The sequence below is a fragment of the Stigmatopora argus genome, chromosome 4 (genome assembly GCF_051989625.1).
Source record: "Stigmatopora argus isolate UIUO_Sarg chromosome 4, RoL_Sarg_1.0, whole genome shotgun sequence".
Classification (NCBI taxonomy): domain Eukaryota; kingdom Metazoa; phylum Chordata; class Actinopteri; order Syngnathiformes; family Syngnathidae; genus Stigmatopora; species Stigmatopora argus.
In genome coordinates this window covers 16,134,849-16,193,952 of record NC_135390.1, presented here as the reverse complement: position 1 = coordinate 16,193,952, position 59,104 = coordinate 16,134,849, and the positions used below count along the sequence as shown (strand labels likewise).

The window sequence follows — 59,104 nt, the reverse complement described above, 5'->3', positions numbered from 1 at the left end:
TAGTACTACTACAGTGAAAAAGTACAGTCTTGATCGGAAAAAAGTTTCACATCAACAGTGTGCAACTTTTCAAACGTTGTTTTCCTGGCATGAATGTTGAAGTCAGAATTGTGAGCTACATTGTTTTTAATTGACTAATGACTAAATTTAGTGGAGAGTGGTCAATGCACCATGACATTGTATACAGAACAGTGCAACCATCACGCACAAAGTTATTACAAGGCCATGCATCATGCCCATTTTATCTTGACAAATCTACACATCATGTCGCCACATAGCCTTATGTGAATATATGTTGCTGTTGAGGATATAAACGGACATCATAAGCAGCGGGGGGTGAATGAGGGAAGAGTGGGGTGGGGGGTTTGTCCATTCTAATGGGGGCCCTCGTTAGGCCGCTGACACAGCCGGCAACGCCACCGCCGGCCTCCCCCACTATCGATTGACGAGCGGCGGCGTTATTGATGAGTGCGAATTTAATTCCGCCGCCTCGTTTGTCTCTGTGACACGAACATTTAACAACGCCAATGTGAGGCGGACAAGCTAGGATGAGCATGCCACTGACACATGACTATGACAATGAGGACGATTTGACCAGAACACGTGCAGTCAAATACGTACGTGCAGGAGTGGAGCGCAACACTCCTTGTGACTAATGCAAGGTCCTGTTTATGACTAATGTATGGCCTGAGGACACTTCAGACTCCTTCTGATTGGATAAATATTTCATGCCACACTCTGACCCGGAGCATATGACCGCCCTGACGCCAGGCAAAGTGTTCAGCAAATTGTTCTCTATGAATATATTTGTTTTTTTTTGGTCTTGTACGATATGTTAAAAGCACTTAACAAGTGATTGTTTACCATACAAAAGTCTGTACTCAACTTGTTATGTGTAACCCAGATGCACAACAATATAAGCTGCTATATTGCAAAAATGAATGTTTTGGGTTGCTAAAATTGCAGTTGCTAAACAAAACAAAACCATATGAATATAATAATATATATGAAATAATATAATAAATACATAAAATAATATACTGAACCACTAAATAAATAATCACATAGCATAAAGTGAATTAAAATACAACAATCAATTATTGACCTTAATATCTGTGATTTATTTCCAATATGATATCGAAAATAAATACATGAATAATTAAAAATGTAAAATATGTGATACATTTTGCTATTATTTATAAAAATCCATACAATATTTTTCCAGGTCCATTTATAATGACAGGTATTTTAGACTAATAAGATTTTTTTTAATATGGGAGGGAAATCATAAATTTCTAATCTCTATGTATACTGTGTATATATATATATATATATATATATATATATATATATATATATATATATATATATATATATATATATATTAGTTTTTGACAACGTATAATAATAAATACATCAGTGTAGGAGGGGCATTAAATGGGGTGTCATTCAAAGTCACACCGAGTTGACATTTCCACGAATAAATATGAATCAATAATTCATGCATGGTCAAGAGTGCAGAATGTATTCAGTGAACAACCAACTCGAAGCTGAAACGCAGATGAATACAGAAATGGCAATGTTTTAGCACCACAATGCCAGCAATTATTAGATGCGTCCATCTTGACCAACTGTAATCATCTATAATTGCCGAATCCCATCATTACAGCCATTACCTATGGAAGACATGCTGGCGTATTTTATGCAGCATTTGGCGCAGGGGTTGTATGTTGTTAAGATGGTTGCAGGGGAAGTGGGGGTGGGTCGATGGGCTTGCTCCCCACTGGGGGAGCTAGCAGTCCAGCAGGTGTTACTGGTCAGAGTCTCCCTCTCTCTCCTCGGGCCTTTGGGTCTTCCAGGTTCCCCAGAGAGCAGAAGCCTCTGTTAGGGCAAGAAAAGCTGCGGGAATCCTGAAGGCACCTCGAACCAATCTGACCAATTTGGGTGGACAACATCAAAACGTGTGGCGTACTTCCTCAAATTGTGGGCCCATTTTGGATTTACGTTATTATTATTTGTCATGGTTCAGATTCCATCTTAGAGTTTGGATGTTTTGCTTATTTTAAGAATTGTGTCAAAAGTAACTGCAAAGTAGTCTGAGAGTTTCTCATCACCTTTATTTTCATATAAATATAGTATTTGTTATAATAAACCTGATTTTCAGCCAAAGAATAGAAGCATGAAACTCATTTAGTAGTTAAGCTTAACTTCTTCTAAAAAATGTCATTTAAATGTCATTTCAGTGCAAAGAAAGAAAAAAAATCACATAATTTACTTTTGAGCCACACAAAATGACACAAGGGGCTTTATTTGGCCCCTGCATCTTGAATTTGACGTGACGTAAAGCCGATGTCTTTGTAATTGTACACAAGAAATGGGGTGTCTATTTAACTATCAAATTTAGACACGACAAGATGGTTCTAGTAGTAAGCATCCTACTTCTAACCACTACGACCATGAAGAAGAAGAGTGTTGGATATGGAGAAATACAGGACCGTTTTATTTGAACCTGGGGGGCACCTGGCCCTTTCCTCCCTCTAGAACTCCATTGATCCTACCATCATTTATGTACTTTGACAAAAGTCAGATAGATCAAAATGTTGCTCCCCAAAACCCAAGGTGTAGGTAGATGTCATACATGTATATAGCACAGCACCCCCCCATCCGCTTCCATGCCGCCCCCCCACTCCTTCAATCTGGCGCACCCTCCCTCCCTCCGCCGTTGCCTCGCACACACGCACAAACGCACTACATTCTACAAGAAATAATTGCTTTTGTCTGGAAGGAGTGCGCGGAGGGAGAGAGGGAGGGGAAGAAGGGAGGGAAAGGGGGCTCGCACACTCCCTCGGTGGAGGAAAAAGGGGGTCTTTGAAGGACAACCAGTCACTTCTGCCTCCCTCTTTTTCCCCTCCTCCCATCTTCCTCATTGGATGTCATCCGTCATACATGACGCTCGGGGAGAGCCGCCATCGAGCCCGTTTGTCCACTGCGGGACATTTTTCTTCATTAAGGCCGCTTTAGCTCGCAGCACATCCGCGCTGGCCTCGATGATAAAATCCGGCCACTCTTCCTCTCTTCTTTTTTTATACCGTCCTCAGCGATAATTCCACGAAAAGCGTCTGATAATTGCCCCGCGGCATTTAAGGTAGAAAACCGAGGCCTGCGGGACTGGATGGGGGGGACTCGCGAGCAGGCGGCAACACACGCTGCTTCATTCCTATTGATTCTCCCCGTATTGACTGCCATGTTTAAAGTATAGATTTTTCTATTTAAAAATCTATATGGACAATAATCTGGTGTGTAAGCGCCTGGCGTTGACTGATGCCGGCTAGTAATTGACGACGTGTAAGGGAAAGAGGTTGCCGTGGATGCGGGGAAGACCATTCCGCTGGTGACCTCCATCAGGGAAGAGCACGAAACCCTTCAAATAGCAATTCAAATTCTTGCTAGTGTACAAAGATTTAGGGATAACGTTGTACTTCCACTAAGGAGGAGGCCTCAAATTAGCAGTTTTCGGAGTTATGTGCCATCGTCTGGCCCATGTTTTTTTTTTTTGCTTTGTTTGTGTCGCAATTTGAAATCGACTTGTGCAAAACTTTGAATAGAACACCATTGAAGTGTAGCAAGCCAGAAGAAGTCGAGCCAGAAGGAAGTCAAACACACAATGCAAAATCAGGGGACTGGCAAGAAGCTGCTTTAGGCTGCAGCTCAACTGTGAAGAAAGAACTGTCCAACTCTTGTTTTGATGTCACTCATATGGTCACACAAATAGTGAAGTTGGTATACTTTGTAGTTTTCAGATTCACTTTTATTAGTGCTATACAGCATACTCATACATTGTTTTTCTGAGAGAGATCAGGAGAGATTACCATTTATTGTTGGCATTTCAAGTTCAATGTATAAAATGTTTTTGACACTGAAAAAGCAAACAACACGAGTTATTATGTCGTTCAGTCGACAGCGCAGTGCGGTTTTGATTAGCCATGAAAGAGCTTCACTTCAAGTGTGCACGTTTTGGTTCTGAAATGCTTCCAAAGTTATCAGACTTCCTCCTACATACCAAAATATTCTATTCTTGAGGGGTTCACTGAAAATTCCAACCTTTATTATTACAGTAGTTTCACTTTTGACTGTCATTAGACTAGTTCTTTTACACTTGTGATGATAAAACAGTGACATCATAGAAATATAGAGTATGTACAGTAAACAAGTATGAATAACATCTACTGTATATTGGGGTCTTAAAAAATATTGATGCCTCACATTTCCACAGCATATCTGTCCTGCTTATCATCACGAGGATTGAAATCCATTTGGCAAATCTTCTGAATCGATTCACCTCTTGGCCAATAGAGGGCGTGTTTCATGCGATGAGCCTTGAATGACTTTGAGCCTCATTTGGCCCTTATTTACATCAACACACACGTGTTTCTAAAAATAATATAATTTATTTGAATGCATTTTGAAAAATATTAGCAAATGATTTCCATAAAATGCTTACTGTACTCTTCTTTTACAATAATGCTTTTGATTATGAAACATATTGATGCTTACAACTAAATTCCACTCATAAACCATGTTTTCCTTGAAAATATCCCAAAAGTACATCTTAATCAAGCAAATATTGCAATTAATCCCATCAGTAGTGACAAACCTATGGTTCAGGTTGCATTTACTTTGACTTTTGTACACGAATACGTAACATTGAACCTTGACCCACAAAAGCTCCACCCACAAAATAATGATAAACATTAAGATGTAATCCACAGATCTCTGGTGTCTTATTAACCGCAATGGCAACGAGATAGATAGCTAATTACATCGCATGCTGGGATTTTAGTTCAACATCACCATGGATTCCCTTATCGGGGGTCCCATCCTTGATTATAAAAGACCCCCTCCCTCCCAATCCAAATGCACTGATCACGGATGGCATTATTACAGCCTGTATTATTAAGAGTAGTGGTGGTGTTTGGGGGGCAAAAATCGATACAGGATACCTTTTGCAGCGCTAGTGAAAACGAGGGAGAGGGAGGGGATGGTGGCTGGGGGTCGGGGTGGTGCGGGGGTGTTGGTGGGTGGTGATGTGTGAGTAGTAGCGGCTCCTGAGCTGCTTCAATGTTGCAGGCAGCCTGGTGTGGCAGATCGCTACAACCGTGCAAGGGAGGCGGGTCGAGTGAGCTGGCTGCTGCATACCGGGGGGGCTTCCCAAAAAAGAAAGAAAAAGAAAAACAAACAAATAAGACTCAATAGAGACAATACACACAGGCGGATGGACGAAGTGTAAGTTGCTTTTCCCTCGGGCCAATTTCCCCGTTGTTGACTGGTCGCCGCGTTTGTTTGTTTATCTATCGATTGATTGCGTTTTAATTACACGAGAAAGGGGGCGGAGATTCGGGTAAGAGCGAACGTGCGCGCGCGTGTGTGCGTGGATGCGTGTGTGTGTGTGTGGACGTGCGCGCTCCTGTGCGAGTGCGTCTGTAATTAAACTGGTGCGTTTCTTTTCTTTTCTTTTTTTCTTTTCAATCAGCCAGCTTGAAACGAATGTATTTCGACGCAAATGTATGCCAAAATAGCTCCAAACCAAATAGAACCTTACAATAACCCGCCGCCCCCCGCCCAAAGTGTTATTATTATAACCCTCTCGAATGCTGTTTCCGTATCGTCGTTTTGCTTTATTCAAGCTAATAACCAAAGCTAACCCCCTTAGCACGCCAGCGACTGTTTTCACGCCTTTTGTTTGTCATTTTAACGTGACGGTATTCACCTCCAGGGGCCTCCATGTTGTCTGATTTAATCGCCAAAAAGATCAACCCTCGTCCTTTTTTTAGCCGCAACTTTTCCTCTCGTCTATCCGTCCGTGTAGCGTCGTAACAGGTTCTATGCACATCCACGCCGGGTTAAGTCAATAAAAAGTGCCGAGGGAGGGCTTCATGTGTACGCACCAAGCGGTGAGCCGTCCACGCCGAACCGCCTCCCGAACAAGTCGGACCGAGAGCGCCGAGACTCCGGCGAGGAGCGAGCGCACCCCGAAGGCTCTTCCTCATTCACGCCCAAAGAAAGCAGCCGAAGCCGGTGGAAGATCATGTTTGTCCCCTTGCCGGTGCCGTTCGTCTTTCAGAGAGCTGCACCTGACCTCAGCGCCTGGCGTCTCAAGTCCCCCCTGGCTCTCCGCTCCAACTCCGGTAAGACGTACTATTCACTTTTTTATTCTTCTCCCCCAAACCCTCCCCGCGTTTGTGACACCTCCGCCCCGCCTCGGTGACTCGGTCCGCATCCTCGCATCTCCGGCGTGGCTTCCGTTCGGCTCTCCCGGAGAAGCGCGCCGGTCCTTTCCCTCTCCTCCACTGCCTCAGCCTCCGCGTCTCTCCCCGACTAGACTCTCGGCAGGCAGGGAATATTCATGCCAACTTATCGATCTTCGCGGAGATCGATTCCGCGGGCCGCTGGAAGCAAGCGCGAGGGGGAGATAGTAGACGGGGAGATCGGAGGAGAATAGGGAGCGAGCGCGTGTCCCTTTTTTCCCCATCTTGTTGTGTTTAATAAAGCTTTTCCCTGGTAATTTGCGTAGTTTGCAAGCTGAAGTGGACTTTCCCCCCCTCTCTTAATGGATGTTAGCATCCCCGTTGTTGTTCCCCGCCGTGATGCTCGGATGCTACGCGGGGGGACCAGAGCGATGGAGCGGATAGAGTCAGGCGGAAGGTGGTGGTAGTCGGATAGATCCCCGTAAAAGGGATGCGTGGTGGGACATGTTACTGTTTGTGGCTCCCCTCTCCTATACATTCTTGAATCGATTTCTATTTCATTGGAATGTTTATTTTTCCACATTCATTTCTTATATTTTAGCTTTTTTTTGTTTTGACTAGGTCAGTTGAACTCCCAAAATTCCCTATTGGATATGGTTTTGTCAATGGTTAATTTTACTATATGAGTTGTGATTGGCTGGCCATTAGTCAGAGTCAAAGTAAGATGGACTAACATTTATGTGGATGATTGCATGAGAAATGGGTAGTTGTGCTAGTATTTATTTTTTGTTGTCGTTTTATGATGAACCAGATTCAATGCATCGATGGACCGCATTTGGCCCACATGCCTCCAGTTGCCCAACTTTTAATGACGACACTAGCAGTACCATGGTTTTGATTTTGATGAGTGTTGGAATACTTATTCGTTTAGTACGCGATGTTTGGTTAACGTGTTACTGTTGTGGTTGTATTATATTTAGGTATATTTTAGAAATGTTTTTCTACCAAATATTTACAGTACCTATTTTGAGGTTGAAAAATACAAAGCGGTTGAACACTACAGGGCATTCTCGTTTTTAGGTTTGTAAATGACCGAGAAATGTATTTACTATAATGGAGAGGTTTTGAGGTTATCCACAATGAGCTGCTTTAAAATGGTGTAGGAATACGTAAACTTAGCTGTCGTGCTTATAGTAATCTTTATACAAATACTGTTGTTATGAAGGTTACAAATGGTGCGCAGTTAGCAAAGTGGCCTACTGAGGCAATAGTCCAATTACTGTCAGGCTTTGTTGTTGTTTTTCTTTGTAAAGTTAAGAAGTGACTTTAACACATGAAAAGAGTTTCTAATGAGATTGCAACCTTTCGATTGATGAATCACTTACAAAGTGTTTGTTTAAAATGTCATGAGAATGAATGTCTTTTTATTAGTTTAGATTCACAGCATAAATGTGTGCTTCATGCACATGAATTGTAATAGCTTTACTACTACGTTGACATAGCTAGTGACCTCTTGTACAGGTGTAGCATAAACTTTCACAGTAGCACAGTATCAGTGATTGTGAATAAATGCAAGCGAGAAAAGACAGATTCTTAAAGGGCCAAGCACCCCATCCCCCCTTTCACAGCGTAACGGCTCACCTCTCATTTCCAAATCACTTCAAGCATATTTGATTCAGAGCGCACCGGGGCATCGCCGCCGTTCTTGCACACACTCAGTCAGCAGTGCAGTGTGTGTGACAGTGATGAGATAGGTGGGGGTAGGATGACGGTGGGGGCCATATCTCTAAGAAGAGAGGACCAGGGGGATGGAGCCAGGATGAGGCAAAAGGAGCAAGGACTGGCAGAGGAGGAGGAGTTTTGGAGCTGAAAAATTGCGAATGTCAGAAGGAGATAAAAAAAAATGCGGGCAGAGAGAGAGGGGAGCGAGTGAAAGTAAGAGCAGATGACAAGGTGAAAAACGAGTAGGGGATGGAAAACCCAGTTTGAGCTGGAGAGGTGAGGGGAAAGAGCTGGATGAGCCATTACGTTGCCTCCGCTGCACCTAACCCGACAGTGGAATAAGCAGGCTAAGTGATAGGATGCAGATGACGGGATAACAGTTATTCACTATGCTATGCTGGTTCTGCAACATACAACAAGTGGCTGCTTTTTGACACTCAAAATTGGGAGAAAATGTTGGGAAAGTGCGGAAATAATATCAAGTAGAAATGGATGGGCTTAAGTCAAATAACTTACCTTTACCGTATGTCCAAAGTTTGTGATTTTCCTTCTTTTTATTGTTGACATAAAATCCTGACAATGACTCTTCTTAGTTTTTTGAGTGACAAATTCTTGGGAAATGTTTAGATTCATGGTAGACCCCCAATTCATTTTCTCTACCTAGTCAAAATGCATGAGTCTGTGGAGTCCCTCCGAAGCTCTTTCAGCAATAGACTGCTGCACCCTCATTGCGGAGCGCTTCCGCAGATCCTTCCTCCCATCAGCTGTCAAGCTCTTTAACAAAACAAATGGCTGAGTGTTAAGACCTACCGTATGCATGCATGTGCATCTATGTGTATGTGTGTGTGTGTGTATATATATATATATATATATATATATATATATATATATATATATATATATATATTCAGCAACTCGCTTATTTATTTATATATTTATTCATGTATTTATTTATTTATTAACTTATTACCTATCTATTTATGTCTAAAATGCCTTTCCTATTTCTGCATCCTCACCCTCTTGCTACTGTGACAACGAAATTTCCCGAATACGGGATGAATAAAGTTATCCAATCCAATCCAATACAATCGCCACCAAGTGATTCACTGAGTTAATTTACCAAAAACTGGAAAATATATAGTTTTAGTGTTGTAAGTGGTAATTTGACGAAGTTACTGTCTGGTTAATGAAGGAACAGCTAATTATTAGAACAACTCCAGTTGATCTGTAGCCAATGAGTTGAAAATTGTGTGTCTGCATCCAAAGCTTGCAAAATGTTTCATTGGTTAGTGACAAAATCCATTGGTGAGATTTGGAGCATCACAAATGTGACAACAGACATTGTTTTTTTTCTGGAATTGTGATGTACTACCACAAATGCTTTGATTGGCCCCCTCTTGGGCTCTTGACTCAAGCGCCCACTTTATTCTTTTCTTTGGCTGGTGGCGGCTCCTTGACTCGTTTGACTCAGAGCTCTGTGCAGGTTCAGGGGTCACAGCAGAGAGCGCTTGACTCAGCTCCACCTGACCCTTCTCCGCCCCTGACACCCCGCTTGTGTTTTCCCCCTCTTTCAAGTTGGAACGAGCCTTGAGCACGGCAGGGGTCTTGGCGCGCCTTGTCATGGAGGAGGTGGTTTGCCGTACGACATAAAATCACGCATGTTGGGTTCTTTTCCACACGGGCAGCTTTAACTGATCTGGCTTTTTGTTCCATTTTTAATGGCATTGTGTCTCCGTGTCTGTATGTGTAGTCAAGTGCTTTGTGGCTCCATCAGCATTAACCGAGATATGAAAGTTTAATGGGACACGGTGGAGAAACAGCGGGGTTCCCTTACGGTGCGGTATTTGAGATGATATGACGGGACATCACAGAGCTCGAATCTGTTCGTGTTTTCTATGCACCTTCTGTCACACACCATTAAGCGCCGTCTTATGATTCAATTCCATCGTTCTTACCTACGTACATGGGAACGTTACAAGCCTGTGCTTAGGTAAACCTACGGTTCTTAACAGCATTTGAAATATTTTAACAGTTTTCAGTTTCCCCTAACTAGTGAGAAGTGATTTCTGGTGTCTATATAAGAGAAGGTATACTTTGAAATCTTTGATTTTTTTACCACCACCCTGGCTTAGATTCCTGCTCCTGATATTGGCTCTTCTGTTCATTGGTTAATCACGATTTGACTGATTAGAAATTTTGTGGACCTGGGTTCTTTAGATGTTTGTGTATTTTATACATAATTGTTAACATATGTTTGATTCTTGCATTGTATTTGTTCATTTATTTAGTGTAAGCCTCAGAGGACTTTAGAAAAAGGGTGACATCCCCAGTTATAGACAGAGGATCAATTCTATTTTCATGTACAGATCCATTTCCCAATGATATATTGCATGCACATGTGCCCACTCCGTGTTTATTTGTGTACGAGCGACGGCCCACGTGGCGAACGGCCGTACACGGCACGAATCGGTCCGTCGGACGCGGGGGGAGCGTGCGAGTCGCAGTGTTAACATGATTGCAAATGACAAAATGTCAACCTGGGTTTGTTAGCGACATAATGGGGAATCAATAGACGTGAGAAAGATGTCAATACTACATGCTTTATTGCATTAAGCTACCTCTCTCCTTCTCCGTAGTCACCCCTCCCTACTCTCGCCCTCGCTCCCTCCTTGTCTCGCTCGCTGTCACAATGCAATTCTGTCCGTGCTGGAATTAGATTGGTAAATATGACTACGGGAGCAGACTGATGGCGGATTGCAACGATGGCTAATGAGCTTTTGGTTCTGCTCTTTGCGTACATTAGGATGGTATATAGAATAGTAGATACACTCCCTGCGCTATTTGAGACCTGACTGGTGATGTAGAGTTCAGCTTACAGTGTGTATCCAGCCTACAGTTTAAAGGAGATATACTTAGTCAAGTATCTATTTTTCTACTTTTTTAAAAAACATTTCTAGACCAATGATTTTAGCCAATGAGTAATTGTGACGTTCATCCCATACGCTGATGATCCAAAGGCTTTGATTTCCAGAGAAAGATCGACATAGACGTTTTTTCACCAAATAAAAGCGATACTTCAAGAATTTCAGGAAAATATCTCTCATTGTGGTTTGAGCCGATTACGGCTGTTATCCCAAAATTCCGACTAATTCGTATGAAGACTTTTCACGTGAGAAGGAAGGAATGAAGGAAGATGCATGGAAAACCTGTTTTGTGAGAAGTAAAAATGATTGATCCCCTACTTTATTGGCTACTTTTCGGTTAATTCTCAACTGCCGATTGACTATTGATACAACACAGCCTCCACCAATCACCAGTGTTTAAATGCCGTCTACATTTACCTCTTAAACCCACTTGCACAGGTGCTCAATTGCGAGCCTTACACGTCTGAAAGGAAATGTTAGCGCCACGATGTGTGGCTAATGTAGTATTAATGCTGATGAGGTCCCACAGCTCATTAGCAGCAGCGAGCGCTATCGAGTTTCTCCAGACCACACGCGCGCATCAACCACTAGCATATTAATAGCCATTACAAAGCAGTGACCTTTTGCGCAAATACTTCACTCGCAAAGAGAGACACACTGCATCCAAATTGGGCAAACTCACAGTGTTTCCCCTCTTGCGGTTGCATTAGTACGCGCGCAAGCAGTAATTTTGGTTACCCACGTCCAGTGAAATACAGCCCAGCATTAGTCCTAATCACAGGCCGGGTGAGCAGGCCACTTAATCAGACCTATCACCTGGAGAGCGCAGGCACACAGCCATAAATGGACTCCGTGTATACTATGTATGTGTGCGTTTGTGTATGTGTGTAGTTGCAGGCAGTTAATCAACACATCAGCAGGAATCAACACATTCAAAGCGCCCGGCTCCATTCCGGCTATTGATTTATAGCTTTTCTTTCCGTTGTCGTCTCTTGCCTTCAGTCGCATCTAGATGAAGTATGCCCATGGAGAACTGGAGCGTACTTGACCTCTACGGGAGGGGACATCCTGTTATATTGTGTGTATGCGTAGGTGTTAGAGGAAGGCTGGTCACTAGTGACCTGGCCTGATCAGGACCTTGAGGGGGCTTCGCTACACGCTACCAATCACAGGCAGGAAAAACAGGTTGTGAGCTCCTGCTGGTTATTGACTGCTTCCGTAGTTGATTTTGGCACTTTGCTGCTTAGTGTGATGACGCTACAACAAATTAACAGTGCCATTGCGATTCCTTTTTAAATATTCAGGTAGATTTTCATCAAATCGTGCCTCTCGTGGTGACGTGGGTAATATTGCAACTCCATCATGGTCAAGATTTTTAATTGTTGTAACAATTGATAAGGCAATTTGACCATCTGGAATGGCAGTATGGCATTTTATGACCACTTGCAAAGCCTGATTTTTACCCCAATTGTCAAGATTTTGTATACTTTTGAAGGATTGCTGAAAAGAATGTTTGTAACTTTCGCAACTTTTCTGTGACTAATTGATGGAGATATAGAAAAATTCATAGGGTTAGATTTGGGTGCATCTTGATTTAAAATTGTATGCCAATCTTCAAATTCAAGAAAATGTTTGAGTTAAAATGAACCAAGTTCTTGGTTTCCTGGCATGGTCTCTTGAAATCTTTTGTTGTTGTTGTCAACTTGTCATTCTATAACAATACCATGCCGTTTGAAAGACCCTCTTGTTTTTTACTAGTTTGGGAAACTATACATAATTGGCATGATTTTTAGGTACACAGCTCTAAATGCCAGCAGAATATCAGTTATTAGTATTCGGCGTTGACACCAACGTCAATATTTTAGCCCTTTCTGCTATTACTATCAGTACAACACTACTTTAAAAATATCATCAGTAAACTTTATTTCAATACCACTTAGCTCATATGTTACAAAGTGCTTTAGATATAGGGCAGTGTATGTCAAAACATACAGAATATAAATGGACGTGTCCATCAAATTTTGTCAATGTGTCGTCAGATGTCGGAACCATGTTAACCATCTATGAAATTTGGCTAGTGTCCGGTTGAAGTTTTTGTGGTCAATGCCCCTGCAGTGCAATCCACACGCTCCCAGCGAGAGCGACTTCATTCATGCCTTCATAACAAAAGCTGAAGTCTCCGGACGGTCAGTCTACCGACAGTGCGCTCGTAAACGTGCCAACAATCAGTTTTACCGCCCCCACGTCTTTTTTTTTGGTTGTTGATTGCTGCAGGATGTCACCTCTGGCACCCTGCTCATGTGCAAGTACATTTAGCTAATAAAAAAGACCAATAAAACCCAGAGGTTTGATTGGGTGTCTCCCCTTACCCCGAGAGAGCGGACGGCTAAATCAAGGGTTCTACTGCCCCCCCCCCCCCCCCCCACTCCATTTCATTTAGCTGATAAGATTTATGGTAATGAAGGCGTCCTATTAACCTCTGGGTTTCCACTGCTGTCCTTCACGGTGAGGGTGGATGAGAGTCACGCTCGGCGATCGTAGCGAAGGTAGCCAACACATCCTCCTTCCTCTAAGACCCGCACACACAAAAAACTGCCAAACGTAGCTCGGCCCTTTTGTGAGGGGGTTGAATACATGTTTAATCTGCCTCCACTCGGCATTCTCCCGTTTCTTTATCCCCTCTATCCTTCCTGCTCTCCATCCTTCTTTTCGGCAGGAGGCCTCTGTTCTGAAATTAATCTGCTGTACTCAACCACCTTCTCGCCCGCTAATTCTCTTGTGCAGTCTGTCTTTCGTCCGGACGTCCTTTTGTCGACTAGTGTTGCCCTTGGTTGGGAAAAAAAACATGACTAGGCGCAGTACACAACCAAACATTTTGGAGATTTTAGAAGGCACTGCGCACAGTATAAGGCCGTGTATTACTGTTTTTATATTTAACGGTGTTTGGACTTTTAGAAGCATAAGACTTGCACGAATCTCTGAGAGGCAGTGGTTGCATCTAGATTGTTGGGAGAAAGCCAGGCTTAGCCATGAGCTTACTTGTGTTGTTTATTCACAAGACAAAGGGCATGAAAAATGTGAAGTATTTTAGTAGTTTCTGTTTATAATATGAGCCATTAAATGCAATCACTGCTTAGATTAAAAAAATGCTCTTGCTCCTGCATTAGCAAAATTAGCATCAAAACACGAGTTTATATATTACTATTATTACTACAATTTTTCTTTGATAGCATTGAAATAAAGTTTGACCATTCTTTCTGATTTTATTTGAATTATTTGATAGTTAAAGGGAAAAACAATCTTTTCATGTCATCGCAGTGGTCAGATTCTTTTTGTTAACAAATTGTCAAACATCCAATAGCAAAGAAAAACATTAATTAAAGCCAGGGCTTCGCAACATGGGGTCAGAAATGGCAAGTATTCCAAATGACCCCCAAATTTTGTCATCAATACCCATTACCACTTGCAACTGTGATCGTGTATGTACAACTGACTTTACAAAATGGCTGCGCCTACATGCTGTCTTTTTTTGTTTATTTGTTAAAACATTTTTCCTCAATTCACACATTACATACTGTAAATGGAGCAACCGCCTTTTACATGAAGATCATGCATATGAGGCGTTGTCTTTTGCTTAGGACCAAAAAGTGACACTCATACAAATATTTACTGTTATTATGATTTTGCCACTGCATTAGCCTAGTGTCGATAGATTCAGCTGCATTTGGTTTGTGTTGCTTTTCTTGCCACAATCAGAATAACTATATTTAGACTCTATAGGGTTATCCGCATGTATACGAAATGGACCCCTTGTGCTTCTGTACAAGGGCTGTACCCCTCAGTGCCTTTGTGTGCTTGTAAAGAAGGACAAGAGAGGGGGCCCCGTCCAAGGAATGACTAAGTGACCTCTTCTCTCCCCTCTCTTTTAACGCTCTCATGTTCTGTCCATTTCAGCGTCGTGCCTCCCCCTTCCTCCCTCTTTCATCCTATTTGGTCCCCCCTTTTTTTCAGCCTGTTAAGTCCCTGTGGCCGTTGGCCTCACACGGTCTGTCCTCTACCTTCTGCCCGCCCTCCTCTGTATCCGAGCATCCTCGACAGTAGCGGTCTGCTTGCCAAAGTGTCTATAAGACGCATTAAGGACCATAAAAGCCTAGTTTGTGGTGGCTCCAGTCAGAGGTAGTGTACAAGAGTGACTTTAAATGAGGCGCTGATTACCCCGGAACATGAGAGAGGGAGTCCGAAGTGGTCAGGAGATTGCAAGCCAAGGCCGCGGCGGCTTCTTCGGCGAAAAGAAAATGAAAGTGAAACTAATATTTGTTTGTCTCCCACCGAGAACTCAAAAGCCTACCTGAGTGCAGGCGCGGTGACCAAGTTGTAAACGTAAATTTCCTACCGAGCCCACCGAGCTCCCCTCTTTGTCACCCCTGCGACTAATTGGCCACATGTTGTCTTGAGTGACAAGTGTAATCATCAGTCAAATTATGATGGGGGAGGAAAGGGGGCACGACAGAAGGCGGTGTTGGGGGGCCTGAATGGAAGTGCTTTGATCCAACGGGAAGATGGAGGGAGGGGTGGGAGCACAAACAGTCGTAGCTACATGGAAACCTGCTGTCCACACACCTGCTGCTTGACAGAGAAGCAACATTAGGAGAACGTCAACGAAGTGCCGCATTCACCGCTAATGGTACCAAGTGTATTGATTGCCATTCTCATGTAAATAGAATTGAACCTGGGCTTGGAGAACCCCCGCTGCTTCTCAGTTCAATACCACCCCACCATGGCGTTGGGAACGAAATTTGCTATGACTTGTTTAATCACTTCGTTAACAAGAAATGTGTTGAGTTATGCAAATGTTGTGCTGCAGAGGTTCCTTTGGGTATTTTACAGAAGTAACTCATCAGCTATCATTGTGATTTTTGCATAAAGTGAAACTAATATCATCGTAACGAGAGCTGAAATTGAACAGGAAGCAAAAACAATGAGGCATCCTTCATTTTTTTTCATACTAAATTACTGTGCAGTAATGCCAATTAACTACACTCTTAGTATTGCTGTGACTTTAAACTATTTTTCAGATTGGCTGATCGCCTTTTTTCCACAACTTTTTTTAAATACTTGATGTTGTTATTTTTAATTATGCATTTTTATCTCAGGGTAGTAAGGTAGCTCAAAAAAATGAAATATATTTTATTTTAGTGCACAATATTAGCAAACACTCCACCCTATGCTCCTTTCACAGTTTTTAAAAGCACACCAAACAGTTTCATCCTAAAGCTCAATCATTTAAAAAAAAAAGAAAAAAGAACAACAACTTAATAATAACCAAATAAAATCTGAGTGTTATAATTAGTTTTTGGTCCTATATCTACATATTTAAAATAACTACTGTGGCATGAACACACCTATTTGCTGCAATACATTTCTATTTCAACACACTTTGTTAGCAAGACCAGACGTTATATCTCGCCGGCGAGTAAACGAGGTTTACAGTAATTAGGAGTGCTGATGAAGCGCTTTGATTCCTGGGCTGTAGCGGCGCGCTCATTAGCGGCGTGCTAGCTGCAGCCCCAGTCACATCCTATTAGGCGGCTCAGTGTGCACTCTGAATCAGGAGCGGGAGATTAAGCGGAGATGAAAACGCTCTGCTTGCACACACATGCTCGCGCACACACTTCTAAATTGGGTGAAGTCCACAATGCCCTCACTACCATAATGAAGTTTGTAGATGAAAATCCCCCCTTTAACGACAGCTTGAAAAATATACTAATTAGAGTGTGTTGCGTGGAGCGTGAAGTTTCGTAGAAGAAAAGTAACTTTTAACACAACGCTTCATGGCCATTGTTATGTTACTGTATCCAGAATGAGTTCAGCTGGTTTGCTTAGATTTTACGCCCAGAAATAGAAGTTCTCATTAGGTTTAGGAGAAACGTCATCAACAAAATGTTCTTATTATTTTCTCACGTACAAGTAAAGGCTAAAAAATGAGTCAAAATCGTATACTCTTCTTGGTCTAATTTTCTTGAGTTTATTCAAAAAAAAATGTTGTTTATTTTTCATATATTTTTAATTTTTGTTTTTGATCAAATCAAGGGGAAAACTCATTTTTTTTTTAAAATAGACAAAAGGGAAAAAGTAAACATTTATATATTCTAAAACGGGAGAAACACAGGAAATGTTCTGTGATTTCCGTAGTGCTTTTTCTTTCGTTGATGACTACAGAAACTTTATTTAAATTTAATTTTGGAGAAAAAATGTAATCTATTCACACAAAATTGTGTGCTGTGAGTTTGACGCCTTTGTTTTAAATCTCAACAGGGGTAGAAACATTAAACCGCGATATACCAGCAATGGCACTGTTTAACTAACGCATATAAAGTGTCCTTTGCGAGATCACACTTTTTTTCCCTAAATGCCCTCTTAGTGGCAAAGTACAGGCACAATTGCCGATGCCTTTTTTTACCGCCGTTTATTGAGTGCCTGGAGAGCAGTAAAAGATTTCGCATGCAGAGGCTGCTGTAGGCCACAGCTTATGTCAGGACACTTATGCTAATAGCCAGACAGACACTTAAATGCTTAGTAATTTATGTGCTATGTCTGTTTTTCTGTGTTTTAATGCAAGGTACCGTGTACCGTGGCGATGGTGAGGTGTGTCGCAGCCCAAAAGTCATATAAATTGGAATATTGTGGGAGGAAAATATTGCAAAGTTCAAATTGTAATATCGGAAGATTCAAGTTGTTTGTTGCTTATTTTTAATGCAACGTGAACCAGAAGTTGTTTGGTTTTACAAGCATCAACTTTTGACGATGTAATGTTTGCTGAGCTTTTTATAAAAATATTAAGAGATTGGTGTAATGTTGTGAGCAAAAGATGTCATACAATTACGGGAATAAAATGGGTACAATACTTATTTTTACATCACAAGAACTTGTCAGTTTAAAAAAAAAAAATCGTTATTGAGTTAGTATTTTTTCATGTTTCTTTGATTGCTGTTGATACAGTTTTGATGAGAATAACTAAATACTTGTGAATGCAAGTGATTGTATTATTCAGCTAGTGGTGTGCCTCGAGATTTTCGCCGCCTCTCCCAGTCCATAATGGATTGGACGTCTCGTGCTGTCAATAGCAGCCAATGATTTGATTCGCCTATTGTTCTATGGGATGTTTAAAACCATTATATTTTACTATAGTATCCGCAAAAAGTTTCTAGCAACGTTTTGCCAAAAGGGGGTTCTGTGTAATGTTAATTGAGTAAATTTCAGCTTTATTATTTTTATAAAAGCTCTTTTAAATTCCTCATGAAGCATTTCAAGTTGATTTCATGTTGTCAGTCTTGGCTGTGGATCCTCTCTTTGTCTTTATCTCTCTTTGCTCTCTCGCCGTCTTTTGTATGATGGAGTGATTATTGAGGACGTGGCTCCCGTGTTTAACGCCGCTTGATGAAGTCCGTCTTTGTCCGTCTGCGCTAACCTGTCGCAACCGGGACAGCGCTTATAGCAAAATCAATACGCACGAGTCGAAGAGCGAGCCGGGGAACGTGAAGGGTGTGCATATGTATGTGTGTGGGAGAGCCAATCCGGGAGAACAGGAAGTGGGAGAGCGAGTGACACGGAAGGGAATTCGGAACACTTGACCCCCTGCCGCCGCCGCTCGAGTCTTTCGGCTTTGGCGTAATTCAACACATCTCTATGTATGGCTTCCTCGACCGAGAGGCGCTCGGATTGATTTTGTGTGTAGGTTGCTTAAGCCAATGATTCCCACCCAATGTTTTGAAGCACATTAGTATTCAGTGACTTGTCATCAGGTGCGCCACGGGAAATTTTCCAATTTCATTTAATTGCGAAAAAAATGGTCTGTTTACCAAGACAATTTATGTTTGTTTGTTCATTTAAGATGCTGACGTGACCAGCAGAGCAATTAAATTCTCTCCTACTAAGGTAGAAATGAATGGGCACCCACTTTTTGTGATATTTTAGTTTGCTATCGTGTAGTTAACATGATTAATTCACTAGCTGACAGTGAGGCATTTTTTTCCAATTACTTGACTACTATTTAAATGTTGTTAACTTTTCAGAGATATTGCTACTCTGAGAAATCATAATAATAATATAAAAAAAACATCGCACCATTCAATTTGTGATTAGCAGTATGTGGTCTTTAACAATATGTATTTTTTAAATATAACAAATAAAAACATCATCTTCTTTTAATACATTTAAAATATTTACATTTCAAAATGTTAACGTATTCCTTTTTTAAATAAAAAAAAGGAAAAATGCTGTAAATATTCCCTGCTTTCCGTATTGTGAACAGTAAAAAACAAATGATATATGAACCGTTTAGCCAACTAATTGTAAAAACAATTCGAGATGAGTTAACTCACAAAACAATCATTTGAGGCAGCCGTTGCCAGGTGCCTAAAACAGACACCCCCCGTAAAATACGATATGACTTGGCTCGATGAAGTCGAGGAAAACACTGGTCAAAGTAGCGCAAAGATGACGGGCATGAGAAGGGGGGGGGCTACGAAGAAGGACAGCAAAGGAGTAGAGTAGCCAAGGTGGGGGGCTTCTGTGAGAGAGGCACAGCTGGGAAATGAGAAATGCAAACCTCCCCCCCTACCATCTAGCCTTCCCTGCACCTTATACAGACACATACACACCCATAGGATCCCCATCTCTTTATCCTCCCCTCAGGAAAGAAAGGGTGGCGAAGGAATAGGAAGAGACGACGAAGGGGACAGATAGTCGCATTAAAATTCATGCCTCCCCCCTCCCTCCCTGACTTTTTTTTTTATTTTACCCTGCTGAAAATCAATAGTGTTTACTATGAATGAGTGCAAGAGTGGACAACAGTGGTGCCAGGGGGACAGAGAGACAGACGGAAGAAGAGGAGGAGGAGGAGGACGAGGAGGATGGGTGACTTTATTGCAACGGGCAGAAGCACCAGAGGCCAAGGTTAAAGACCAGCTGGGGCAGTGAGACAGAACAAGAGACGCACTAAGTAAATTCAGCTGTCTTGTAAAACAGACATAGTGCCCCTTAAATGCATATCACGCTGGCGGGCTATCATAATAACGTAATATGAATCACAGTCCAACCTGGCTCGTAATTACCGCGCCATTAATAGCCTAACTTTTCCGTAGGCCTCGGCCGTCCTTCGCCGGAGACGTGTTCCTTTTTGAAATGACAATGAGAGAGAAACAGGGCAATGCCACTCGCGCTACAGAGAGTTGCTGTAATATGGTCGCGATTATCCTCCATGTTCACAAATTGAAGGGAAATATAATTCAAGGATATTATTTCTAAGGCTCTTTTACTTTGAGAATTTTTTGAAACAATATAGATCTAATTCAGGGAGCCAATATTGAATGGCATTTCATATGTTACATTTCAATTGATGTCGAGGTTTAGGATATTAAAAAAAACAATCTAATGCCAATGAATTACATCGAAAATGTGACTCTATTTGCAACAATAGTTATCTCAAATCAGAGCATAAAAATGTGCATTTTTAGAATATATTTATTCTTCAAATGTGATTATAAAACAATCATATGGTTGATTAAGCAGTCACTTTCCATTGCTCTTCACTAAATACATTTAACCCCCTAGATACAATGAAATAATTACTTCGCCAGTGTACAATACAATGTATTTTCTATAGTTGCAAACATACATTTTATCACCCTCAGACTTTATTTCTTTATTTCCCCCCAAAACAGTACAACTATGGTTGCTTATTATGCAGTTGACCCCCCCCCCCCCAATTTAGACCTTCCATTGATCTAGAATTAAAAAATATGTAGATATATCCATATTTCCTGATTTCTGTTAGAATATATAACTTCGCCAGCTTATACTACACAATATATTTTTAGTCATTTGTTTATATGTGATGATGGTTACACGTAAAATTTATTCACCACAGACTTTTTGGGTTACCATATTTTCGCGCATATAAGCCGTAATTGTCGCTCAAAAAAATTATGACTGATTCAGGGTACGGCTTATATGCGCATAAATTAGAATTGACACTAAACTGCAAGGTGACAAAGATGAAACGTAATAGAGCGAGACAATGCAGCTGATATGGTCATTTATTTAAAAATAGGGAAAAGATAAACAGATAAAACGCTAAACGAAATTAATTTTGACATCTATGAATGAAATTAAATGGAAAAAACGTATCTTGCATAAAACGTGAAAAAACTCATTTGTGCCTGCAACTGCTCGGTCAGGGCGTCGACATCTTACCATAGTCAAACGTGCTCTGACTGGCCAGACGCGAGTAGCTTTGATAGATATGTTCTTAGTGTTTACAATGTCAGCACATCGCAAGTAGTTGTTAAGGCTGATCGAGGGTCTTGCGGTCGATCGTTAAAATATCAGCCTTGATACCTGCGTAATGTGTATCTCATGCTATTATTGCCCCTGAAGACTTGGTGAAAAGTAGACCGCTACGGACACACTCCCTACTGCTCCTGTGAATTCTTTTTTTAAATTTTCCACGTGGGGGCAACACCCTTTTGGAAATTCCACGTGCCATCATTTTTCTTGAGATTTTCCCTTCAAAGTAACACATTTGTACTCCCTATTAAACCCACGAATGGAGGGGAAAATTGTGAATCAGGGGGCTTATACGGAAAAAAATGTAAAATTCAACGATTTTTAAGGCAATTTTAAGGGTGCGGCTTATACGCGGGGCAACTTATATGCGAGAAAATACGGTAAACATAATTTTTAAAATGGATACTTTCCAAGCACAGTTTTGAATTGTACTTTAATGTTTTTTTTCTTTTAAATTAAGTTATTTTTACTTCACAGAACTCATCTACCTTTATGACCACTTTTAGCAAGAGAAAATATGGTAAACATTTCTAAAATAGATACTTTCCAAGCACAGCTTTGAATTGTACTTTAATGTTTTTTTTCTTTTTAAATTAAGTTATTTTTACTTCACAGAACCTGCAGAAATCTGCCTTTATGACCATTTCTTCAAGAATAGCTAGGGTTGCGGGGGGTGCTGGAGCCTATCCCAGCTGACTTTGTGCCAGAGTCGGGGGACACACTGAATTGGTGGCCACCCAATCGCAGGGCACAAGGAGATGGACAACCATTCACACGCACACTCATACCTAGGGACAATTTAGTGTCCAATCAGCCTACCATGCATGTCTTTGGAATGTGGGAGGAAACGTGAGTTAATCAACTATCAGGTAATGTTATTTAAAAAATAGTTCTTATGCAACGTTTGAATCGATTTTACTACGTAAAAGTGTCTCACTGTTGAGCAAAACCTAGGTGATGCTCATATTTTTGGCCCTCGTCCTTGTGTATGGTGAGCTACACGAGGGGGTGTGGGGGGGTGGCGTTGTATATATATTCAGGCATCTCATGAATTATGGATAGTCCAGGTGAGCGTCTGAATGTGAACGTCCGCCGTGTGCTTGAGGGTTCAGGGCCAATCTCAGCCCTTTTGTTATTAGCATAGCATCTCCATTTCAAATCAGCCTGTCAGAAGCCTCCACCATGTTTTATTCAGCGACGGATATTGATCACGTTATGCATACATACAAATCCATAGTGCATATCCCAAGCCGGACCTTTTGATATGTTAATTAGGCCGCATGCTTGCCTAACCACAGCTGAGATGGTTTATGAAGTGTCATGGTGGGAAATATATCAACATGCACAAAATATGTATCTCTCTCTATATATATGTATATGGATATTTTTAAAAAAAGATGTATTTAATCTATTTTAGCTTCTTATAGTCACATTTGTAGGCTGTAAGGTGGATGCCAGAAAATACCAGTACTGAGGTACCTTTGGAGTTCCATTTGTTTTGTGATTTTTAAATGTTTAGTTCAGTTTATTTTAAATTTAAGAAACACAATTTATATATTCACTTATGAATGCTCTATTCCTTGGTCAAAAACAAGTTACAGTTTACAACTGTAGAAAAGTATATATTATTTTTAGATTTGTTGCATGCAAAATTGAAACCGAACAGAGTTTTTTTATTTTGGACATCACAGATAATAAATATAAATAGATAATTTTTCAAATGTATGAATTCAATCAGAATAGGGTGTATAATTTTTTGTTAAACTGTTACTGTAGTTTATGTATATATATTTTTAAAGTTTGCAAGACAAGAACTGACAAAACGCACATTGGACGCTATTTTGCGTTTTTTAAATAACTGCTTTAAAATGGATTTCTCCTTCCAAATGAAGCTCTGATCAAAACCTAAGTTTAAAGGACAAGTCATTTACCTTGCTCGCGTTCCATTGGGGAAACATGAAACGAAAAAGCATCCTTTATTATAGCTACATTCTCTCTACCCCCACACGTATGCTGTGACCTCCCAAGCACTCCGCGAGTTTTAGCACAGCAGCAACGGTTAACAACAATAACTAAAAATGAACGATAGGCAGAGGCGACCTCGGCTTTGAGAGTTAACACGTGGAGGAATATTGACAGGGGAAAAGATGTTGATGGACAAAGAAAAGCTCTTAAAGTAATGCGTCGACCCGTAATGCACGTAGGTGGATGTCTACGGACAAGACGCGCAAAGAGTGGATTTGGGAGGAATTGGCACGTGGCCTGACCTCCACAAAGATAGGGCGGCGACAGCGGCAGAGCATCTCAACAGATGAGGGATGTGTGTAAAATGAACTCCATCGTAATGTTTTCAGAAAAAATATGCCTGATATGTCCCACAAATTCCAAATGACACCACGCGAAAGCACATCGACAGAAAACACATTTATCATTTGGCTTCTAGTAGAAAGAATTTTCTTTATTACAGTCGAGAACGACTGAATTTTATTTTTCTAATGTATCGTAGTAAAGAAAAATGTAAATAAGAGTAGTTATTCCAGGATGGAGCTGCCTTTAGCGCATGCAGACATTGAATGTTACAATGTTAAAACTATTTTAGCCAATCAAAAGCCAGAATCACAGATTGCTTGCTCTTCCTTGCATTCTCATTCATTTTAATGATCACATGCAACTATGCTTGGGTCCATTGTGTCTATGTGTTACTAAACTTGATGATACAAAATGCCATACGTTTTGGTTTAAAACACATGTCAAAGTGGCGGCCTTGGGGCCAAATCTGGCCCGCCCATCATTTTGTGTGGCCCGGGAAAGTAAATCATGAGTGCCGACTTTCTGTTTTAGTATCAAATTAAAAAGAGTATAGATGTATATTAAATTTCCTGATTTTCCCCCTTTTAAATCAATAATTGTAAATTTTAATCCATTTTTTCTGTGTTTTTAGTTCAAAAATCATTTTTTTAAATCTAAAAATATATTTAAAAAAAGCTAAAATAAACATTGTTTTAGATCTATAAAAATGAATATTCAGGGCTTTTAATCCTGTTCTTTTAATCCATTTATTTTAAAAAAATCTAAATATTATATCTAAAATGGTCCGGCCCACGTGAAATCAAGTTGACGTTAAAGCGGCCTGCGAACCAACCCGAGTCTGACACCCCTGGTTTAAAACATGATTTCTACATCCTCAGTGGTCTAAGAAATGAGCTACTTAAATACCTAAATCCTTGGACACTTATTTGAGGTGTTTTCTGTCCCTTAAATCATCTCAAACCTTGAATTCCCCCCCTTTGCCATTTAACTATCTTGTCCAGCCTCCTTCTCTCAAGCTGTTCTCTTAGCGACTGTTCCCAAGGTGCCCACTCCCAAGGGCGGAAGGGTCCAGTGATATCACGCATGCATAACTCCATACCTGTAATTCATCTTTCCCTCTCCTCTGTCCAAAATTCAACCGAGCCCTTTTTGAAAATTGAGTCCCTGAAACCAGTTTCACTTCGCCGCATGAAATTTGTTAGGCGCTTCAGCCATCAGTAGACCTGCAAAAAGTCTCAAAAAGCCATTTCTGAAAAGACACAGGAAGCCAACCATTTTGGTCAAAAGCGGCCATTTTAGGGTAATTTGGGCTATTTCCAGGCAGGGGTTCCCTTTTACCCTTATTGGTAGCAAATGAACTATTGAACTGGAGTTGGTAGCTTGACATTAGAGTTTGAATTGTTTGGTGACTTAAGTTTCTTAGTCTATATGCGCATATTTCAAACTGTAGCAGTTGTGAATCTTAAACTTGTTCATATCTCCCATTTTGACAATCAACTTGAAGCAAAAACTTGACTTCTAACAACTGGTATGTACCAATGGACCGATCCTTTAAGGCAAATTATCAAGTTTTTGTCTGACTTTTATACAGAATTGGGCAGTAGCAAGAGGGTGATTAGACAGAACAACAAAGCAAAAGCACAAAGTACAAAGCAAATCAAAGTAAATGGGATCATTGAGAATCACCAAATCAAATCATTAAGACAGAAAAGCAGCAAAAACACAAAACGATCAAGAGTGGACGGAGCTGCCGCCGCCGGCTTCCACTTGAATGGTGCCAAAATTCTGCCAGCCGTCTATTTTCCTCCAAAAATATTATTGTTATCGACCATATTTTTAACACAAAATGTCAAATTTGGTCACAAAAAGAAACATTCATCCCTAGAGCAGACTATCGATAAACTACAAGGCAGATGGCTGAAGATGAATGGCTAACAACTGTCATTTTGGTTATTGAGTGATGTCTTGCGTTACCACAAACTCAGTATGCTCTCATCGGAGTTCAGTTTGTTTAGTATTTTTTTTCTTCCTGTCTTAGAGCAGTGACGCTTATCTTCTCCCCGGCAGTGTAACCTCCCTGTGTCCACAGTGTACATGACGCTCTACATCTGCTCCATGTTTAAAAGGTCATTTGTCAAATCTGACATTTTCTGCCCTTACCAAAGGTTTCCTCAATATCCCGGCCCTCTCCCTGCACCCCCATCTCCGTCTCCCCTAAATCAGAATTTATGTTACTCATCTATTTGTTTGGCTTTTGTGTAAACCCTTCCTGACAATACATCTCGCTTCAGTGCCACAACATATCAGGAGAAATATAGGTGGCTGAATCCTATCATTGTGTAATGTCCAATACACTACAATATGACAGATGTGCTCCCCAGTGTGCCTTTGTGTGCATGTGTTTAGGTTGCCTGGGTAGTGGAGTCAAGGATTTCCAGAAATGTCAATCGCAACCGGAAGATTACACACACACACGCAGGCTCAATGAAGTCAGGCTATGGTAATGTGTGCATGTGTGTGTGTGTGTGTGTGTGTGTGTTCAGTTTCTGTTTGTAGATAATAGAGAAAAATCTATATGTTGGACTGAATGGATAAAAAAGGGACTTTTTTTGTCCACATGGGTTATTCTCTATTGTGTACACACACGCAATAGTACATTAAATGTCCTAAGAAATGTTCAAAAATAAAGAAAATAACTGCACAAATGTAACTTCACATAACAGAACATAAATATGTCCCGTGACTAAGATGAGTTTGAAACCCCTGGATTATAGGCTTTGTTGGTAACCCTAAAACCTCTGTTATCTGTAAAGCTCTCGTACATAATTGTGTATAGATAAATGCACGATTGGGAAGCAAAAGCTACTTACAGAGTAGCATGTATACCTGTAGTGCCGTGTATATTATATTAAGAAGAGCCTCCTTTCTGAACGATGCTCCCAATTACGATTTATCTGTCGGATACAGATTGCCTCACTCACGGCTCTGATATTACACCAGAAGGCTGAAACGTGCCATGTTGACTTTGAAGCCCTTTTCTGTAATTTTCCTCCATCTTTTCTGCCATGTGGCTTTTCTGTATAAATTGTACAAAAGAAACGACATTTACCCGCCCTGATGTTACACAGAGCGACCGACAAAGTACCTCCCAATCAATTTCCAGGATAAATAAATGCCATGGCGCTAATAGACACCCCCTTAGATGGCTGTCATTATATGTTCTTATGACATGTGATAGCTGCGCGTGTCCCACTTTACGTCCCGACACACCGTCTGTAAAACTGACATTTAAAATGGAAGTCAAGTGCGAAGTTAGTATCATTATTTATCTCCGTTTGTACAAATAAACACCTTCTCTAATGGACGCTGCACGTTCTCGGTGGTTGGTTAAATAAATGGCACTATCATGGCACGATTGACAGCGTAATGTACATTATTAAAGCAAGATGAAATTGTAGTTTTGTGCATGTTGCAACGTTTGCACACGCGGGAGCTGTCTCACTCGGTCGGGTGCTGACGGGTGAGGTGGTTATTGAAAAGGTCTGGTGGGCTTTTTGAATGAACTCTGCGTGCCTGCGGACAAATCAATGGTAAGGAGTGATGACATTTCCAAGCTAATGTGTCGTCTTGCGCTTTCAGCGGCCGGGCCGGGCCTCCCTTCTCTTTTTATTCCACCTTCTCCAACTTTCCATGAAAGTCTTTCTTTTTCTTTGTTTGTAGTAATTTGTGTCTTTTATCTTTGTCACCACTTTCTCCCTGTTGGTCTGTCTATCCTCTAACTCACAACCCCCCTCTTCTCCTTGGCTATTGATCCAGTCATAGTTTTTTCAGTCTTCACAGCGCAGAGCTGCTCTAATCAATACAGATAATTGTCTGCTCTCTCTTCATGCCAAACATGGTCTCCACTTCTCTCTTAGCCTTCCTTTTTTATTTTTTATCAATGAACCCCAGTCCTTTTCTCCTCCGCCCCACCCAGGCAGACGGGAATTCCCCCTCCCCTAATGACGGGAGATAACCTGCTTTCTGTACCGATTTTCTCCCCCCCCCCGCCCCCCCACCCGACCTTCCTTTCCTCCCTCGTTCATCGATTACCGTGAGAGTCTGGGACCGGCCCGACCGCCCTACAGATGTAAACACACTCACTGCTCGTGTTGTGGTTTAGTTGCGGTTTGGCCACTGCCAATTTCACGCAGCCCCGCCCTTTGCTTCGTAGCCATCGTCTTCCAACTGAGACAAATAAACGCGATATTAATAATACTTGGCTCTCCAAGTACCACAGAGCCAACTTTAACTGAATGGCTGACCTGGACACGGCTAGATGTCCAATTCAATTTGAATGGGAGCGACTGGCAGCGATGGACATATGACTGATTACAGCCATTTTTGGACTATAGGCCACTACGTATATACGTTTTATGTATTTTGCTCCACAAAATTACCTGTATTGCAACCAGTGTTCCGTGCCAACCAAATACATTTATTAAATAAGAGTTAATTTTAAAAGCTATAAAACAATCTGATTTAAAAAAGGCAAGATCGAGGAAAGAAAATGCTTTAAAATTCTGGCATAACTCTGTCAGATGACTGCTGTAAATGATAAATCATACTGTACTTGTCAGATTAGTCACAGGTTATGATAGTGAGTGTGAGATCGAGACAACGCTAACTAAAACTCAGCTATATTTGATTAAGCCAATATAATGCCAATGTAATTCATTGGAAAAAAAACATTTGAATATTTAATTCAATATTTTTCACTCGTAACACATATTGAGAAGCTACCGCTGTAAACAATATCTCAAAATTTACATTATTATTGCTTGTACCATCGAAGTTACTTGTAGTATGTCTAATGTGGGATTGTTTTGTTTTGTTTTTTTGGAAAATTTGTGTTGACACATGGTAAAGTTGCAGGATACATTGATGTTGAAAGAGTGATATAGAGAAAGGGTTAAAATAAGAAACTAAGACATTTTCTGAAGTGATTGGTAAGTAGGCACTTATCCCAGCTGACTTTGGACAAAAAGCGAGGCAATCACAAGGCAACTCTTAAACCCTTACTCACGCCAATCGACAATGTAGTCTTCAAATAATGGAACGTAGTTTTGCCATGTAAATGCCTTGCAATTGATAACTGCCATTAAGTAGATGGAAATTAAGAGTTTGAGACGGGGACTCTTGTAAATCCTACACCCGATTGCACTGTGTTTCTGTACATGTGTAATCCGGTGTGTTTAATAATGCATGCAGCCCACAAGGGCCTGCAGGTATTGAACGTGCCTGCCCTGTTATTCTCTGATGTATATTCTATCACTGAAGCCAATCTGGACTGCAAGTTAAGATCACACAAGCAATATGAATGCTGCTATAAAGACAGTATAAATATATTTATATTGTGTATCTGAAGGAAAAAGAGCCCTTGTATGTATGTATATCCAATGTTTGCACAAACATCTCATATCCATTCTCATCTGCGGAAAGTGATGGGCTTCTCTGTTTAGTCTTTTCCACAAGAGTAATTGAGATGGAAACAGCCAAGCACTTATCACCCACCATGTCGTTCACAATAGAATGATTTGCTCTTGTATGAGAAAATGGGAGGGAGGGCAAATTCCAATCATTTGTGTTTGAACTCAAAGGTGGACTGAGGTCTTTATTTTTTTGGAGGTTGGGGCACGGTAACGTCTTTCACACCGAGACCTCGCAAAATTGCCAATTGGTAATAGAAGACCGAGTGGCTTTTTTTACGGATACAGATTCATATGTGTCCCGAAGGTGGAAAATTGCCCACTTGACTGTCGTCGATATTACTTGTTGGCGCCATACACAGAATAGCAACATGGGAGGCACACGTGTGCCATCTGTAGCCTTTTCCAAACAGGAAAAGTGCAAAATTGCCATAACAGAAGATGCAGCATTTATATGCCTATTAGAGATTGAGCGATATGGCTTTTTCAGGACTGATTCCGATTATTAGACGTTCGAGGAGGCGGATGGCCGACATTTGGAGGCGATATTCACTCGGCAATGCGTTTGAAGGGAGGGCAGCTGCGATGCGACTCTTTACCGAAAGAGTGCCGAATTGAAGAATAGTTGTCATGTGTCCAACATCCAATAAACGACTTAACAAGCAGCTGTGATTGGTTGTTTATGTTAGCCATTGGTGACGTGTAGACAAGCTGAAGCAGAAGTAATCCACTGCTCAATCACGAATGTTAGCGTGACCGGACGTTTCGTCGAAAGACGTTTGGTCCCCGGACGTTTGGTCCCCGGACGTTTGGTCCCCGGACGTTTGGTCCCCGGACGTTTGGTCCCCAGACGTTTGGTAGAATGGACGTTTGGTAGAACGGACGTTTGGTCGCCGGGTTCGCTCGCTGTCAAATTATGACAGAGAGTTTACTGTTGATATTAGATATTTAGATATTAAACTCTCTCTCTCATGATTATAATTTTGAGAGCTGGTTTCAACAGTAACAACCCGGCGACCAAACGTCCGGTCGACCAAACGTCTTTCGACGAAAAGTCCGAGTACCGAATGTTAGAGTTCGACGTAAACGCAAACATGACTGGCTTTACATGTGTCTGTTATGATGACTGTGTCCACTTGTACATGAAGATAAGATATCTAGCACAAGGCTGTTTCTGTAGCACCAAGAGCAGTACCAAAACTCAACAAATTCAGCAAGCTTCTTGTGGCAAACCGACGCACTGGGCTGTGGAAAAGGAGGCTGATGATAAACCTTTTTGCCCTTTTACTCAACCAAAGCGACATTTTTGTGCAAATCTCTGCCTGTTGCTGTTATACCGAAAAAATGAAAGGACCAAAGAATGGGGCAAAGTTGACTTGGCATTTTCCCCTTTCTAAGGTAAATTTACTGTACATGGCATAGGACAATAAAAGCCATATCTTCTAGTACTCCTCATTTAAAAACTGGCAATTATGATGAACTGCCAGTTAGGTTAGTCCCACCCATTCTTTGTTGTGGAATGTTTTTCACATTAAATTGTAATGAAGGGAGGCTGATCACAGCTCATAACAGAAGCTCTGCTATTTGGCTACAGATAGCAATTTATATGCCTCAAATAGATGTGGAATTCTACTTCATTCTGACCATTCACCACTTTGCGCACTTCCTCCGTTAGTCCGTTACGACCTTCGAAATCAGAAAATTGGCATCCCGTGTGGGAAGAAAGGCGGAAAATCCTGTCTTGTCCAGGCTATCCTATGTTTGTCGGCGATAGTGTGTTATCTGTGTGATTGCCTGCATTGTACTTGTGTTTGTTTAAGCAATGAAGGTTCACGCGTGGACTTGAAGGGGCCAGCAGCAGAAGTCCAAAGGGGGTGGGGGGGGTATTCTCTATTATTGTCATTCTCCTCCGTAGGGCTGTTTAGGAGGGGTCAGGCAAAAGACAGCAGGGATCCTCTTCTCCTCCTGTCCCCCCTTGGGAGTTGAACCGTCAACCTCGTAACCTTACGCAAGCCCTCTGGTCATGGACTTGAACCCTGTCATACCCCCCCGCCCTTTCGTCTCCTGATGGACAATCTGTTCTCCTCCCGGGCTGCAACGCTGTGCATGCCATTAAGGGATAAACAGCCCGCTCTGTATGCGTGTGTGCGTGTGTGCGTGTGTGTACACACGCGAGTCAAGTGTTTGGTCAGTTGGCTTTGGCGTGGGGTCATGGCCCCGCCCCCTTTTCATCAAACGGAAACCAAAGCTTTTCAAAGTTCTGAATTTACAAAGAATGGGTTTACAGTTTGGAGATCAAGTAACACAAACCTGTTTTTCGGGCCTGTCTAGGCAGTCTAGATAAGGGTTGAGGGGGCGGGGGAGTGGATACCGATATCTTCAGCTCGCAATGAGATAGCTTCTAGGGATCAAAATCCAATATTTTTTGTATATCTGCCTGCAAAGTTATTGAACTGCTCTACAGTGCTTAGTGATATGTACACAACAGCATCTGACCAACCCCCACAATAGGAAACCATGAAAGCAGCTGCCAACTAAATGTATAACAGTAAATATTTGTACTTGCTCTTCATATTTTACTTTTTCTGATATTAATGTATAACTTGCAGTGATGGCCTGGTTGATATTGTCAAATTCTGGCAAAATGTTGACATTTTTTTGGGTCACAGACAAGAAGGCATTCACATTTCTCTCTCAAATTCACACCTATGCATAATTTAGCCATGTATGTTTTTGATATGTGAGGGAAGGCCAGAATTCCTGGAGGAAATCTCCTTTCAGGCGGTCCTGAATTTGGAACCTCTGAACCCTGAAAGCCCACTGCGCTGCTCTGGAAACAAGCACTTTGGATATGTTGTGTTAATCCAGTTTAAATCCTGGTTTGGGAGCCATTGATTTACTCAGAAATTCTCCAGTTATCTTAAGACGTGTATCCTTTTACTGAAGGTCTGATTAAAAGCAAATATGGATGCAGGGAAGTTGTTTAACAAACAAAAAAATAGCAATGTTATTTGTTTTTAATTTAAACATAAATACATATTTACTATCTTTTTAAGTTTTGAAAAAGTATTCTCATTTTTTGTTTGTTTTTGTAATGAATGAAAATGTAAATAGATTCAAAATATATTCTGTAGGTATGTGTGAGCATGAATGGTTGTTAATCTCAATGCTGAACAGTTTTCTAAACAATTCGACTATCAAAAGAAATTCTCAATTACCGTATTTTCACGACTATAAGGCGCACCGCATTATAAGGCGCACCCTCAATGAATGACACATTTTGATTTTTTTCCCATATATAAAGCACACTGGATTATAAGGCGCTCTGTCTATTTTGGAGAAAATTTAAGACTTTTAAGTGCGCCTTACAGTCGTGAAAATACGGTAGTCGTCGATTAATTGTGGCGGCCCTAGTTTTCTTATTGTTGGCGATTCTAGACGCCTAGTCCATTTGGACTGACAGCGATTGAATGCTGATCGAATACTATTCAAAATGAATTAAAGGTCTGACGCGGTAGGAAGCAGCCAGTCAGGTAAATATTTCTACGTTTTGCTTTGAATGTGCCATGTTCAGTGTTTGTAACCGTCAAAAAGGCTTTACGCATCACGTTTAATTGTGAGATAGTGAGTTTTAATCTCAAGTGTGAGGAGGGGTCTCCATTTGTAACCTTGAGCCTGAAAGAGGAGTTTATTCAGCCCTTAATGTTCAACTGGGAGGTGCTTAGAAGGCATCTATCCCCCCTTTTATTCCTCTCCTTCCTTGTTTGTGTGTTGTAGCTTATCAGATCCCAGCTTCTCTCTCGGAGGAAGAATCCAGATATCCTCTTCTCTCTCTTTCTCTCTTTCGCTCTCCTAACCTTTGAGAATAAGAGCAATGAATTAGAATTTCTAAGCGAGCCAGCGAAGGCGTCGGAGGGAGGAGTGCACGCGTGTGGACGCGTGTTGGCCAAGGGGGCGGGTTTGGCTTTTGTTGCGAGGCTGGCAGTCGTTGAGAAAGGGCCCGTTCAGCGCGTCCTCCGGCCTCCCCCCTCGGAGGGGCCCCGATCGATACAAACTCGGAGCAATAAAGCTTTCCCCCTGTCATCTCTGCAGAATACAAAGCAGAATAGAGCGAGGGGGGAGAAAGGGGGGAGATAGACCGAGAGAGAGAGAGAGAGAGAGAGACAGAGAAAGAGAAGGAGAGAGAGGTGAAAAGCTGTTCCGCTAGCCAGACCAATTTCCTAACCCTCCTCCTCATCCTCTTCCTCCACCGCAATCACCAGCACCACCTCCAACACCCCTTTCTCACCTCTTTCTCGGACCTCTCCCTCAAAACTCTGGCACCGTACAGCTGCATGACTCCTATCTCTCCGTAATAAATGCAGCATGAATAAAGTATATATACATTCCCCGGTGCCCCAACTATGTGATCGGAAGGAAAGTATGAAAAGGAAGTGTATCGAGCTGGAAAAAAAAATAGGGGTGATGCACCAGGAGAAAGATGTGTGTGGCGATACAGGTGGAGGAATATTGATGAAGGCGCAGTCAGGGACGGGGCGAGCGGGTCAACCAGAAATCCCTGGAATTGAGAGCCAATTACTGTAAGGGTAATCTGGATACAAAGCCACGCAGCGGCATTGACAGGCCGGCCTCACACAAAAGGCCCGCGTGCGTGTGCGTGTGCGCATGCGTGCGTGGACGTGGCAGAAATGGGTGCGCTTCAACATGCTGCGTTGATTGCGCCGTCTGTGAATTTGCGCTTTCCATTCGTCCGCGCTTGAATGGCAGCGCAGGAGTCCGCCTGCCAATCAACTATTGTGCTTTTGTCAATTTAATCATATTTCTCGGTGCCCACCTCCACGCCGCTCCAGCCATCTTTTCATATATATCTATACCTGTGTGCGTTCCTTTATTTTCCTGACTTTCCATCTCTCACCTTTAAACCCCCCTACCGTCTCTGTCTTCCATTCGCTCTTTATTAGAAGGCGGCAAACCTTTCACCTCCCTCCTTATTATTGTGTTTGTATAGCTCACGCTGCATTCAGTCGACTGTATACAAGGACCAAACACAACATTAGGTCTACCTGCAATAAAGCACTCAAAGACAATCGTTAGATTAGACAATCAGGTCATCTACATTAATCTACAGAATGTTAAGCGGCACCTTGTTTATGTATGAACTTCATTTAGTCATTTTTCCCTTCTGCTTATCCTCACAAGGGTCAAGGGGGTGCTGGAGCCTATCCCAGTTGACAACGGGTAGTAGGCGAGCTACACCTTGAATTGGTTTCCAGCCAATCACAGGGCAGAGTGAGACAAACAAGCATTGGCAATCATAACAAAGGACAATTTAGAGTGTTCAATCAGCCTGGCCTGCATGTTTTTAGGATGTGGGAGGAAACCGGAGTACCCGGAGAAAATCCACGCAGGCACGGGGAGAACATGCAAAACTGCAACAGGAAAAAAAACTCTGAATTGTGAGGGGAACATGCTAAACACTTTTCCGCCTTCAATATGATCTTAATTATGTAATTGAGAATATAACCGGATGTCTTAAATCAATCAAATGATTCCCCTTATGCCATTTGTTCTATCACTGTATACACGAAATATTGTGATATTTGAAAAGTTTGAATAAGGCAAAAATAGATACTGTATGGCCATATACTAAGGTAACTGATTGTTGATGTCGGATATTTAGACAGAAGCTTTTTCACTGTGGCAAGAGCCAATTGGAAGATGCGGGTAGCCATTAAATTCAATGTATTGGGGCAATCGTGTTATTTTCAAAGGTTGAAACTGGTCTGAAGAGATATGTCCACATAAATTGTTTAGCGGTAACAGAGCGTGAATTCCTGGGCAAACTCCCAAAGTACAATCGAATAGGCATTTATTTTCACTGCATATTATTTTAGACCGAGATATCGTTCCAGTTACAACCCGCCATGAGAGAACAGATACGACAAACGCATAAGTACATGGGTGGACTGAACGAGATTGACATTAAAAAGTGAAAGTAGCACAGTACCGAACGTATACGTTTTTAGTGTGGCCTGGTTGATCTATACAAATATTTAAAAAAGCGGTCCCGCAGCGTTCATTCTTTTAGTGTAAGAGAGTTGTGGCTGCTACAATGTACTTGCTCAAAAATGCCCCGAGCATCTGCCGCTTCCAGAAGAACATTGCTGAGCTGGAACATCCTCCATGTTATCTAACTCACAGTCCTTTCCACAAGATCATTGGGGTGACAGTGACAATGCAGGAGAGTCCTTCCGGTGCTTTCTAACACATATTTGCGGTCGTTTATATGGCGCAACGCGAGCGATCGTATAAGATTTCTCACCGATTCCCCTGGTGAACTGGCGCCATGTCATGATCTGTTTTGAACACTCATTCAAGTTCCCACCTACGGGAGTTTTTTTTTTTTGATATGCAGTTAAGAAACTCTTTTCCAGCTCACTTTGCGTCCTCCGGATCGGATCGCCTCTTCTCCCTCCATTTGTCTGGCGTGTCCCCTTTTTTTTTTTTGGCTGGCCCGACTCGTCCCGTCTCACTTTCAGCATTGTCCCCTCTTGCTTTTTCATCATCGTTGGCTCATTTTGTCAACTCCGTGTCTCCCTCGCATCCCTCACCCCCCCCCACCCACCCTCCTCGCCAACACCCAGCCTCCACCCTGCTGGCTCCCCGGGGAGGTCAGTAATAATGGTAGTGATGGAGTGAGAGAGGGAGGTGCGATTATTGTCTTGTCGGGAGTCAGAGGAATCGATCGGCCCAGAAATATGAGGCGCGAGAAAGAGCCGCTGTGTCAGATACAATAACCACCCACTCCCGGGGGCTTACACACACACACACACACACACACACACACACACACACACACAATGAGAACACGTTTATTTGTGGAGTCGTTGCAGACCGACATTGGTTTGAGTCTTCTTCTTTTTCATTAACATGACACTCTGGGCCCTCTCGTCCGTACCAGGCACGGGCGGCCCCCCCATCATCTGCATGCTTTGATTCCGGATAAAGCTGGGGATGCGCTCCGATCGTTCCTCGCGCACAGATAAAGGGCAAGGTGTGGAAAATGGCTCGCACACCTATCGCTCGCTATAAACAGACGCGTGCGCACACATACACACGCTCAGACTGAGACCTTTCGCTGCTGTTGCCTGGCAACGTGGCCGAATGTCCAATCGGAGGCGAGAAGAGTGGCCGCTGATGTCACAGCTGCTGCTGACCAGCATGACCGAGAGAGCAAGACGGGCTGGGGAGAAGGAGAAGGAGAAGAGGAGGAGAAAGTTGGAACGAGAGGAAGGAAAGGGCAAGGTCGCTCACGCACAAAAAAAAAAAGTATGATGGTGATGATGATTTCGCCAGGCAAGGTGAAAGATGGAACGGATGGTCCAAAAAAATATAACAACTCCCAGAAGGCCAATTTTCGGACTTTTTTAGATCTTCCCATCGGGCCATTTTGGGCCAAGTTCACACCATTCTTTTTCTGCACACTAAAGGTGATCATTGCCTCTTCCCTCATCATTTGGTGAGGATTTTTACTGTAGTAATCACTCGTTCTCCACTCCCTAATTGTTGTACAGCCTTTTTTTATAGAGCAGATTATATACTTCATTTATCAGTCTATTACTGCATGCAGTTTTTACTATGTAACAGGTCTACTTCTACTTACGTCTACCTTCAAGGGCACCGTAAGAGAAAGAATTCTATACACGAGAGAACTGGAAACGTCCGTGATTTATTCAATGGTAGTTCTGTTTAACACAACTGGAAAACATCCGTTTTTATGAGACGTCGTCAATTTAATGATTGCCTCCTTAATGTTATATCCATCATTACCTAGACACATGGCTACACATTATCGTAAAACTTAGAACACATCATGGTAATTGTCTACTCTGTTTGGAAAAGCAAATTCAACAAGCATGAATAGTTCAGTTTCTTTTGTTCAAATTGTTTATTACGTGACCAGCAACACACAATTTTTTTTTGACAAGCACATTATTTTTTCTTTATACTGTGATTGTGTTTTAAAATTACTCTGGTAATAAGTATATCAGGCCAACACTGCTGTTGTAGACAAAATATTATTTCAACACATTTTTTTGCATTTAATAGAAAGGTAGCAGTTTTAAGAAAAAAAAATAACATTTTCTTTGGTCCTAAGGAGACAGGCAAACAAAGTGGTGCCTTCTTGCCATAAATGCAGTACATTTGTCTTTGAGTTCCCCCAATTTTAGACACTTGTAAGTGAAGGTAACTCTGCCCAAATATGAGACCTGGTTGTTTTAGAAATTATCCACTAAAGTACATTTTCCCTATCTATTTTAAATTCCATGTTACAGTAAAGAGCAACGTTCAATTTGGTCAATTCCTGTTTTTTTAACATGGAAATCTTAAAAATTGCAAACAAGAAATGCCCGCCAGGCTTATAAATCACAGGAACAAGCTGGTAGTCACACTGTTTTGGATTTACGGGCCTAGAATTCCCAATCCGATGAAGAATAATTGATGAGGCTGCAAATGAACTTCAATGCCAGTTGTCTCTAACCGCCCCCCACTCCCCCCCCAAACAATTCAGTCTCAACCTTGGTGTACAGCGCCTAGGGAAGAGGGCGCGGTGTGTTGATTGCGTAGGTGGAATGTTTGCGATTCCTGTTGGACAACCTCTACTCCTTGCTATCGTGCTGTTCATAATCCCACCATAGAAAGGACAAGGGAAGAAAGAAAAAAAACACTGGACTGGGTTTTTAATCTCTCACCTTGCAGTCTCGCGATTGGGACGATGTAGAGGACTTGGCGGGTCCATCAGCGGGCCGCCGTAAGAGTGGGAATGTGATGGATTAGATGAATTAGAGGCTGCGTACGTGCGCATGTGTAGGAAGCCCTAGAAAGAGGGTCGTCGGAGCGCTGTAAAGAGTTCGCAATAGGCCCGACAATGAGCCATTACGCGCACATCCTCCAGCTTGCTTTTCTTCCTCTGTCGTTCACCTTGGCTTCCATCGCTCGTTCACCTCCCCAACGTCTTTTTACTATTCTGTCGCTCTTTGTAAGCCCCCACTCCTTTACTCCCCGTGACAGTGCTGTGATTGATGGCACTCTAGAGGCCTCAGCCTCCCCCATCCTCTTCCCTGGGGTCACGCTATCACATTGTGCACACGTGTGTGTGTGTGTGCGTGTTATCGTATCAACGCAACTTTTGGTCACTTTAACACATCTTAGTGGCGTAAGAATCGTCACAATTACAATTAGGGGGAGGCAAATTGAGGACGTCCCACTAGGGTCATTTTAAATTGGAATCAAATGTGATAAAACAGCTTTACAATAAAAGACATTTTGTTCTTAATATTTGTATTCAAACACTTCTTTTTTTCTCAAACAGGATATTCCAGGAATTGATTTATAATCACCGAATATCCACTTTCTGAGAATTCCATATTCCATGTTTGCATCCTATATATTTTTTTAGAACCCATCCATTTCTCATCCAATTTAAATGTATTCAGTTTGACACTGAAGCATCGTAAGCACATCTTTCCTCCCATTTAGTATGTATGTAAACCCCTCCAAAAAATATTAATATATAAAATGTCCTTAAAGTGCTTTTTAAAAATCCCCAAATTTCCAAGGACTTTCCACACTCCATACAACTACCATTTCTCAACTTGAAAATCATTCCAGACACTTTATACTTCTATATATTTTTATTTATGACCTAATAAGTGGACAAGTATAAAATACTTTAAAAAAAATCCTCCTTATTGAATATTTCATAATCCAAGTCTTGCAAATCACATTTCTAATTCATTCCCCATTTTTTAAATTGAGACCGCTATCATCTAAGTGGCCGAGCCGTGGTCTTGCTAGATTTGGTCGCCATGGTAACCAAGGCTGAGACCTCCCCACGGGCAGGGCAAGAAGACCCTTGGTGGCCGTGAACTGTACACACTAGTCGAAGCGGCCATCGATTCACCAGTTTATTTCATTATTAAACTGGAAATACTCGTGCCAATATGCACACGCACAAAAACAAACACACACAGACACACACACACACACACACATTCACTGTCTTGCTCTCTCTCTCTCTCTCTCTTTGCTTGTTATAAGGATAAATTGGACTCTGGACAAAGGTCACGGCCAAAGCCAGGGCTGCCCAGACAACCTTTGACCTCCAGATGCTCCCCATGTCTGTCTGTCAGTGTCTTCACACGTCACACGCCAGCACATACACACGCAGACACGCCAACAAACACGCGGTCACCGAGAGCGGGTCACGTACAATCACACAAATGCATCTGCTGCCAAATAGGTGGTGGCATTAAGAGGAGAATCACAGTTTATGTCAATCTGTGAAATGCCGATAAAACAAAAGAATGAACATTTTTTTCCCGTTCTAGTTTTGTTTACACTTTAATCAATTCCAAAACAGCAGCATCTACAAAGGCCTAGTTCCCGTCCGAGTATTTTGAGGAGGCAATTTGTGTTCTGGTAGACCACAGGTGTCAAAGTCGAGATCTGGCATTCCCCAATTTTTTTTCCAAAGTAAATGTGTGTTGACTCGCAAAAATTAAATTCCAAATTTTATACATTTTCCATATCGCTTATCCTAACATGGGTTATGGGGGTGCTGGAGCCAACTGTGGGCAGTCTGCCCAAATTGGTGGACAGCCAATTGCAGGGCGCAAGGAGACAAACAAGCATTCATGAATAGGGACAATGAATGTTATATTTGGATGTGGGAGGAAACCGGAGTACCCGAAGAAAACCCACGCAGGCCCACCAGGGATTGAACCCTCGATTTCAGAACTGTGAGGCAGACACCCTTATTTTTTTAATTAATAATCGACTTTTTATTTAAAATTAGTGTTCTTCTCATTTTTTAATCAATTAATTTAGCATTTTTGACTGGAATTGAAAAATGGGTGTCAAAAGCTATATTGTTTTCTTCTTGGAAATGTTGCCTTTTATTGATGCTTTTTCTCCACAGTTACACATCACAATAGATTTTTCAAGTTGTTAAACAAGATTCTTTGCGCGGAGATACACTTAATTAAAACTTTCTTTCTTTCGCATTAAAGGAGAAAATGCAGTGTAGAAGATTGGTTTACTTTATTGAATTTCCCGTGTAAGGCTATTTGTTTCGGAGCAGGTCGCAGACAAACCACTGAATAGTGTGTACGTTATAGTATGCAAAAACAAATAGATGTGACAAATACATTGAATTGTGTGAAAATAATGAGTAATGTGGAAGAAATTTTGTGTTTGTAGCAGCGTACAATGGCATACTTGTGTTTACCATGAGAAGGAAAGAATTGAATTGAATTGAATCCCTTTATTGTCATTGTACAAGTACAGTGAGATTTAAAGCTTCACCATCAGTAGTCATAAAAATATTTATACACAATAAAAATGAAGTGAAACTAATTGTGTGGGGGAAAAACCTTTGTGTTTATTGTTTTTTGGTTTTATATCAGGAATGCTGGGGATTCTGCATCGTTTTTTTGTGACCATGAGAGAGAGAAAGAGGAGAGAGAGGTCATCTCATTTCAGCTTCTTTCCTCCATTGATTTGGAGCTCAACAGTGCTACCTTGCGGTCACTATATGTTACTGCCACAACAAAGACGCACCATTGTTCTTTCCTTTTTCAAAAGCGTTTATTTATTCTAAGTAGGGTCGCCTTTGGGGGTCGCCTGCTAATTGCAGACAAGACAGCTGAGGGTCTTTCATGAGTTATTCTGGAATTTGGGACAAAGCCGAAGAACATTCTGGTGTAAATGTTCTATTTCCCTGTCACTTTCATAGTTTCCAGTAGCCTATTTTTTATCTATGATCTCAATTTTCTCAGATTTTCATTGTGCTTAGAAATCTTTCCTCTCAGGGTAAGGAAAAAAAAAGAAAAAAAACCTCCCCCACACTAAATCTGTTTTTGGCAGCTGTGGGTGATGAGATTTCCGCCATGTTCAAGTGTCTTTGCACGGTCTCACGTGTGGGATGGTCAGCCCTACGTGAATTAACAACAAACAGTGCATTGTGACTCTTTTCTTCCAGTTTTTTTTTTTATTTCTTCACGTGAGCGTCAGTTTCCATTTTTAACCGTCACTTTCCGCCACAGTCATCCTCCTTCTTTGTTTTCAATCCCACACACTCGCCTCTCTTTCTTCTTCCTACTTTCTTTTTCCTCCTTTCTTCCTTACCTTTGGGTTTGACTTACCACTCCTTTAACTTGACTTCCTATCATGCTGCAGGATGTGGTAGTGAAGGAGGCGTGGCTTAGTTTTGGTGGGCGAGTGATGTTTGTCTTTTTCAATAAGTTATACGTTACACACATTGTTACTCCGTCGGTATAATTGAGGAAGCTGCAACAATAGAAAAGCAAGGATTTGTTATTCTCCATTATGTGGTTGCCAGGTGAGTACGCAGTCCTTCATTTGGCAACCAATTACGCGCGTGTACGCGGTGGAGTGGGCGCGTCCGTCTAATTAGAGAACGAGGGGCGGCCTTTGGGGGGTTTAAATGGACAGGTAAGGTCAGTGTTGACTGGATTGCAACCTAATGAATTGTTTATGTTTTTGGGGTGCCTGTTGTTTATAGAGGCAATTTTGGAGAATTAAAATACTCAAGTGGAAATTGGTGGATTTTTAGATTTATTTTTCATTCATTTGAACTATATGAGAAATTTTGGGGGGGTTTTATGCATCACATGGCGTGACTCCTTAGTGTTTTGATTAGTGTAAAATTGCATACTCACTTTTGTTAGTTGTTGAACTACTTCTTATCTTGGTGATATTTAGTTGGAATTCTCCTTTTTTAAATACTAACATTTAATATTGGTTGTTGTGATGGTCAGCTGAGGACAAAAGAGCTTGTTAGTCCAATTACTGTTGAAATGTCTCCAATCTCCCTTCTATGTTCTCTTTTCATGTTGTCATTAATAATTCTTCATTTTAGTCGAACATGATGCTACAAATAGGAGTGTTACAAATTGAAAACTCAAATGCTTGCAAAATGATTTAAAAATTTGCAATTTTAAATTGAGAGATGTTTCAAAGGCCAATGTATTATTATTTTATTTGATTAAAAAAACGAAATATTTATCTGTATTTTCCATTTTATACAACTTTTTGTTCTGCAAGGTGCTGTTCAATTTTGAATAAAAATAGGTTAAAAAAATTTGGGGGGATATTTTGGTTAATTAACAACAACTTAAAGCGGGTCACATTGACCCTTGAACATTTTACTTTTAAATTAGCAGTAGTTTACTTTTCTACTGAAATGACAAAATTAGTCTAGTTTGGTTGATTCATTCAAATATTTTTTTACACTAACTCTACTATATTTCTGGAAGAAGATTACAGAGCACAAAATGTCATTTGGTTATCGTTAGTAAAATAAAATTACTAATTCTAAAGTTTTACATCTGAAATGACGTAGAATGCACTATTGGCTTTTTCTTTATGCGGAATGTTTGAGCATACTCATATTACCAGTAAGTAACACATACTACGATTATAATGAGGAAGTGATGTGGGGAAGTGAGAGGACACCAGTGCATCTTGATGTACTGTACCCGGACATCATTTACTGCCATGTAAGCCATCAACATCTTTATATCATCTGCCAATCAATAGTACTCGTGGTACTTGTTTGGCTTGTACCTTTTTAAGTACCGTAACACAAACAAAGTCACAGTTATTGTGTTTTATTACCCTGAATATCCCCTGCCTTTTGTTTTTCTACCCTCGAGTCCTTGTGTGTAAAAGTCAACCTTTACATTGACTTTTTTTTAAACAAATCTTGTCATGTAAAATCTATTTCCAAAACAATAGTAAATAATAATAATAACAATAATGGAAAACATTGAGTTCTTATTTATTTTTATTTTTACACTGTATAGGCAACATTAAATATAATATCAGCTCCAACAAGGATAAAAGAATAAAAAAAGGTTGCATAGGCTGTATATTAAATTTTGAAATTGGTGAATTGCTCACTATTTGAATAAGATGTTTATTGGCAGTTACTGTCATCTAGTAGTTTTGGTGCATCATCTTTACAAAAAGTGAAAACCATATTTGTAAACAACCTTTTCCGTTTAACAGTGTATTTTGTTGAATTCTGTTCATTATCGCTACCTCCTGATTTCTTTGTTTTTTTGTTGTATTTTTTTATTTTGAAGCTATCTCATTTAGAGTTAAAAACAACCAAATGGCCTGATTTAAAAGTGTCATTCACATCACTGTAAAAACATGAAAAAGTTTTGGATCGAAAGAGCAGCATGGCGGGGGCGGTTATTGCGAGTATTATGCAGGTGGCATGATATAATTAGTTGGTCGTTGGGCAGATTTGCATATTTTCACAAAAGGGAAGTGGCTGTCTGCATGTGTGTGTGTTGGAAGGGCTCAAATAACTGGAACACAATCTCGTCTCGCGTTTTGTCAGAGAGCAAAAGAGTTTTAACACTTTTTTACACTCTTGATTACATGAAAAAAAACGTGCACACTTTACACCACAAAGCCGTGAAGATCTACAATGAAAAACACGTAGGTAACATTTAGACTTTAGAGCAACCAAAAGTGCTCCCACGCAAACACCTTGGGTTAAATTTAGCCTCAACCCCACATACTTTTTTTTTTTAAAAATGGAAACTTGGAATAAATTGATGAATTAAGTGGGCTGGGGTCGTCCTGTCATGTGAGTGAATCACTGTACAGTGTGTGTGTGTGGGCTGGGGGGGCAACAGTTCTCCCAAACTGCTTCTTTCTTTCCTTTTGTGTCATCAATGCAACCAGAATTGAAGACATCTGTGTGTGTGTGTTTGTGTTGCAGATATCAGGATGTCACGGCCAGCTGAGTTTGAGAAACTAGGGGCTGACTCACCACTGGACAGCACAGGTAAGACCCTCCACTGCTGTGAAAGAGCAAAGGTGGACAAAGTCATCGCACTCTTAGTCTAAGGGAATTTGTGAAGATTTACTCAATTTTCTCACTTGTGGTTTTAGCATGCAGTTGAAGTAGAATTCCGTTTTGCCTACAGCATTATACAAAATGACTAGTTTTTTTTTTACATTCTCTGAAATTGCTATTGACTGCCAAGGTGACCAATTCAACTTGCGCGTCAATGAAACAGAAAAGCTCTATTTTGTGGAACTATAAAGACAAATTGTTTACCTGCTTTTTTTAATGAATAGGAGGAATTTCTGCCTGTTTACATTGCCATTTTGGATTGGATTGGATAACTTTATTCATCCCGTATTCGGGAAATTTCGTTGTCACTGTAGCAAGAGGGTGAGGACACAGAAATAGGAAAGGCATTTTAGACATAAATAGGTAGGGAATAAGTAAGTTAATCATGAATAAATACATGAATAAATATATAAATAAATAAGCGTGTTGCTGAAATATGTATGTATGTATGTATGCATGTGTATATGTATGTATATGTATATATGTATATATATGTGTACATACATATATATATATATGCATATACACATACGTGTGCATACACACACATACATATACATACACATACATATACACATATACACATACGTGTGCATACACATAGATGTATGTATTTTATCTCCAGGTTTCACAAATACTGAGAATATTGCTCGAACGCAACAGCTGGCTTCACACACAATACACATTTGAATTTTCATTGTATTTGATTTGGGCAATTCCAAATTACTTCAGTTATTTTTGCACCATTCCAAACAATATTAAAGACACCTGTATCCTTTTTATCCTCAATCTATATTCATCTTACTACTGTTGAAAACGCTGCTATGCTGCATAAAACTCATCACTGCTGTCCTTGCCTTTCTATCCAGATTCAGAGCGCAATGGATCTGAATCGAATCACCAGGTACGTCCCACTCATCGCTTAGCGCTTCATCTTCAAAATAGTCTGTGTAGTTTACATGTTCTCCACATTATATTTGAACATCTGCAGCCAAAGCTTTGATTCCAAACAAAATGAGTGGCACATTTGCTTTTCTGTGCTTCCTCTCCCGGGGAATGAAAAATCACTTCTTCAATCAATCCTGCAATTCTGTCCTTTTTCTCTTCATCAAGGCTCAGTCAATGAAGGTCAATCCCTTTTCCCTTTCCCCAAGCCTGAGCAACAGCAAGGTGAGTGGCTTTTGTGACTCTTTCTGCGTGTTTATGTCCTTATGTTTGCTCGTCTTTTGTGTCTTAACGTAGCACGGAAAGTTGCTTGACAGAAAGCAGGAACGCTCTAAATTGCCTCTTTTGTGTGCCTCCCCTAAGTAAACAAGCAAGCTCGCACGCACGCTGCTATTCCCCATCATTTCCCACAATGCTTAAATAAATCTATAATGCAACAACTCAACCGTATTTGTATACGCCACAGAAGGAATGCAAATTAGTGGGTGGGAAGGGTCTGTCTTTGCCAGTTGGGACATGCTACATCCTGGAAAGTACAGAAAAAGCCCTGACAGTCAAAACTGCATGTATCCTTTTTGTCCTAGAAAAATATAATGTGACAAGTCAGTTGTACAACTTTCTCCACGATTAGTTGATGTGGAAAAATTATGATATTTGGGAGGGGGACACTTTATATGGGCCACTACACCAAGAATATGCGTAGAAAATATGAACAATATCTATTTCATGAATAGTTAGCGTTTTTTTTGATAGGGAATTCATTGAAGGTGTGCATTATAGTGCGGAAAATACGGTAATTAAAACCCCATTATAGCTTATGTGGGCATCTTGCTGGAGTTGCATAGATGTATGGTTACCATGGTAACCAGAGGCATGACCAGTTTCCACAAAAATGTCTACTTTGTGTGGATTACTTCCTCCCAAATGGCCAAGTGCACAATAAGTACAATACTCCTGAAATTTTGAAAATTTGCCAACGGTCCCCACGATATCTGGAACCAGTTAGTCCAAGGGTGTCAGACTCGGGTTGGTTCGCGGGGCGCTTTAACGTCAACTTGATTTCACGTGGGCCGGACCATTTTTTTTTAAATACATGGATTAAAAGAACTGGATTAAAAGCCCTGAATATTCAGTTTTTTATAGATCTAAAACAATGTTTATTTTAGGTTTTTAAATATATGTTTAGATTATACTAAATGATTTTTGAACTAAAAACACAGAAAAAAATGGATTAAAAAATACAATTATTGATTTAAAAGGGGGGAATTCAGGAAATTTAATATATATCTATACTCTTCATTTTAATTTCATCCTAAAACAGAAAGTCGGCACTCGTGATTTACTTTCCCGGGCCACACAAAATCATGCGGCGGGCCAGATTTGGCCCCCGGGCCACCACTTTGACACATGTGCATTAGTCCATCCCATTTTTAAAAAAAACATGCAAGATTCTTAGCATGATTTTTATTAATGTTTCTATTCCCTTTTTAGACTAAGATGGAAGAGTGTGGTGAGATGTCCCCGGCACTGCCTCCCTCTCACGGTCCTACCCCCTCTCAGACAGCGCTGCAACACACGCAACTCATGCTGACCGGCTCCCAGCTGGCAGGGGTGAGACACGTGATGATTCATTTACTAGTTTATTACTTGTAAGAAAATTGACAAAAAAAATTAATCATTACAAATTTCGGTTGGTAGTGATAATGGGTACTCGGACGTTTCGTCGAAAGACGTTTGGTCCCCAGACGTTTGGTCACCGGATGTTTGGTCCCCAGACGTTTGGTCCCCGGACGTTTGGTCCCCGGACATTTGGTCGCCGGGTTGTTACTGTTGAAACCAGCTCTCAAAATTAAAATCGTGAGAGAGAGAGAGTGAGTTTAATATCCAAATATCTAATATCAACATATCAACAGTAAACTCTCTGTCATAACTTGACAGCGAGCGAACCCGGCGACCAAACGTCCGTTCCACCAAACGTCCGGTCTACCAAACGTCCGTTCTACCAAACGTCCGGTCGACCAAACGTCCGGGGACCCAACGTCCGGTCACGCTGATAAGGATACTAGTATGCGAAGAGGCCCTGAATACTGTCATTTGTACTCTTTGGGATATTATTTACTACAACCGCCATACAACCATAAAAGAAGTATTCTGCTAGCAAGTAGAGTTGGGTAACTAAAGACAAAGAAAAGCTATTTTGCATTTTTTTTCTCCAAACGGCGTGGTATCGGTACAGTATCAGCATGGGAATTTGATGCCAAAAATAGTGTCAGAACAGCGCTATTGAAATTCCAATTATTACTAACAAAGCCATTGACTTGTGCACTCTCTCTTTACTTCTGCTTTGGCTTTGGACTTCTTAACCCTTTCCCTTCCGCTCGGGCGCCGCTTTCAGCTCACCGCCTTGTTGCCGGCACAGCAGCAGCTCCTCTTGCAGCAGGCCCAGGCTCAGCTCCTGGCCGCCGCCGTGCAGCAGTCCAGCGCCGCGCACGCCGCTCATGCCGCTCACGCCGCCCACGCCGCCGCCCAGGCCAATCACCAAGCTCAGGCGGTGGCGGCGGCCAATCAGCAGGCTCACAAGCAGCAGCAGCAACAGCAGCAACAGCAGCAGCAGGCGGGACAAACGGGCCAGCAGGGTCAGGGGCAGAGCACACAGGAACACACTGCCCAAAGCGTCCCTGCCCCACCTCCTCCGCCCCAGCTTGCCCTCTCTCAGCCAATCCAGCTCACCGCCCAGGTACTGACAGCCAGTCGGAGCCGTTAAGGGCCTCACGAGTGAGCTTTTTCCCCCCGAGAGTGCTTCTCAAACTGGCTTCGGTTCATTGAGGGCAAATTATTTGCAAGGTGTACAGAGTGGAATTATTATTTTAAAAAAAACTTATGTTAAAGTTGAAATATTCTGTGAGAGAGGAGGCACCAAATAACCAAATTGGTAGGAAGCGGGAAGATAGGTCAGATTAGGGCAAGGGTGTCAGACTCGGGTTGGTTCGCGGGGCGCGTTAACGTCAACTCGATTTCATGTGGGCCGGACCATTTTAGATATAATATTTAGATTTTTTTTAAATAAATGGATTAAAAGCCCTGAATATTCAGTTTTTTAATAGATCTAAAACAATGTTTATTTTAGCTTTTTTAATATATTTTTTTAGATTTTACAAAATGATTTTTGAACTAAAAACAAAATGATTTTTGTACCCAAAACACAGAAAAAAATGATTAAAAAAATTACAATTATTGATTTAAAAGGGGAAAATCAGGAAATTTAATATACATCTATACTCTTCATTTTAATTTGATCCTAAAAGAGAAAGTTGGCATTCATGATTTACTTTCCCGGGCCACACAAAATGATGCGGCGGGCCAGATTTGGCCCCCGGGCCGCCACTTTGACACATGTTGATTAGGGTCTGACAGAGTAAGGAGATTCCACTAGCAGTGTTATTGCTGTACAATGGGTTCTTCAATATGGACATCTTCAAAAAATAACTCTCATTCATGTTTGTGAAGGGCATAAAGAAAAAAAAACAAGTTTGAGAGGCACTTCTTTATTTCCCTTCTCACCCCTACATGAGCCTTTTTTCCCTCTTTCACCTACAACCACACACTATTGTGCTGCTTTCTTATTGTGTCACGTGGTCTCGGTCTGGTCTTCAACAGGACATCCAGCAGTTGCTGCAACTCCAGCAGCTGGTGTTGGTGCCCGGCCACTCGCTCCCGTCGCCTGCCCAGTTCCTCCTGCCGCAAGCGCAGCAGGGCCAGCAAGGTAGAAAATACGTCTTCTTCTTGAAGGATTCCATCGATATTTAAATGTCATTGTTGATTTCAGGACTCCTATCAACACCAAATCTTATTCTACCTCAACCAAACCAAGGGAGCCTGCTGTCTGCTCAAAGCAGAATGGTTCTGCAAGCACAGGTAAGATACTACCCTTGAAATACTGGCTTTTTTTTTCATTTTTGCTCCACTAGTACACCTCAGAAAAAGTGAAAGCAGTGTTTTCTTTTTTTCATTTTGTCAAACGAGATTATTTCCGCCGGGACGCACACGATGAAGATGTTTTGTATTTGTTGTCTTGTTTCAGCGAGACAAGATTACGGATATAAGCGGCGGCAGCTTGACTTCGGCGCCCCCCGTCCCCTCCCACCCCGAAGAGCCCAGCGACCTGGAAGAGTTGGAGCAGTTTGCCCGCACTTTCAAGCAGAGACGCATCAAACTGGGCTTCACGCAGGTAAGGGTGGCAAAACGGCGCCGTGGAGCGAGCTTCGTTTTTTCCTGGTGCTGACTGGACGTGGGGTCCGCGCAGGGGGACGTGGGCCTGGCCATGGGGAAGCTGTACGGAAACGACTTTAGCCAGACCACCATCTCCCGCTTCGAGGCTCTCAACCTGAGCTTTAAGAACATGTGCAAGCTGAAGCCGCTGTTGGAAAAGTGGCTCAATGACGCAGGTTGGGCACTCGTCCTAGCTTTTTGGAGATGTTTTTTGTCGAGGTAATGATAATGATAATGTTCGCCCTCCAGAGACTATGTCCATAGACAGCACGCTTCCCAGCCCAAGCTCACTGTCCTCGCCCTCGCTGGGCTTCGACGGCATGCCCGGCCGCCGCAGGAAGAAGAGAACCAGCATCGAGACCAACGTACGCGTCGCCCTGGAACGCGCTTTCTTGACGGTACGCTTCGGTTTTGGCCTTGAATTTTGAATAAGTCCTTGAATAATGGCCGTCATACTGGGTGTATTGACAAAAGAACTATATATCCCACCATTGCGGTTCGATATTCATCCATATATAATATATATATAGTTCGCAGTCTAGCTTTGAATGCTCTGTTGACACCAACATCTAGCGGCAGGATTTCTTTTGTAAATACAGCCGGAATGACGGCGAGCACCAAATTAGTGTGCTCGCCGTCATACTGGGTGTATTGACAAAAGAACTATATATCCCAGCAGTCACTGTGCAGTACTTTTTCTACGGGAAAATAGTAGAGTCGGGGGATGCTTGCCATAGTTGTCCTATCGACTGATTTATTTTATTTTATCATGATAACAATTTTAGTATTGGTCCATATATAAAGCGCACTGGATTATAAGGCGCCCTGTCTATTTTGGAGAAAATTTAAGACTTTTATGTAAGCCTTATAGTCGTGAAAATACGGTAATTTCTTCGCCACATGTTGTCATCTAAAGGGACGTGCTTCAGAGAAATTTTCTATTAATTAGATTTTCTTCTCTGTCGGCGTTTATGATGTAAACATTTGAAAACTCGTTGTTTGTGTTCAGCACTTTGGCACAGCTGCATCTGATGAGAAAGCACTATACACGTATAAAAGAAATCATGTTTTTTTTTTAAGATGCCAAATATCACCTCATTTCTGACACCCCAATCATAATGCGCTTACGCCGGTCACTTTAAAAAGGTTTGACATTTTGGCGCCCTCCCAAATGCCAAGGATTTTTTTTTTCCATTTGCATCCCTCAGCGTTTAGTCCGCGAAAGTAGATGGCAATTTCTCCTTTGGCCACATTGCTTTCTAAACGTTGTAGTGAGGGATTGATTGACGTTGTCTCCATGGCAGAACCAGAAGCCTACCTCAGAGGAGATCCTGCTGATCGCCGAGCAGCTCAACATGGAGAAGGAGGTGATCCGGGTGTGGTTCTGCAACCGCCGGCAGAAGGAGAAGCGCATCAACCCCTGCAGCTCTACCCCGCCCCTGCCCAGCCAGCCCACCAGCGCCCCGCCAGCGCATAAGCCCCCGTGCTTCAGTCCCCACATGGTGCGTGACGATTTCCGATTTCACCTGCCGTATTTTCATACGGCGCCTTCCCCGACAGATGAGCAGCCAGCTGTCGCAAGCCGTGACCAGTATCAGTAGCACAACGGCGACCACCGTGTCCCCCGTTTGCCCCCTGACCTCCAGCCTGGCTTCCAGTCTGGTTTCCAGCCTCACCTCCAGCTCCGCCCCTTCTCCGGTCACCCCGCCTCCCGCTCCTCCGCGCAGCACGGCCAGCCCGGCCACCCCCAGCCACAGCGCGCTCAATCTCAACACTAGGTGAGATGCTTGCAAATGGTAATCAGAAATTCACAAAATCATCGCAATTTCAGATGGCTCGTACCCGTAATAGCTCTAACGTAAGCTCCCTTTAGCTTAGCAACGTTACAACGTTACAGAACTTCAGGTAAAAGTTCACTTTTTCAGCTCAGCTTTTTTCCACCGTTCATCGCATACATACAACTTTACTTTTAGGGAAATACTGTATTTTCTCGCAAGCAGGGCGTATTTGTAACAAAAAAAAATGATGACTGAATGAAGGGTACAGCTTATATTCGCACAAATTAGACTTGACATGCACAAAACTGCAAAATGGCAAAGATGAAACGCTTTAACGCAAGACAATGCGGATGATACGGTCATTTATTTCAAAATAGAGAAAAGATAAACATATAAAACGCTAATCAAAATTTATTTTGACGTCTATGAATGAAATTCAAGAAAAAAAATAAACCCTACCTTGCATAAGACGTGAAAAAACTCACTTACTTACCATTTCTCGCATGTAGGGCGTATTTGTAACTAAAAAAAATAGATGACTGAATCAAGGGTACGGCTTATATTCGCACAAATTAGACTTGACATGCACAAAACTGCAAAATGACAAAGACGAAACGCCATAACGCAAGACAATGCAGCCGATACGGTCATTTATTTCAAAATAGAGAAAAGATAAACATATAAAACGCTAATCAAAATTTATTTTGATGTCTATGAATGAAATTCAAGAAAAAAAATAAACCATACCTTGCATAAGATGTGAAAAAACTCACTTACTTACCATTTCTCGCTCAGGCCGTCGCCTTCTTACTTTTTACCGGTAGTTAAACGTGCTCTGACTGACCAGACGCGAGTAGCCTTGATACGTGTGTTCGTAGTGTTTACCATATCAGCATATCCCAAAAGTTTTTAAGACTCATCGAAGGTCTTGCGGTTGATCATTAAAATATCAGCCTTGATACCTGCGTAATGTGTATCTCATGCTATTATTGCATCCAGAAACTCGGACACACTTCCTGGTTGTACTGCTCACGTGACTTCCTTTTTTAATTCGTCCACATGCAGGCAACAGCCTTTCGGAATGTGCAATCCAGCAGATGATGCTTTCGATTCATGCAGTATCTCAGAAATATATACAGCTAATGTGTAATTTAAACTCCCTCTGAGCGCTTTCATCAATAAATATGACAAATACAGGTCCATAATGCTCATATTTCTACGATCACAGACTTGTTTATAGAGGGTATGGTTAGAAATAAAATTCACCATAGTACTGTACTGCGGTTGTGGAGAAAGCACTGCCAATGCTTACTGGTCTTGAGCCATAAAAAACAATAAATTGGAATGAAAATGTACACCTTCACAAATTTAATCGAACTTGTCCAAAACAGCAATCCTTTTAAAATCTACCTATTAATGCGTTCTAACACGGTGTGTATTTGTTTGCCTTTTTACGCAGCATGTGGCGTGTTGGTAAAAAGAACGGTGAGGTGTCAAACTACATCACCGACTTTGCTGCAAACTTGAGGTAAGCACAAAATGGACGGTGCACACAAGATAAGCTTGTTCTTGTCAGACCGGTTGGCTTTTCTGCAAGTTGACGGTAAAAATAGCCTTTTTGTGTTGGCCGTTATGGCTATCGTAGTCATGCTATTCCTGTAAAATGATGGCGTCAGATAGTCTTGAAGTCACATTGCTCTCTGTCTTGCGCAGCTCTGTGGCTTGAGTGTCTTGTGGTTGTTTGACTTTTTCCCCCCTTAATTCTCATGAGAACACTGAACAGTGCACTTTTTGCTTCGAAAGGCTCTATACACATTTTGGTTTCATTTTTACACGACTAAAATGTTTAGAAGTCAATTTGCACCTGTTGAATGGCATTTGAAGTGGAAATTCTTAGTCAGACAATTTCTTCGTCAAAAATCTTATTCAAAATGTTTTCACTGCCTTTGACCATCCAATCCAGTTGCATTTGGAGTCCTGGCAGCGGTCATTCACCGCCAGCCTCCCAGTTCAAATGAATCGGATGTCCATAGCCGTCAAAGGCACTCTTAAATAATAAGAAATAAATTGTTTTTGAAGGTTCTGCTTTTTGTTTGTCTGCTGCTAAACTTGCTTGCTTTCCTCCTTTTCTCCTCTGCGTGTCTTTACGTGTGTATGGATGCTTTTTCTGTCTACTGTTGCGTTTGGGTGTGTGTGTGTGTGTGCGTGTGCGTGTGACACAACAGGAACACTGTGATGGGGGTTAACACTGGGATGAGCCAAGCCCTCCTCGGTAACAATCCGCTGGCTACCATTCAAGGTGTGTGTTTGCGTGACCATGCAAGGCAAACGGAGCCATAGATGATAACATAGGATTCAAGGTACTCGGACGTTTCGTCTAAAGACGTTTGGTCGACCGGACGTTTGGTCGACCGGACGTTTGGTCGACCGGACGTTTGGTCGAACGGACGTTTGGTCGACCGGACGTTTGGTCGACCGGACGTTTGGTCGACCGGACGTTTGGTCGACCGGACGTTTGGTCGACCGGACGTTTGGTCGACCGGACGTTTGGTCGACCGGACGTTTGGTCGACCGGACGTTTGGTCGACCGGACGTTTGGTCGACCGGACGTTTGGTCGACCGGACGTTTGGTCGACCGGACGTTTGGTCGCCGGGTTGTTACTGTTGAAACCAGCTCTCAAAATTATAATCATGAGAGAGAGAGAGTGAGTTTAATATCTAAATATCTAATATCAAAATATCAACAGTAAACTCTCTGTCATAATTTGACAGCGAGCGAACCCGGCGACCAAACGTCCGTTCTACCAAACGTCTGTTCTACCAAACGTCCGTTCTACCAAACGTCCGGTCGACCAAACGTCCGGTCGACCAAACGTCCGGGGACCAAACGTCCAGGGACCAAATGTCTTTCGACGAAACGTCCGGTCACGAGGATTCAAGGTTTCATTCATTCATTATCCGTATCCGTAACTACTGGCATTGGGTGGGGCACACCCTGAATTGGTGATCTGCCAATTGCAGGGCACAAGGAGACAAAGGACAACCATTCACCATTCGAGTGTTGAAACAGCCTACAATGCATGTTTTTGAAGGTGTCAATCGAGTCACTGCCGCACCAATTTTTCTATGAAAGCCTTTTTCTTTTGCTTTTTCTCCCTCAGCTCTGGCAACCAGTGGTGGCCAGCTGCCTCTTACCAGTCTTGAGGGCGGTGCCAAAATGATGCTGGGGGCAGCGGGCGGCCGGGGCGGCGGCCTGGCGTCCTCCCTCTTCCTCAACCACCCCGCCTTCCTCCACATGGGCCAGGGCGCCGGGCTGCTGAGCGCGGCGGCCGAGGCCTCGCGCCCGTCTCCTTTCGCCCCCTCGGCCAGCAGCGTCAGCCCCACCCTGTGCTCCCCCTCTCCCTGCTCCAGCCCCGCCTCCTCCTGCTCGTCCAGCGAAATGGCGCACAGCCCCAAGATGGAGTGACGGCGGCGGGCGGCCAATCAGAGAGGAGGAAGGAAGGAAGCGGGCATCTCTGGCCTTTCACACCAAAGCTAGCTCTTCCTCTCTCTCTTGCGCTCTTTTTCTTCTTTTTCTGCCTCTCGCCGTCCTTCCCTCCAGCGCTTTCCGATGCCAAAAAGAAAAAAAAGAAACCCACAGAATGGAAAAGGAGGGAAGGAAGGGGAGAAAGAGGAGGGGAGAAGGGGGCAGGAAGGGGAAGACCGAAACCAAAAATCTTTCTCGTCCCAAAAGGGATCTTTTCTTTATTATTTTTTTGTCAGCGTCAGCATGGCACCTCAAACCAAAAATGACAAAAGAAGAACGAGGACAAAAAAATGGAGGATTTTTCTATTTCTTTCACGGGTCTGAAGAAGAGGAGTAGACGTTCGAAACCAAAAATATACCTACGGAGGAGGCAGAGGAAGAACACACAATGACAAAAAAAAGTGACAACCATACCAAAACCACAAATACCAAAAAATACGGAGAGAAAAGCTTTATTCAAAGGACATGTAAATACATAGTGAAGCTATCCAGGACCAGGACTCCACTGCTACACACGCATTGTTTGTCGGCCATTTCACAAAACTTCATTTACACTGTAAAAAAAAAAAGAAAAAAATCAATTTACGGTAAAATAGTGGTAGCTATAATTTTACCCTTGGAAAATTTTGAAAACTTAAACATATAGACATCGTATAGTGCTTTGGAAATCCTATATTTTGTGGCAGACTTTCTGTAAAAAAAAATTAACCCAAAGTTATTGTTAAAAACAAGTCAAATTGTTAGCTTTTTTTATATTGTGATGGATGTGTAACTAATCCTGATAGTGGTGGTGACATCACATTGCACATTTTTTTGTTCTCTGCCAGTCTCCAAGCATGATTCAAATGACTGCAATTACTTGGCAGTCAAACGTGCTAACTAGTGAGCTAATACCGACCAGGTGGAGCAAGTGCTACGTGGGCGTCAAACTCATATTTTCGTGGGTCACGTCTTCGGAAGGTCGTTATGTCTTCCAACTTGGGAAGCCATGATTAATGACCAAACCAATGATCAAATAAGTAACTATTTTGAACCTAAACCTGAATTGGTTGCCAGCCAATTGCAGGGCACGAGGAGAATGTAAACCATTCATGCTCACACTCATAAAAAGAAGGGAGTCAGTGATGTCACCACCACGATTAGCCTGGTTGCACGATGTACTTTTTACAATACATTAATGTAAAATGACAGTTAAAATTAGGGTCATTTTAAACGTTGTATATTTTACTCCTTTTTTTAATGGTAGAATTCTGGACTTGCCTCTATTTTATCATAAATTTATCTTAGCTTTTTTTTTTACAGTGAGATGTAGCACATCTTCATTATCGACATTTCACAACGGCCAACCGTTGAAGCCGCGATTGTGGCCACCTCCCCTTCCCCTTTTCGCCAATCAACCGTGTCCCTTTCGCCGCCATTCATCCGACTGCCATTAAACGCTCAAAACGGAAACCAAAGCATTTTTTTGTCAAGAGCCAAAAGGCCCGAAGGGTGCGGTGGGACGAGGGGTTCAAACCAGGACTTCGTGCCCCCCTCCCCGCACCGCCTCTTTTCGGGTAATCGACTGAACTCTAAAAACCCATCACGTGAAAAGTTTCCACTTCTGGACAGCAAATGGGAACCAAGTTCAGTGCAAGTTTGTCGAACAATTCATGGGGTAAGTTGGTCCACCACCCAAAAACGGGGGGTCGTTTCACCCCAGGGACCCGCTTACCCGCGTGGGACGCACGGCCGTGACGTCACACCTTTTTGTTGTTTTTTTAAAAGGATACCAAAAATAAACCCAAACCAAAAAGAGACAACCCAAGGACTGACTGAAGCAAACCAAAAAACAACCAAATGTGTCTGGAGGGAGCAGGGGAGGACTTTTGGGCGCTGCCCTCAAAGCGTGTAGCACAGGAGAAGCACCAAAAAAAAAAAATTCAAGGGTTGGCCCCTCCAGCCTCCCTGTCCCGGACGGTACCAAAACGCAAACGACCTCACTGAAAACTGAATCTTCTTTTCAAAGAAATCCTTATTTTCTGTCGGGTTGCTGTGATGCCGTTTTATCGTACTGTACCTTTTAGTGCTTATTATGACCACGCATTTTGTTCCTGTAGTCAGGCTACAGATTTTTATCAGGTGGTTGGCTTGGAGAAAAAAAAACGACTGAAAATTTAGCTTCCAGATTTTTCCAAAAACAAACAAACCAAATAGACATGATGAGACGGTCTGGGAAAAACGGAGCAGATTTGGGTGTCAAATACGAGACCCCACCGCCGCCGTCACGGCTTTTCGGGGTTTCCGGCGCCCCACCTCGGATTCGCTTCAGGCAGGAACGTTGACCCAAAGACGACTTGGCGTAGACGTGGAAGTCGGCGCCTCAAAGGTGAAGCCTTTTTGTCCACGTGGACTCTTTAGACGGAATGTATCTGTTAGTGCTCCTATAGATTTTTGTAGTTCCAAAAAAAAAAAATCTATGTTCTACTACTGCTTACTTATTGCCAATGTATTGAAAGAAAAAAAAACTGAGGAAAAAAAAAGATCCTTAACTCATTCGCTACCAATGAAAGAGATGTCCAATCCATTTTTTGGTACCGAATGAGCGATTAACATTGACTTGATTTTAGACCAAAAATTTTAACTATCTCTCTTTTTTCGTATTAAATTTAGACTTTTGATTGTATTATTTATTCAGGGTAGGATTCATTTGTTCCCTTGCTATTTATTTAATTTATTTTCTTTGAATTTTCTGGGATAGATGTGACAATGTTCTTACCCCTCCAGGCAAATAATCTTTTTTTTTGGACAAGGCAGGGGGTCCGAGGTGTTTGTCATTCTTGCTCAATTTTTTTTCTATTTACAGCCTGTAAGTGTTTTTCATACCAATATTGAGCGTACTTTCCTGTAGGTTAGTGATAGACTACGGTGTACAAATTTCCGTTGCTTAACTGAAGACCCCCTGCCCACCTTATTTTTTTTGTACAGTAACAGTTTTGTGAGCAGAGCAAAAAGTTGACTTTGTTAATTATGTTTCTCCGCTGAGAGAAATTCTGAAAGCTTTACTGCTACATGACCAAAAAGGAGCAAAACACAAGAAAGGATGCGGTTTTTTTAATGACCTTTAACCTTATTACCCTCTTTTTGTGTTTGGTCATCCAGCTTTGGATGTAAAAGAGAGATAGTTCATCATATACCTCATTCTCTGATGATAAACCAAATAGATGAATGCTTTAAACATAAAAAAAACAAAAAAACGCAGGGGTTCGTGAGGTGGTTGGGGGTCTAGGGTTGCTGGGATTTTGCGCTGACAGCATGGAGGTCTGAATGTTTTGCTTGGAGATTCTCCAAAATGGCAAAAATGTTACCCTTATGCTCCGATACTACCTACGAACATGGAATATTAACAGTTTGTATGTTAAGAAAGACCATCCATCAGCCAGTCAATACAAATGTCAGGTACGCTCTCTCCCCAATACCCAAACCCCTTCGCACCCTTGCTGTCCATGTTTAGCTTTGAAAGGCCACTCTCCTTTCACCTAGTACGCTTTCTCGACCTATAAGGGATCTATTGAAGGACCGTGCGTCCTCAGGAAGCGGGCTGGGTAAATGGAGATCAACGGCCGGGCGGCAGTTGCTAGGTGACACCCACACGTTCTCTGGAAAGTCCTATTTTGGAGGCGTTGCGTCGCACAGGTGACCCTCGGGCGTCTGGGACGGGGACACCCCCTTAGTGAATGATACCAAAGTCTACGCCCCCGGGCCCGGGCGTCGCGGCGGTCTCACTTTCTGACGCCGCTTCGTCTCCATAGGACTCGGGCAGCTTCTGGCAAAATTCTGGCTTTTCTGTTTTTTGTTCCATTTAAGATCATTTCTGTTGGGGGCCACTTTTTAACGGTGTTGTCTGTCCCTTAATGTCTTCTTGACTTTCATCATGGGTGAACAGTTTTTAGTTCCCTGCTAAGAAATGTATCATTGTTTACCACCGGCAAATCAAGCAGGATCTTGCTGGATTTGTTGTTTTAGTGGTGCAGAAACCAGCATAAACTGGGATTGCAGAGTGAGAATTCAAATGTTCAGCACCACTCCAAGTGATAAAAACAACACTGGTTTTTAAATTGTCTGCATAATACCAGCAAAAACAACGTTTAGTTCTCCATTTGTGATTTGCTACAGGCCTGCAACCCTTTAGCCTTATGCTAAGCTAGTGGTCCTTCCACCTATTGCCAATATCGGAAATGCGATAGGTGCTTTAACATGATTGAAAAGGTTGAAAATCGTAAAGTGGACTGAAACTGATGAAAGTAGACTGGCTACTAGATTAGTTTTTAGCTGGCTAATGTCACATTTTGCTTCTCTTTTTTACTCTTTTCACTTTTCTTCACATCTCGTACAGTGCGCGTTTCAAAGAATCAAACCAAAGATCTCCGACTCTCGCTGCCACCAACCCCCTACCCCCCAAAAAGTGTCACCTAGCTCGCCGCTCTTTTACAACCTCAGCCAAAGGGAAATAATAACAATGATGCTAATGAAGATGATGAAATGTATATTTTTGAGTATTTGTCATTGGGAAAATGAATCTGAAGTATGATGATCTTGACGATGATAATGAAGTTTTTCTTGGTATATTTG

At 41.9% G+C, this 59,104-nt stretch overlaps 1 protein-coding gene and 1 long non-coding RNA gene across 4 annotated transcripts; one reads left to right on the top strand and one right to left on the bottom strand.

Moving 5' to 3' along the window:
* Nucleotides 1–3,786: 3,786 nt before the first annotated feature.
* LOC144073301 (uncharacterized) lies at nt 3,787–6,513 on the bottom strand. Its single transcript, XR_013300052.1, has 2 exons — nt 5,946–6,513; nt 3,787–5,204 (listed from the first exon to the last, which is right to left on the bottom strand). It is a non-coding gene; the product is annotated as an uncharacterized LOC144073301 (long non-coding RNA).
* On the top strand, nt 5,116–56,439 carry pou2f2b (POU class 2 homeobox 2b). 3 transcript variants are annotated; one of them, XM_077599015.1, is made up of 16 exons: nt 5,116–6,185; nt 43,838–43,903; nt 44,845–44,879; nt 45,089–45,145; nt 46,412–46,531; nt 47,316–47,657; nt 48,578–48,683; nt 48,747–48,835; nt 49,002–49,148; nt 49,224–49,365; nt 49,439–49,587; nt 50,494–50,691; nt 50,750–50,967; nt 52,427–52,495; nt 53,193–53,266; nt 54,129–56,439. In XM_077599015.1, exons 1-16 carry the CDS (start codon nt 6,086–6,088, stop codon nt 54,431–54,433), a joined length of 2,217 nt encoding a protein of 738 aa, XP_077455141.1. In that variant the 5' UTR covers nt 5,116–6,085; the 3' UTR covers nt 54,434–56,439. The 3 variants fall into 3 exon arrangements, with proteins under 3 accessions (XP_077455141.1, XP_077455143.1, XP_077455142.1); XM_077599017.1 differs by lacking the exon at nt 5,116–6,185 and adding an exon at nt 35,655–35,687; XM_077599016.1 differs by lacking the exon at nt 5,116–6,185 and adding an exon at nt 41,085–41,419.
* Nucleotides 56,440–59,104: the final 2,665 nt, after the last annotated feature.

Excerpts from the sequence above, each read along its gene's own strand:
- pou2f2b (XM_077599015.1), top strand. The coding sequence starts at position 6,086 with ATGTTTGTCCCCTTGCCGGTGCCGTTCGTCTTTCAGAGAGCTGCACCT. Across the intron at positions 46,532-47,315 it reads CCGGCTCCCAGCTGGCAGGG|CTCACCGCCTTGTTGCCGGC; the intron begins GTGAGACACGTG and ends CGCCGCTTTCAG. Across the intron at positions 53,267-54,128 it reads TCCGCTGGCTACCATTCAAG|CTCTGGCAACCAGTGGTGGC; the intron begins GTGTGTGTTTGC and ends TTTCTCCCTCAG.